The sequence below is a fragment of the Sarcophilus harrisii genome, chromosome 3 (assembly GCF_902635505.1).
Source record: "Sarcophilus harrisii chromosome 3, mSarHar1.11, whole genome shotgun sequence".
In the NCBI taxonomy this organism is placed as follows: domain Eukaryota; kingdom Metazoa; phylum Chordata; class Mammalia; order Dasyuromorphia; family Dasyuridae; genus Sarcophilus; species Sarcophilus harrisii.
Genome location: NC_045428.1, coordinates 116,820,738 through 116,892,826, shown reverse-complemented (window position 1 = coordinate 116,892,826; position 72,089 = coordinate 116,820,738).

The following is a 72,089-nucleotide window of genomic DNA, read 5'->3' as shown; positions in this document are numbered from 1 at the left end:
AGAATATCACTCCACTCTGCATCTGCTACTCTGCCCCTTACAGGTCATTGATATGCTGCTAACTGCTAACTCAGGCTTTGGTTAATTCCCTCAACCTCCCCTTCCCTCTGATTAGAGGTGTGAGGATGGAGTATCAGATTTCTCCCAATGCCTTCCTTTATGGAAGGCAGAAACTGGACTTTTTAGGCTCACTCCACTCTGCATTTGCTGCTCTTTCTGATTTCAACTCCTCAGCAAAAGATACGCCCATGCTGATGACTCCTGGACTCCTTCCTTATCTTTCCCCTCTGCTTTTTCGTGTTATCTCCCACCATAGATTATAAACTCTTTGAGGTCAGGGACTATCCTTTTTATTGATTGTATTCCTAACATGTAGCAGTGTCTGGCATATAGTAGGTCCTTAAAAGATTTTTTGGATTGGATTGAACATAATGAACTTGAATTGGAGATTGTATGTCCTGGATGGTGATAACAGAACTATAAAAATAACTTTCATATCAAAAGAGAATGAAACTTGAGAGGTTAGGATAAATTGTTCCATACTAGAAAGTCTTTGCATAGGGATGTGGAGGTTACTTAGTTCATTAGAAAAAAACAAACATTAAAATCAGATACAAATGTTGAAGATTGGGGAGATATTCAGAAATGTCTTTAAGCAGATTATCACACTAGAACACTAAAGAAATTAAATTTCTTTTGAATTTTGAAAACTGTATTTACATTTATTTGGAAAAATAAAATGCTATTGAAATTTTTTGAATTGTATATGACTTTTAAAAAAAATTATAGCTTTTTATTGACAGAACATATGCATGGGTAATTTTTCACAACATTGTCCCTTGCACTCACTTCTGTTCCAACTTTTCCCTTCCCTCCTTCCACCCCCTCCCCTAGATGGCAGGCAGTCTTATACATATTAAACATTTTAATGTATATCCTAGATACAATATATGTGCTTAGATCTGTATAGTTCTCTTGTTGTACAAGAAGAATTATATTTAGAAGGTAAAAATAACCTGAGAAGAAAAACAAAAATTCAAGTAGTCCACATTCATTTCCCAGTGTTCCTTCCCTGGGTGTAGCTGATTCTGTCCATCATTGATCAATTGGAACTGAATTAGATCTCTTTGTCGAAGAAATCCACTTCCATCAGAACACATCCTCATACAGTATTATTGTTGAAGTGTATAATGATCTCCTGATTCTGCTCATTTCACTCAGCATCAGTTTATGTAAATTTCTCCAAGCCTCTCTGTATTCATCCTGCTGGTCAAGAAATAAATTTTTCATTGAGTTTTTTTTTTTTAGCATGGACTATTCCAAAGAGGAAAGTTTTAACAAGAAACTGAAGAATTTCCATGGGACCCAGAGAAAAAAGCACCTTGATTTCCCAGGGACCAAGGGACATGAATTAAATAGCTTTGTCTTGATTTGAATAAATATAAAACTAGTAATGAAGGGCAGCAGACCAAATGACACTAACAATTATTAATATTTTTCATTTTCTTCATTTAATATTTTATTTTTCCCCATTTACATGTAAAAGCAATTTTCAACATTCATTTTTAGAAATTGAGTTCCAAATTCTCTCCTTTCCTTTCTACACCACTCATTGAGAGAGCAAGCAATTTGATAGAGATTATACATGTATAGTCAGGCAAAATATATTTTCATATTCCTTATGCCATGTAAGAAAACATAGATCACAATAAAAAACCCAAGAAAAATAAAGAAAGTTAAAAAATGCTTTGACCTATATTCAGATTATATCAGTTCTTTTTCTGGAGATGGATAATGTTTTTCAACATAAGTCCTTTGGAGTTGTCTTAGATCATTTTATTACTGAGAATACTAAATCTTTCACAGTTGCTCATCTTACAATATTATTATTATTGTGACAGTTTTCTCCTGGTTCTACTCATTTCATTTTTGCATCAGTTCATATCTTTCCAGATTTTATTGATAGTATTAAATCATCATTATGGCACAATAATATTCTATCACAATCATATATCACAACTTGTTCAGCCTATTCCTCAGTTGAATCCCTCAATTTCCAATTCTTTGTCAAGAGCTGCTATAATTTTTTTTTTTTTTTTGTATATATGACTGTGGCAATTATAAGCAAAATCAAACAAGGCATAGGAAAGACTAATTCAAGATTTATAATTTAATTGAACTATCTTAGAGTTCCTAAGTATACTTAGAGACTATACTTTTAGTAACTGCAAGTACAGTATATTCATCTTTAAATATAGCATGAGATTATGTAAGTTCAATTTCCCTATTGTGAATATTATCTGATCTCTTTACCTAAGATCTATTATTTTCCAGCTTTAATATTTTATCACATCACAGCAAATTGTTTGTGCTTATCTAAATGGTGAACTGCATGTGCTATACTGTATAGAAATAATTGGAGGGGAGCGTCTTAATAGAAATGAAAAACTGAATCCCATGGATCTGTTGTTTACAGTGGAACCCTCTCCTGATACCCTGGCTTCCAACAGTGGAAAGTTACCAAACCAAATGTTGGTGGGACATGGCTGATGAATCTCCTAATTAGAGATGGCCTCGGGCACCTAATTTTATCACAAACCTGCTTGTGATATAACCATATGAAAGCCAATAAACTATGATAATACTGCTTATCGTGTTCTATGGTCCCATGATAATTCTTAGGGGCCTGTTAACTCAATAAACATCATTCAACAGCCCACATATTGGGGAATATTCCATGATTCATCAGAGAATTGATTATCTAGTCTCCTTACTTTTTGGAGATATTTGTTCAGTCATATCCAACACTTCATTACCCCTTTGAGGTTTCTTAGGTTGGGGTTTAAACTGAGATTTTCCTAATTCCAGGCCCAGCACTAAGGCACATAGCTGACCCCTTTTGAGGAGGACATCTTTTTAATTATAGTAGCCAACATTTAAGTAATACTTCAAGATTTGCAAAGTTATATTTATTATCTTATTTGATTTTCACAGCAATCCTAAGAGGTATTCTTATTTTACAAGTGAGGGAAATGAGGCAGACAGAAAGTCACTCACCTCAGTCATACAGAAGCAAGTATCAGAGATGAGATTTAAATTTAGGTCTTCCTGACTCCAAATCCAGCACTCTAATTACTGCACCACCTAAACTAGGTTAGTTCTTGGACAGCAGGTAGTCTATTGCATGCTATTAGTTGAAGCCTTCACAACTTGGTAAAATTGGTCAGAGTTTTCATTTTGCTGATAAAATATTGAAGAATCTGGACTACTGCCATCCCACTGAAATGAGCATTACTCATGGGAGTTCCTAAAGCAACTGGATAAGATTTTCCTGGATAAGATTTCAGAGTTTATTATTTTTTCTTTTCTTTTTGGAAGCCTGTGAGCATGTGCATTTATACCTTGCTGAGAGAATAAAGGAAACTCCAAGATTTGGATGGCTGAGAATTTGGGAAGATGAGCTCTTGGCAGGATAGCTGCCCCTCTCTATAGTCCATAAAAGTGAATTAACTGGCTAGCTGAAGTTCTTTCTTGAAGTCCAGCCCCCTGCCTGTTCTCTTTTCCCTTGGAATAATTCCTTGAGTTGCAGGAGCATGTGGGAGTTGCATGTATTTGCAAGTGACTGAGAGAGTAGCTGATTGACCCTGTTTGATTTGTGGTAGGGAAAGAAATTTTGAGTTTCCTTGACAATATGGTCCTGAAGTCTAGCTTTTAGGTCACAGAATGGAGAGTCCAGCAGTTTGCACACTGTTTTCTGCAGAGTAAGTACTTAATAAATACTTATTGGTTAATTTGTTGATTGTCTGAGCAGCTCCAATTGTGAGGGTTACTTCATGGAGAAATTAAAGTTGAAGAGTTCTTTAGAAAGTTTGATTTTCTAGAGAGAGAAGAACATTGACTCAGCATAGTCCCTGGAGAAAGAAGAATATTATCATCAAAGATTCCAAGTAGCATCTGTTTGGGGAGCAAAACTAGTGCATTCTCTAGATAGTGAGATTCTTTGGGAAAGGGATAGCTTGTTAAGCAGCCTGTGAAGTGCTTGCTTTGTGTGGGGAGTCTAGAACAGAAATAGGATGGCACCATGAGTTTTTGTTGGAAGGGAGGACTGTGGAGGATTTTTTGGTCAAGAGGGATTCCATAGAATGTTGGAGCTTGGGTCAGTTAAGATTTCTCATTGCAGAGACAATGATGATGCCACATTACATGTCTCTTTGAAAGTCAGAATTGGTTCAAGGAATTGGAAGAGAAGAAATAGTCATATTTCTTCTTTGTTCAAGAGAAAACATTGGCAATTTCACACTTTTGGGCAGAAAATCATGGAGAAAGAGAAAAGACTTTGGAAAGAGACAGAATGCAGACAAACTGGTGCCTCAACAAATCTCTAATTTCTAGTTTATCTCCCTGGAGACTGAAAAATTTTCTATTAGACTAGGGAATTTCTCTAGATTGAACAGAGACATCTCTTTCAAAAGGGAATTTTCATTTATTCTGTATATTGCTATATCTATATCTGTATTGATGTAATGCCAAAAGAAACTGAGCAAGACAGAGATTAGAGACCAATTCAATAGTTTATTAAATGGAGAGAAATACTGGGACCAATGGATCCCAGGGCTAGATGAGACTATCATCTCAAAGAGTAGCTCCGAGTATATCGGGACAGCAAGCCTTTTATGGAATAACAAGAACAATGACATAATGCAGAGACCTAGGTGGGGATAGCCTCATAGATGGAGGTTACTGATATTCTAATAACATTAAGGAATGTCTATAACACCTTTATCTCAACCATTAAGAGGGGACTGTCATAACCTACGAAATGGAGGAATTGGTCACCCCATTAAAAGTGACCTTTGTCATTACATTGATATATATATATATATTTATACACACTTATATGATATAATATATTAATATATTCTTATCTGTGTAACTTCTCTGATTTCTGTTTGCTCTTTGGAAAAATAGGTTTCCTCCTGATTCACTATTTGTGATGGCCTTTGTTTTATTACCATTTGGGAAGGGGCCAAATTTTTTTCTATAAGCACAGGAAACAAAGTGATTCTATGAGCACTGAGACAAATTCATGTTAATGTATATATAACTTACATGGAGAAAACACTCCTATATTTTAAGTAGAAAAGAGAGAGAAGAAGGGATTGCTGACATTTTTTAGATGTCCTATGACAAATTTGGGCAAAGATAAGATAATTAAGAAACTCTCCTTTTGTATAATTTGAAACTCCCCTGAATTCCCAGAAACTGTGCCTTTAGGTCTTGTGCTGTTGACTTTTTGAGTGCACAACACTCATTTAGGTGAAGAAAACCATTAAGGGAGGAAAGGCTATTTGATGATGCTAGGAAGACCATAACATGGCTAAGGGGAACAAAGAGGAGTAAGGCCTTTTTTATTTAGGGCACAAATAATCCATTAAACTGTTTTCTTATGCTCTTTCTTTTTCTTATAAAATAAACTGAAAAAAAGCTTTTTTTTTTTTAAGGGATGAATACAAAATTCCAATGCAAAAAGAATATTTTACTGGACTGATTGCTTTATTTTTTTGCTTGAAGACGTTAAAAACTGCAATATACAAGCAATTAGCTGATGACCTGCATTAAGTAATTTTTGGAGGAGATTGGGTAGAGTAGGTGGATGTCTAAAAAGTGCTACTTCATGAAAGATTGGGTCAGTCAGTGGAACCTTAGTATATCTTCTCCTGAGATCAAAGGGATATTTTTTCTACTTGGGAGTGGAAGAAGATAGGATGTAATTATTCCAAGTAGGGTATATCTCAGACAAACAAGTGAGAAAACAAATCCCTTGCAATTCTTCCTGCACCACCCACTTTTTAGAATAAATCTTGTCCCTTCAACTGCTTTCACTTTCAAACTGCCTTGTGTCTAACTGATTCATATGTATTTGTTTATATCTATTCTCTTTGCATTTTCTATCTATCTGTCTGTCTACCTATCTATCTCTATTTCATCTCTATACACACAGCATAGCAGATAGAATCAGGAGGAGCTGGGCTCAAGACCTGCCTCTCCTGCATATTGATTATATGATCTTGGGCAAGTTATATAATCCCTCAGTTCTCTAGCTAAGTCTCTAAGACCACAAATTTCAAACATGGTGTTAAATTGCATTGATAGAGTATGTTTTCTCACCCTGAAATTCTGCATATCAGGGAAATCACAGGACTAATCCATATTCCCATGTATTTTGTATTTTTATTATCTCTCTCCATCTCTCCTTTTCATCATGCTCCCCTCTCTCCCACATAGAATATATGCTCCTGGGGGTTATGAATTGTTTCATTTTGTTTATATTTGTATATTCTTAATTCAAGGCTTATCTTATACTATTCCTTTGTCTACTTTCTATCTCCTGCCTCCTTTCTTCTTCCTTTCAATGCATATTGTATATTCTGGATGTTGTTGCCAGTCTTGGCAATGACCTATGTCTTATCACTGGACTGTGATGACTCTGGAGGAGAAAGTGAGACTGATGACTTCTCATTGCTCTGCCTCGCTTAAATCCAAGTCACTTGTAAATTAAGATATAACCCTCTTGCTATCATTGGTCCTCTTCAAGAATGAAGGACGAATAATAATTATATTCTCTATCCTCTTTGCTTTTGCTCAAAGCAAAACCTCTTTCCCTTTTTAATTCTTATTAGATTTTTGAAGATAAATTTAAATGCCCCTCCTCCTTTATAAAGCCTTCCCTGAAGTCCCCTATCATCAATGATTTTTCTCTTCTAGCACCTCACATGGTATGTTGTTTCTTAACTTCCTAATACTCTTGTCACACATTATATAGCACCATGGTAAGAGTGCTGGATTTGGGGATGGAGGGATACTTGTGGGATTTGGGACAAGTTACTTTCCTGGGCGTCTTCATTTTTAAAATGAGGATGTTGGATTGGATGGCTTCTAAGATCCTTTGGAATTCTAAATGTGTGATCCTTTATAACTTTAAAACTAAATTCATTTGCATGTACACTATTCTTCTTCTATACTCTGGGCTCTTTGAGGGAAGAGACTACATCTTCCCTATATTTTGTAAATACACTCACAACCTATTACAAACTTTGCACACAGTGAACACTTAAAAATGTTTGTTGAATTGAACTGGATTGTAGCACAACCTTACTAGTTATTATATACTAGATAGTATATAAAAATAAATATCTTATATATATACACACACATATATATACATACATATATTATGCATATATATATACAATCTATACATATCACACAAACATAATATATAAATAAGACATAAACATTTATACACATGTATGTATGTATATATATATATGTATATATTACTGTAAGAAAATATATATATCTTTTCTTATTATAAATATGAATTGATATTCTCATCCTAAGCTTCATTATAAACCTTTAAATCCTAGCAATTTCTGACCTGGTGTAGAATTTCTGATAGTCTATGGAAGAAATAACCCCATCACTATAAGAATAGCAATTGAAAATTATATAGAATAATCTAAGATTTCATCAGTACTTTTTCTGTTATCATGATAGTTTTCCATGTGAGAACTGCCTCCATCAATAGTTACAGCTGTATCTTTGTCTTACAAAAGCAGTCTTGGAGATTTTCTTGAGACATTTAAAGGTTGAGTGATATTCTTAGAGACATATAGTTATCAAGCATCAGAAGAATGATTAGAACCCAGAATATCTGGAATAGAAGTTCATCACTCTATTCCATTCCATACTGTTAGTAAGTGACATAAAAAGCTTTGAGGATTGCAAAGCCTTTTTTAGATACATTATCTCATTTGAGTCTTATAATATCCTTGAAAGAGAGGTACTCTAGGCATTTTTGTTACAGTTTTATAGATGAGGAAGTTAACCAACATGGCCATAGTTACCCAACTTGAAAGAGTTGGAAAAAGGGGTTTGAATCTTGATCTTCCTGATTCTAATTCCAACTTATTTTCTACTATATCATCCTTCCTCTCAAGAAAAAATCCCACTACAACCTAGGACAAAGCAGATAGGAATGCTCATATGACCCTTGAGTGTATCATTCTTGATTTTTAGAAGTGAATTCCCAACATGAAGACATAAGGTCTAGATATTAGAGTCGAAAATGATTTTAGGGATCTTCTAGTCCAGCTCTTTCATTTTGTAAATAAAGTGATTACACAAGTCATAAAGGTGGTCAGTGACAGAACTGGAGTTGGGACTCAGGTCTCCTTTTCTGTTCCTCCCAGGTCATTAATCTTTCCACTAGGCTTTACCACTTTTCCATAAATCCTGCAACTACCCAATTTAAAAGAGAAGCCCCCTCATTCACCCATTCTTTAATCCCTCCTCTCTGACCATAGAATGAAGAAAGCAATTCCCAATTCTGGGAATCCAGTCTTTTCAAGACCACATTTAGCTCAGATCTAGAAGCTCCATCTTTCCATGAGGTTAAAATTGAAAAGCACCTGGATTTCTCAAGAAGAAATCACACACCTGCTAAGCAACTTGACATTTTTCCCAAGGAAAAGGTCCGACCATTGATCTCAGCCAGAAGCTGTGCACATAGGGAGTGTAACAAGCAAATGAATGAGCACCCAATAAATCATCAAGGCCTGATTAATCAATTGGGATATTGATTCTGTTAGTGATATTTCACATTTCTCTCTCTATTCTAGGGATTTACACAAGTCACTGAAAGTTAAATTTATCTGCTGTGCTTTAGGACTTTTATTTGACCCAGTATAATAGGAATCGATCATCCTCCAAATGTTGTTTTGACTGAAATGTTGTGACTGGTTGAATTAACATTGCCAAAAATTGAAGAAGTGATCATTAGCAAGCATAGTATTCTGGATATCAGAAGGACTGAGTTCCAGTCCTAATTGCTACTTAATGGTTATGCAAGCCTCTCTGAGCTTCAGTTTCCTAACTTATAAGAAAGATGCTCTCTGTATGCAGAGAAAGAACTGATAAAAAGAAATACATATAGAAGAATTTTATAAACACACACTCATATACACATGAACACAAATCTATTTGTGTCTAATAGTAGCCGTCTTGGGAATGGGAGCAGATGGAAGAAAGAAAAGAAACATGTTATCACATCATTTTATTATATATTTGAAAAGAATGACAAATTATGCACAGAAGATTTGCAGTTTCATGTGAAATCTTTTTTATTGTACTATGTTTTGGAAATGCTTATTTTATTCCATAAGTTAAATATGGAATAAATAAAAAATAAAATGAAGGGGCTACATTTCCTTAAGATTTCTTCTAGCTTTAAAATGCTGTACTCCCTTCTCTTGTAACTCAAAACTAGAAAATAAGGTGGAGGAGAGGGCATAGTGAGGACACCAAATGGGAAATATAAAACAAACTATGGCATATAAATGTTTTTTTTGAAATAATAAAGCATTTTTATTTTTTTATCAGACATTTCAAAGGCCAACCAGAATTATTTTAGTCAATTTAGGAATTAATAATTGACAAGATCAAAAAGTACAAATGAACCCTACACAGATAGACATAGTCTTTAAAGACATTTCTTAGGATGAGAATGTATGGCATATAAATGTAATGGAATATTATTGTGCCATAACAAATGATTAAATGGACATAATTCAAAGGAAATTGGGAAGAACTGTATGAACTGATACGGAAGGAAATGAACAAACAGGGAAACAATTTATACAATAATAACAACATTATAAGAAAAAATAACTTTGAAAGACTTTAGAAATCTGATCAATGCAATGATAAATTATGGGTCCAGAGAACTAAAAATGAGACATATGATCCATCTCTTGTGAGGGAGATAATGGACTTAAAATGTAGAAAGTCCATTTTTGGACATGGTCAATATGGAAATTTGTTTTGTTTAACTATGCATGTTTTACTGAGGATTTTCTTTTAAAAGAAATATTCATTGAAGGGCCAGTGGGAGGGAGAGTTAACAAATACTTGTGAAAATAAATATATAAATACAATATTAAAAATGCTATAGATATCTCCAGGTACAACGTTTGTGTAATATGATTTCATGTAATAGAACTTGTAATATGGTTATCTCCTTTCCCCAGATACATATCAATGAGAAAAAGAAAATGGCAAAATAGCATTCTCATATAGTTGTTTTTTCAGGACAGAATGGGCCAAGATAGGGAATAAATTTAATTCCTAGTTTCTCACATTCTCAGTTTTCCTGTGAGGGTGCTTGATACAGTGAATACAGTGCTAGACTAGGAGTCATGATAACCCAGCTTAAAATCTCACTTCTGCTATTTACTAGCTATATGAACATTGAAAAGTCACATAACCTTTTTTTTTTTTAATCTTAGTTTCTTCATCTAGAAAATGAAGAAGGGATTAGATTAAATAATCTCTAAAGTCCCTTCCAGTTCCAAATTATGTTCCTATGATCTTTCCCCCCCAAAAATCTCAATATTCTGTGACAATTAGTCCTAAATGTCAAAGCTTTAGGAATGCCAGGAAAGATAAGGAGTAAGCAAGATGTAGGTACAGCCTGGGATTGGGGGTCTGCATTGCTCAGTGAGTATATCTCAGTCAGAAAGGAGATCCAGTGATAAAGAAAGGAAGTAGGAAACCCATACATCATTAATTAAAACATGACCTCAGACAAATTAGATGTATGTTCCTTGTAAATTATTTAAATACTTGGCTGGACTCAATGACCTACAAAATTCCTTTTACCTTTAAATTTTATGATTCATGATCTAGTCAGTCAAGTTACATTTACTAAGCACCTACTATGTGTTACACTACACTAAGAGAACAGGCAAGGTTGGAAGGCAATAAACATGAGACTGATTGAATAGGAAAAGATGTTGAGAGAGACAGCTCAAATTGGTTAGAACAGGGTAGCTAAAGGCTGTAGACTAGGAATTTTGCAATCTCAGGATGAATTTATTTGATGCACAGGAATTGGAGTAGAAAGATTGAGTATACAATTTAGATCTCTTTCATGCATTTTGCACTATAGTAGAGTTCTAAGCCATGAACACCAGTTTACTAATTTAAACTAAAATATGAGAAGATTAAGCATCAGTTGAATGGGAATAAGAGATTAGAGTGAATACAGAAAATTTAGTGGAGACATTTCTATGAGGAATATATAACTATGGCATTCCTTTGACATGGAGGTTTGTTCCACTGGTATTTAAGAGAGAGAGAGAGAGGGAGAGGGAGAGGGAAAGGGAGAGGGAGAGGGAGAGGGAGAGGGAAAGGGAGAGAGAGAGAAGGGGAGAGCCCTGTTCTCTTAGTGTAGTGTAACACATAGTAGGTGCTTAGTAAATGTAACTTGACTGACTGGGTCATGAATCATAAGATTTAAAAGTAAAAGGAATTTTGTATTTCTTTGCTCCATCTTGGGATTTTACCTTTACTGCTCAAGCTGGAGAGTACACTCTGAACTCTAATCACAGAGGTAGATAAGGGCACTGGAGTATTTAACAGAGAGAGACAGAGACAGAGTCAGAGAGAGAGAGAGAGAGACAGAGAGAGACAGACACAGAGACAGACAGACAGACACTGAGAGACAGACACAGAGAGAGAGAGACAGAGAGACATAAGGTGCTAGAGAGGGTACTCTACAGGCTTAGGGACAGCTATCTGTGTGAAGAGAGAAGTCAGAGAAAGGAGCTCCCTATTTCTTTGCTCCATCTTGGGATTTTACTTTTACTGCTCAAACTGGAGAGTAAACTCTGACCTCTAATCACAGAGGTAGATAAGGGCACTGGAATTTTGGAAGGTACTGAAAATCTAGGATAATTTAAAGATATGGATGTGTCAGGACTATGGATGTGTCTCAGTCTGCTCCAAGAAGTTAGAATAGAACCATAGTTTTTAGTTCTGCCTTTGATGTAAAGATCCAGGTTTGATCTATAAATGTTAGAGAAGATTCTCTCTCTCTCTCTCTCTCTCTCTCTCTCTCTCTCTCTCTCTCTCTCTCTCTCTCTCTCCTCTCCTTTCTCTTTCCTCCTCTTCCTTCTCTTTTGTTCCTCCTCCTCCTTTTCTTCTTCCTCCTCCTCCTTCTCTTCTTCTTCTTTCTCCTCTTTCTCCTCCTCCTTCTCCTTCTCCTCCTCTTCCTTTTCTTCTTCCTCCTTCTCCTCCTCTTCTTTCTCATTCTTCTCTTCCTCTTTCTCTTTTTTTCCTCTTTTCCCTCTTCCTCCTCCTCTTCCTTTTCTTCCTCCTCTTCCTCCTCCTTCTTCTATTCTTCCCCCTCTTCTTCCTCCTCCTTTTCCTCCTTCTCCTCACTCTTTTCCTCCCCTTCTTCCTCTTCTCCTTTTCCTCTTCCTTCTCTTCCTCCTGCTCTTCATTCTCCTCCTTCTTTTCCTCTTCCTCCTCTTCTTCTTCCTTCTCCTCTTCCTCTTTTTCTTCCTCCTTCTCTTCCTCCTCCTCTTTATTACCTATCAATTGTAAATTACATATAAAACTACAAATTTTACATAAATTATTTATCACCTAGATGATACATAATATATGTTCTACTTTAATTTGCATTTTCATATATAATTTGTATTTATATATTAATTACAAATTACATATACAATAAGTTTTATATAAATTCTATATCACATAAGTGATACAAAGCATTTTGTATCTCTGTATAGCATTGTCTTACCTGCATGCCCAGAATCTAAGTGCTTCATTGTTTCTAGGTTGGTTCTTGACTTTGAAGATCCACTTTATTCTTCTTAGGTTTGTTTCAGTCATAATGTTCTTTCTATTCTATTATAGCCTAGAAGTAGCATGATAGACTATTTTGATTTTTCCATTCAAAGAAAACTGATAGAAACAAGAAGATTGTTTCAGATCTGTATAAGATGCTTAAAAAGTAAAAGAAAGAATCATTTAAACTGTCTAATAAAGATTCCAAGTTTATTGCTCTTTTTGCTTATTGACTGATTGATTTTCCTCTTGGTTACTAGCTCTCTACACAAAAAAAAAGTTTCCTATTCTTGTGGTAGCATTTAATATACACACAGGTGATTTGCAGCTTGGTGCAGAGACAACTTAGTTTAGGGGGAAAAGTACTAGAACTGAAGTCAAAATACCTAAATTTTAAGTGTGAGGCCTGATGTTGACTAATTGAGTGACTTTAGACAAGTTACTTAAACTCTCAGAGACTAAGTTTCCTCATCTGTAAAACAGAAACAATGCTACTCAAATTTTTTACATCAGAATCAAATAAAAATATAAAGTTCTCTGTAACTGAAAGTGCTAGACAAACGTAAATTATATTATCATATAAAAACTTGAATTGTCCATTTGGATGTCAAATTAGTTGTGATAATTCTATCTCAGTATAACAGTGAAATAGGAAATCATCTATAGGATAATAGGGTTAAAGCTGCAAATGGTAATAAAATTATATCCCCCATTTTACAGATGAGAAAACTAAGGTCCAGGAAGAGAAGTGATTTTTCTAGTTCTGGTTCCACACAAGTAGTACTTACTAATGGTAAGATTTGAATCCAAAATCTATAACTCAGCATCTAAGGTTTATGAAACTTGTTAAATAGGCTTAAATATACAAGCCCTTTCTGAAATTAGTTTTTTTTGACACAATTACTAATCTCTTTAGAGTCAGAGAATCTGATTTGCCACTTGCCACCTGTGAGATCTTGATTACTTCAGTCTGTTAAGTTATCTGACATCAGTATCTTCATTTGCAAAATGAGAAGGTTAGATTAATAATGATTTGTAGATTTCCCTCCCTCAAACTCTTGGATTCTGTGGAACCATGAACAAATTGATTATCATTATTGGATGCATCTGTATCCAAAGCCTGCCTAGTTTTTTACAACTGTTAAGACTTATGGCTATGACTTGCATAGGATAGTCTAATTACCCAGAAGTTTAGTCAGCTCTAAGTGCTTTGTTATCACAAATTCTTTATTTTTAAACAACATGAAAACATGGTATAACTCTCATGCCTGGAACTCCTTGACTCTGATCAAGGATTTAAAATGCCCAGGAGCTTCCAATCTCAGTGGAAAATTGACTGTCACATGGAGCAAGATATATACTCGCTGATCTTGCCGTGCAATTGGGTTCCTAATGAAAGTAGCATAAAAGAAAACTGCCCCCTCCTGTATTTCATTTGTGTGCCTTTGTACCTGGGATAAAATGGTGCTGCTATAAATCTTCAACTTAGGTTCAATAAAGCAGTAATACTGTACTGTGCAAACTGACCATTTAACTTAACGACTGATTTGTTACACCATTAACTTGTCCTCTGCTTTGTCTTAGGGCCAGTTTACCAACTGAGTGGTTGTTAACTACTGTAATGAACAGATCCTTCTATGGGAAAAAAAATTCTGTCTCTATTGGGATAGCATTGACATCTGACTTTTGTTAGATTTTCAAGATGGTGATAGAATGATGAATAGATTATGAAGTTACTAAGACTTCACCCTGGGGACATTGTGGATCTGCACTAACTCCAATATGTCAATGAATCTGTGAGATCATCAGTGGAGGCAGTCTTTCTGATGACATCAATAGAAATCTATTCAGGAATACCTCAGCAATTCTTCCTCAAGGTGCCTTGACATCTCTTCATGTCAGGACACTTTGCATCTTATTAGTGACTTATTTACACACTAGAATTCTTAATTGTTACTTTTAAAATCTCTACATTCAAATTAAAACATACTGTGTCATAGTTGCTAGAGAACCAAACTTGGAACCTGGAAAGTCTGAGTTGTAGATTCCATTGACCTATTTTGATAGTGTGACTGTGGGCAAATTATTTAAACTTCTCAGTGCCCCAGGCAGTTCTCTAAAATTCTAAATTGCAGAGAAGGTGCTTATGGGCATTGATGTCATCACTATTCCAAAGAAATCACAGGTCTAATTCCTACCCTCTACTGTAATTGTATGTTTGAGAAATATATCACAATTATGAGGAGTAGCAGCAAATATATTTATGTTTTCTTTTAGGCCAGTGTACTCTCTGATATAAAAAATAGTCTTCACATTTTTTAGAGGAAATGCTCTGAGTTATAAGAATCAGAACTCAAAGTTAGAGATCAGCTGGCTCATGGGAAGGTGCCAAATTCTTAGAGAAGGTGGAGTTGGGGAAGGAATGGAAAGAGATAAGATGACTCTAAGAAGATCTATTTGCACTGATAGTGCAAATAATAGTACTGGTAGAGAAAGTAACAGCAGCAACAGCTCACATTTACATAAAAGCTACATAAAAGCTTAAAACATTTTACATATACAAGATATTCCAAAAATTTTAGTACAGTTTTAAACTTTTATAGTTTTAAGATATTTAAATATCTTAAAACCATGCTGTCTTTTGGGATAACCTATATTAATTCATTTGATCTTCACATCAAATCTTCATCATTTGATCTTCACACCATGGTTGAGAGATGCTATTAATTATTTATTTATTCACTAGAATTCATTTATTCATTTATTTATTATTTATTTCTGTTCTACTAGGGGTCACACAACTAGTATGTCATTAAGGTTGGACTTGAATCTAGGTCTTTCTGATTACAACTTCAATGTTCTATCCATTGGACCCTATTGATTTTCAGTATCGAAATTAAAATTTTGTTGGAAATGGTCAGAGGTAGATCAGGAAAGAGGTTTAAACTAGAAACAAAACAAAACAAAACAAAACAAAACACTATTATCCTGAAATAGAAAGGATAAAAATATAGCACAGGTGTGTTGTTTAAAATAAAATCAACCAATACATATGCAAGAGTCTTAATATATACCCTGATAATTTAGAGATCATTTGAAAAGGATTCTCTTCTTTCAAATGCATTTTTTTATAACTACATATACTTACTGATATTGCAAGCTTGAGACTAATTTTCCTTTCTTCTTTCCTTTTGTTGATAATCTACTATTTAAAATTTCATAAAGTTAGATGCCTTTGGAATCTATTTTCCAAATTATGGAAAACTATTTGATAATCAAAATTCCAGCATACATGTTGTATGGCTATAAATCAAAGGTGTAATGATGGGTTCTCTAAGGGAAAAAGTTATGCAGAACAGACTTGTAAGTTAAATCTGCTTTCTTAACATTTTATCCACTACTTTCTTAAGTCCAGACAATTCCCCCTACAATAAAGTGAGGTCAGATTTGTAGTTACCAATTTTCAAGTTGTAAATGCTCACACTGAAAATTTCACAATTAGGTCCCTTGGTTAAGCTGGTTTGAGCGGGCTTCCTCATACAATGGGGCATTAGCCACAGAACTTATGGATCAAGGAGTAAATGGTCCCATTGCTACTCACAGCTGATCTGCTGGGCAAATGGAAATTAGGAAGAAAAGTTAGTTACTTGACATCAAGTCCGGGGAATCTAACAGTATCCAGAAAACCAAGGGCAACATTTTGCCATCTCTTCCATGATTTTGATTGTTTTCCCTTTGAGAATTGAGATATTGGGGGGAAGAGAAGCTGCTGCTTAATGCACCATAGTATCCATAGTATATGTTTGTGGGAAGAACAATTTTCCTTTCTATGGAGAACTAGATCTTGACTATGTCAGCATGTTATACCTTTTGTTCATCTCATCGAGACAGATTTGTTCTGTGCCTTTATCTGTTCTGTCTGTAGGGTATGGCACTATACTGTCAACTCACCAACATACCTAGAACTTCTGGGGATATTACATGTTGTTTGAATGAGAGATGAGTTTGTGCTGAATTGCTGAACTAAATTTCAGCAAGCTAGTAGCACCGAAGAGAACATTATTCAATTTGCAAACTGGATTAATTTTCCAACTGTTTACATGTTTAAATAATGTTTCAAATTTAACAAATATTTTAATCATCATCATCATCATCATCGTCATCCACAATTGTTATCTCTTTCTATAGAAATATTTATAAATTTATATGTATACATATAAATTTATAATATATATAAAAAGAATACTTACTTTTAAGGTTTATAAAACAATGAATGTCATCTCCATACACATATAAATAACAACTCTATGAAGTAGGAATTATTATAATTTCTATTTTATAGATGAAAGAACTGAGACAGGGATGGGGGAAGTGATGGGGTGGGGTTAAGTGGCTTGTCCAGGACCAGCTAGTAAGTGACTGATTCCTACCTAGGTCTTCCTGATTTCATTCCCTGTATTCTGCTACAATAAGTTCCTAATAAGTATAAGACTTTGTGTACAAAACCTTTTTTTTTTTTTTTTTTAATATTAGGAGTGAAGAAATCCAGCTCCTCACACAAAGGACAATAGGCCAAATTGAAAATGCAATTCCCCAACTACTGTAGAGAAGAAGCAATATTTGAAATCCTACTGCCTATCTCTTATAAACCCCCAAACATGCAAAAATAAAATCTGATTTGCATATAAAATAGGTACATAAAATTGGTCTACAGCTTATCTCATGCTGTAAACATAAGGAAAAAAGAAAATACACATTTGTATGTGCAGCTCATGCAGAAAAGTCTTATTAAACCTAAAAGTTCCACCCAGGAAGGTTAACTCCATTAATAGAAAGCTGTAGCCATTTTGCTTGATAAAACATCCTCAAAGTTCACATAGTGAGAAACACTTCTCTTTGTTTACATGAGCTGCTGCTAGCATTCAAGGGAAACTATTAGATTAAAAATAAGAACTTTTCAGCTTCTTGCTGGACATAACTTCACAGCAGAGGAAGTGACATCATTTGTGACGATGGATAATATGGAAATGTTGGATCAAAATGTTTTTGATAGATCGGGAGTGAGAGGATCTGCTTTGGAATTCCAGCTCTGCTACTCACTGCTTGTGTGGCCTTCTATAAATCACCTAATCTTTGATAGGGTCAATTTTTTTCATCTGTATAAAGCAAGGAATTGGATTGTAGAGGAGGGTTTAATTGTTTTGCTTGCTTTTTGCTTCATGGGCTTCTTTGATAGACTGATGAAACCACTGAATACATTCCTAGAATAACGTTTTAAAATACACAAAATCAAATACAAAGAACTGCAAAGGAAGTCTGTTATATTGAAATAACATTATAAAAATATTTTTTTAAAAAAAATGTTCATGACTTCCAGTTAAAATCCCCTTGGGTTGGATGATCTCTAAAATCCCTCTATCTTCAAATGCTTTCATTTTAAAACAGATCTTTGTTCAGTAAAGGTTCCAATATTATATGGCTGATAACTGTTCAAAACAAATAATTTCTGACCTTTTTTTTTTTTTTTTTTTTTTTTTGTGCGTGAACAATTGGGCTGTTCACTAATATTTATTTCAAAAGATTATAGTCTATAGCTATATCTCTACCTGATTTCTACACACTGTATATTAGTAGTCTAGTATAGATTAGTGGTTCCCATTCTTTTTAAGGAAGAAAGGCAGGAAAGAAGAGAGGAAGAAAGGAAAGAAGGAAGGAAGGAAGGAAGGAAGGCCTTTTTACACTACCAAAAAATTTCTCAGATTGTCCCCTTAATTATAAGAGGAAGTTTGGTGGCACAGTGGATAGAGTACTGATAGAGTCAGAAAGACTCTTATTATAAATGTGGCCTCGTATTTATATTGACATAATATAATAATAAAATAATATAATATAAATGTGGTCTCAGTTACTTAACTGTGTGATCCTAGGGAAGTCACTTAACCTTTGCCTATCTCAGCTTCCTCAAATGTAAAATGGAAATAATGATGCAACCATCATGGATTATATGTAAAGGTATATTTATAAAGGACTTATAGTGGCCAACATGTAGTAGATGCTTAATAAATTTTTGTTTTCCCCTTCTTTTTGTTTGTTGCACAGTTAGAATCCAATGGAGAAAATATCATGTTGGAAAAAGAAGCTACTATTAATGCAGCACTTTAAAAAATGAACTTTTATTTTATTAAGTATAACCCCTAAATCCATTTGAAAAGTAGTAGAATATATTGCAAAATTTATTTAATCTATAGGAGGCATGTTTACTTATCATTTTTCATGCAGATTCTTGGATTTCTTGTAAAAAGTCTACAAAGCTCTGGAGTCCTTGATCTACAGGATGGAGACATTTTACTTTAGGCTAAATTAATTAGAAATGAGAGGAAACTAACTTTGGAAACAGAATTCTGGAGCTGAAATAAACCTTTGGCTTTAACTAGTCAAATTCTCTCATTTTACAACTAAAGCAAGCCAGAGAAGCTGACTTACCTAAGTGCTTACTAGTAGAACTAGGGCTAGAAAGAACATTATTTCTTTCTAGTGTTCTTTCTATTACATTATCTTGACTCTTGACGAATCAAAACCAAAAACATCAATAGGTTCTCCTCCCTCAACAAGCCCTGAGGCTTCTACAATATAAGCTCAACTATGTGTATATAGAAGATGCTTTATGAAGTAGTTTTAGAGGGTGGTAAGGTCCTGAATACTCCTATAACATGGGGCCAAACTCATTTGTATAAGACTTTTTACCAAACCTAATTTACTCAATACTCCATGAATATGGGAAGGACAGAGTTGGCCAGAGCTTTGGGGAGGAGATACCTGGTCTTGTGGCTTCTAGCTTCAAGAGAAAAGATATGAGTTTCCAAATTCTCTTTAAGAAGAAGTCTCTGAAGGAAGGGAAAGATTCTGGGAAGAAGTTTACATGTCGAAGAGCTAGCACTCAATCATATCCCTATTTCACATTTACCACATTAGAAACTACAGGGAGTTTCCCCTTGGTTGAGATTTAGGATTCTCTGTCTTAGTTGATGTAAGATATCTCACTCATTTATTCTGCGTATTATCTGGTATATTCTCATCTGCATAATGTCTCTGATTTTTATTTGTTTCAATAAATGTTTTTTTGTTTTTTGTTTTTTGCTTTTTGCTGTATATGGTCTTTGTGTAACTGGAATTTGATAGGAAGAGAGTTAAATCATGGATAAATATTAAGAGATAGTGAGGGGTGTACAAATGTTCTGGGAAGACTAGTATGACTAATGTGAGGGACACTTTCCATTTTGGTGTCCACTTGTCACCAAATTTTCACCTGTGGCTCAAAAAGCTATAGTATGCTCAGTGGCCACACACACATTTCAGCAGATGGGTTAAACCAGGTTGTGGGTAACTGAGGGATGTCAAACCCATCAGTGAGTTAAGGGAGTGTCTACCTCAAACATGTGAAGACTTCTCTGATGAAATAAGCTGATGAGAACAATTTGTTCCAGGAGCCATGAAGATGGCTGAAGCAGGCACTGTGGAATACTTAGAGCTTATTTAGATATTGAAGACACCAAGGACAACTACTGCATCCTGGGTCAAAAATAGTCATCTTGACTTTTGTTCTGTCACTGGTCTTCAAGGATTCTGGAAGAGAGAATGGATAGTGACTCAACTTTGCCTTAAATAAATGCAATCTATTCATGAGTCAATATATATCACCCATACCACTGTATCATTTTTATTTACATCAAACTTCTGAGCAATCATCAAATAGATTTTCCTCCCTTAATGGTTCTCTTCACCTAAATGAGTGTTGTGCATGAAAGGTCAACAGCACAACACCTAAAGGCACAGTTTCTGGGAATTCAGGGTAATTTCAAATTATACAAAAGGAGAGTTTCTTAATTTTCTTTTCTTTGCCCAAATTCTACGTATGACATCTAAAAAATGTCAGCAATCCCTCTTTCTTTCTCTTCTCTACTTAAAGTTTTGTCCATGTAAGTTATATATACATTAATATGAAGTAGCACATGTGTGGGCCAGGCCACAGGGTCTTTTTCTCACTGAACTGAAGCAGCAGTGAGATTCAGCTGCTCTCAGGTGTCTGAGCAGGCTTTTTAAAGGACTTGCATTGCTCACCTCCTAATGTGAGGAAAGGGCAAAAAAAGGTGCTCCCAAAATTGTTTAACCTAACCCTTTACCTAACCCTGGTCTACTTACTCTTCTTGCAGGTGAAAATCCTACCTTGTAGTCAAAAAACAAAAAATGTACAATTTTTTTTTGTGAAGATAATCCCACTCACCCCTGGTACATGGAATGTAGGCACATTTGTGGTCAACAAAAATGCCAATAGACTCAAAAGACTAATGGTTTTTGTTGCAAAAGAATTCAACAGATATCATATCCGAATAGCAATCTTGAGTGAAATAAGGCTGACAAATGATGAACAGTTTACCGAAGTTAAAATTGCATATTTTTTTTCCCCAGAGTGGCCACAGTGATGGGGTGTGCTGTGAAACTGCTGTAGATTTTGCAATCAAAAATAATGTATGCCTCTCAAAAGGAGCAAATAACAGGTTGATAACAATGAAACTGTCATTTGCAGGAAAGCTCCATACCATCACCAGCACTGCATATGATCTCACTATGACAAACCCTGATAAGTAAGATTTTATAAAGACCTGGAGACCCTTATCATCAATGCTCTGCACAAAAACAAGCTTGTAATTCTGGATGACTATAATGTTAGAATAGGTAGAGACTTCAAAACATGGCAGGGAGAACTTGGGAGAAGTGGAGTTTGAAACAGCAACAGCAGTGGTCACTTGCTACTAGAGACTTGTGTATTTCTTGACCTTTTCATCATTAATACTCTCTATTGTTTACTTAAATGCAATAAAACTTCATGGATGGACCTCATAGCAAATACTGGTATTTTTTGTTATTGTAAGGAAAAAAGATAGGATGTGAGAGTAACAGAGGCAATGTGTGGTGCAGAATGCTATGATCATAGATTTACCTTCTCCAAGATAAATATTCATATTTAACAAAAGTTGTGTCCCCAAGGCAAGATAAGTACCAGAGACTTAATGTCAACAGATTAGAGCATTTCTCCCCTTGCATAAAGAGTTTGTTGCTAAGGTGGAGGGAAAGTTGAACCAACACATAGCTGACAATGTGGTGCAGAAAAGGAGTGGATAACTTTCAAGCATTTGGTGTACAGCACTTCATTTACTCATCTGCATCAGAATATGTGCAAACATCAAGACTGGTTGATAGGGAAATTGAAAAGCTAATAAGCAAAAAACAAGAACTTTATAGGATTTACCAGTAGGATAGTTCATACATCTCGAAGAAAGTAATGTTTAATTCCAACAAAAGTAAAGTACAAAGATGAGAGAGATGCAGGATTCTTGGCTCAGAAAGAAGACACATGAAATTCACTTTTATGCTGATAGCAGCAATCTAAAGCACTCTTATGATACCCTGAAGGCTATTTATGGACCTTCCTCAACCTGAACTGCCAAGTCCTTAAACTCTGCTTCAGAGAATGCCTTTTTGATGGTCTGGCCATGTTGTTTGAATGCCAAACATATATTTGCCTAAAAGACTATTTTTTGTGGAGAACTCATATAAGACAAGCTCTCATGTGGAGGTCAGAAGAAGCATTACAAAAACAGACTCATGTTATCTCTCTGAAGAATTCTGGAATTTTTTGATACATGGGAGATATTGCACAGGACCACCCAGCACATGGTATGCCTGCATCAAAGAAAGCATTGTGCTCCATGAGAAAAGCAGAATTTTAGGAACTCAAAAAAAATATGAAATGTACAAATTTAGGGTTATTTCTAATCCAAATGTTCACACAGACTATTTGTACCCAATTTGTGGGAAAGATTTCTGAGCTCATATTGTTCACTATCTGAACAATACATTGTACCTTGATCTTGACAAAATGATATTATTTTAGTTCTACTTGAGCACAAAGGACACTAATCAACCAAGAGATAGTGATTAAGAGGGCAGCTAGCACTTAAAAATTACTTTCCCTAGACTTACAATACTTAAGAAAAGAATAGCTATAAGGTTATCCTAGTACTCTGCATCCAAGGAGAATAGAACGTCCATCCTCATGACCCCAAGTGCCTGTATTACTCCTAGATGAAGAAGGTCTCCCTTGAAGAAATGTAGTTAGAGGATGCTCTAGAGATATTAGTTTCTGTATCCCTGGGACCTAGATCCATATACACATACCCTACATGGCAAACACTTCCTACCCTCAATAATGCCCTCCTACCTCTATCTGCATACCACATGTGCTTTACCTTGTTTGACATCCACCTTATAGTTGTTACTGGGTTAAGCAATAAAGTGGGAAAAAGAAGCATGCAATATCCCTGATTCTTTGAGACTTAGTTAAAAGGCACCAAAGTGGGTCCTGATGGTCCATCTTAGCAGAGGTTAGTTGATAAAATCAGAAAGTTTCCAAGAAAGTTATTACTTTAAAAGCAGAAAATTTGACCCTAAGGAAATGTATTACAATACTGCTAAGTTTCCAAATAAGGAAGCATAGAAGAGACAAGACTACATGAGGACCCACCCATTGAGTTAAAGGAGGGTATAGGGACCAATGAAGACAAATCTTTTCTTTTTTTTCCTTTCCCAGAGCCATCTCTGGGTAAAAAAATTTTGTCTCAAGAACCCTTCAGGTAGCAAGACTTGGGCAAGACTAGCACTCACTCATCCATTACTTTCCTCTTCCTGCCTCTATTTCTTTCTTTAAAAAAATTCTCCCCATTCCTTTTCCTTTCCTTCCCTATCCTTTGTGACACATTTATTTTTCCTTTGTCTATGATTCTCCTCCACTTTTTTTCTGCTCTATCTACTTTTCTTTAAATTTCTTTGCCCTCCGCCTTTCCTTCCCAATCAAAAAAACATCTCAAAGCTGACCTTATGGTATCAAAAGATAATCACAACTCAATTCACCTCTCTCACAAGTTTGGATTTTCTAAGTTCATATGCTTTAATATAAGGGCACCCCTGTTCTCCTCTATGACCTACTTCATAGCTGATCATTTTGCATTTAGACCACATGCATAAATAACCAACTTAGCATGTGTTAAGTTACACCGGCTTATATGAGTGTCCCTTATTGCCCATGACTTACATCAGGGACCTTGTCATTAGTTCAGCATAGTCTATTGCTTTCACATCATATATCTTCACTCCCTTCATTGAGTAGATGTCTCTCTGTCCCTCTGGGTTATTACAAATCTTATCATTAATATTGTGGAACAATTTTCTGCTCTCCTCAGTTTTGCTTGTATTGATTTTTTAAAACTGTATTTTATGAACATTGCTTTTAAAGTAAAGCACGTGGGTTTTTTCTCATATAAGATGACCCGATGACAGAACACTTGGCCCATTGTCCCAGCAATTTGTACTTTCTAATTTGAAATCAGTATTTATAATTTAGGTGGCTCTGGTGCCTGAAGGTTCTTGTAAGATGTCACTTTAACACGCTCCAGTCACTGTGATGACCATTAAATGTGATCAAACCACAAAATAAACAATCTGTAGACCATCAGTCCATGCAGTACAATTAAACATAATCTAGTCATGCAAATTAGCATTATCTTAAAATTCTAAAACTGCTCTATTTGCGACATGATTCAGCCTAAGGAAGGATAGAGCTACACAGCAGAACCAGATTTGGTAACCAGAGCATACTCTTGTGAATAATGAATTTTATGACTTTATTAAGTGAGCTAGAGCTTTAAAGAGACAGATTGTGATCATGGACTGGGTGTCAAAGCAGTGAGGTGGATAAGGCTGACAGAAGTAGGTTCCACAGAGATCAAGGCTGGACATCCATGAGATCACTTCTACTCAGTATTGTGTCTGTGGGTTGTAGTTGAATGTAATAATATATCTGAAAGGATGGATCAGAATTTCTTTTGGCAGCTCTATCTTTAGTTATCTCTTACATATGGTAAGAGACTTCAGGTCACTAAAACCTTTGCCCCCAGTATTGGCCCTTCACATATATGTTAAACAGTTATAATATTTATTCTGGTTGAATTGGGGACATATCTAGGGGAAAGGTAGAGATTAGTTCTTCCAACTCATTAAGAGTTTCTTTCCTAGACTGTTCCCCTAGGTCTGGAGCTGAGTTTCTGATAGGATTTTCATCAGTTCTCTGATAATATGTTCCCTTCAGTCACTTTATCTGTAACAAATAGGGACACCTACTACTGCCAAAGCCAGGAGCCTAAACTATGAATGCTCCACCATCTCCAAAACCCAACAAGAATAAAACCTCCAACAACAACAACAGCAATCACAAAAATTATTCATGTAATTAGGAAGTAGGTGTATGTGCTGGAGATAAATTGAACAGAGTTAAAAAAGTATGAGCTATTTGGTAACTGAAGTTTTCCAGTTGGGAAGATAATAATTTGTTGATGAGAAAGAATCTAAAAAAAGAGATTTTCACCTTTTTTATTTTTGAAAGGGAATCAGGTTTTGTGTATTGTGTTAGAGCCAGGACTATGTAGCAGGAATATTACAGCTGAGAATCCAATCCAATATCATGCAGCCCAAAGTGTTTATTAAGTGGTTACTATGTGCTGGGTGTTAGAGCTACAAAGACAAAATTTTTAAAAAATGGCTCCATGCTCTCAAAAGGCTTATATTTCCCCTGGGAAGGAGAGTGATACATGTAAAGAAATAAACATATACATTTAAAAAAATAAATATATATGTGATAATTTAAGCAATCTTGGTTGATGGGATATATTGGTGATGAGTCAAATCCAGATCTAGTTGTTACCATGGAGACCTGTCAAGAAGAAGCAAGAGGAATTCTCAGAAATGATCACTGGGGAATTTTAGCCAAGGGTCCAAGACACAGAGAAATCAGCAAAAAGTAAAGAGAAGGATATGGAAGGGAGATTGCAACAACCAGTATGTGGTAATTGCAAACATATTGAGCTCTTCTCCCTAGACTATTCTTGTACATATGTGCAGCTGTGGCAACAACAGGATGTACAATAAGGTATTGGGTAGGGAGCTATACAAGATCCCTTGGGAACTGCCATTTGTTTGCCTGAGCCTCATAGGATCCTTTGGATTGTCGGAAAAGAGGTTGTTTTTTGGTGTTTTTTTTTTTTTTTTATTTTTTTGATTGGCTTGAGAAATTTCTCTCTCCCTATGATATTCCTTCATAATCAACACAAGTAAAAGGGGGTAAGGTAGGGTAGGGTTTGAGGAAGCTTCACATAGGAAAGCCATAGTTTGTGTAGAAAGGAGTACCTGTATAAGGGAACAGAAGCCTTAATTATAAACAGTTAAGCTTAATTGAACTGGTTATACATGATGGAGTTTAAGAGAAATGTTCTCTTGGTTATTGTTTGTTAATAAAAGTAATAAATAGACAACATTATTACTTTAAAATGCTATCAAACATTTTATGAATGTTATCTCATTAATCCTCATAGCAACCCAGTGAGATATTATTATCTCTACTTTATAGATGAGGAAATAAAAACTGATGGAGTTTAAGAGTAATCCAGGTTCATGCAATTAATAGGTGTCTAAGGCAGGATCTGAACTTAATCTTGTTGACTCCAAGCTCTATCCACTGTTCTATCTAGCTACTTAGGTGTTCTCTCTAGCTATCCATCGGGGTGGTATATTAAGGAGAAATAGATTTTGATTCCCACATTCTTACCAGTATACTTGCCACCCACTCATACCAATGAGTATGCCTCAAGGAACTTTTGTTTGGAAACCTGATTGGTGACAGCCTCTCATTGTTGTTCAACCATTTTAGTCATATTTGACTCTTTGTGACCCCCTTGGGATTTTCTTAACAAAAATACCGGGGTGGTTTGCCATTTCCTTCTCCAGCTCATTTTATGGGTCACATAGTAAATACCTGAGGCCAGATTTAAACTCAGTCTTCTTGAATCCAGACCTGGTGTTCTGCCCATTGTGTCACCTGTCACTCTCCCAGACCACTATTTCAGGAAAGCACTAGCCATGTTTGTTTCATTCCCTTTTCTCTGGTCATTTTTTCCAGAATCTTATCGATTATCTTACTTATTTGAATACGCTTTTCTCCTTCTCTAGTCCTTTCCAATTCTTGAACCACAAATAATAATAAATTTGATTATTCCATTGTTTTTGCTCCTACTTTCCTATGTGTATCATCTACCATATTAGAATGTGACACAGATGGTGCTTGCTTATGTATTTATAAGCATTGTCCTGGCTAGATTTCTCTCTCAAGGACTAAGCCTTAAACCAAAGCCAGGCTGACTCTCATTGATTGGCCAATAATAGGTCCCAGGACAAACCCCAAGTGGTTGTTATTTAGGTCCTGATAGACTCAGAGTGAATGTAAATAGCAGTCATTTCCTCTCCCAGATTTATTTATTTACATATTTTTTTTACTAGGTGAAAGAGGCCATTCTTTACTTCCTAGTCTTAATCACTGAATGGATCTGGCTTCAGACAAACTAAGACTGGTTGAAGACTTTAGTTTAAAAAGGTCAAAGTCTCCCACTGCATCCTGATCTATGTCTGGCCTTTGGACCCAGATGGCTCTAAGGGGGGAAGAGGGGAAATGAGGCAGGTGACCTTACACAGCCCTCCCTCACTTAAATCCTATTCACTTGCAGGTCACAGCATCACCTGCCTAATATCATGCTTCTCTGAGAGAATGAAGAAAAAACAACAATAGCTCAGCATATACTGAGTACTTAATAACTATGGTTTTACTCAATCATCCAAGAAAGATGTGTACCAGGAATTGAGGTTGAATTTATCTGGCTAGGGAGCCTATAAAGGCTGAAAATAACCTGGAAAATTGCAGTGATTACTTTGGTGGTCCCTTGGCATGGGAAAATATGGTCCATCTTCATTTGTACATCCACATCCACAAAGATTTTGCTGTTCTGTTGATGGATGGAAATATTAGTAGTGAAATATCTGATTGTGCTCCATAAATGAATGAATGAAAAGAAAAAAATGAAGTATCTTACTGAATACTTGCCACTGTGTTGAGAATACAAACAAAAAGTAAAGTGGTCCCTACCTGTAATGCACTTAAATTTTAATAGCAGAAACAACATAGTTTAGGAGAATAATGGGCAAGAAGAGAGTTTAGGTTGGGAAGTCACAAGAATATTGACTTGATCTATAGGGTAGCCAAATGTTATATCATTTCTAGAAGCAATGGTAGTATTGATTTAGAGGAGAGAGAGAGGTAAGGAAAGGGAGAGAGAGAAGGAGAGATAGAGAGACAGACAGAGAGAGAGAGAGGCAGAGTGACAAAGATAGAAAGACAGACAGAGAGAAAAAGAGAGACAGTGACACTGAAAGAGAGAAAGAGGTGGTATAGGGCAAATAATAAAGTTCAGGTACATGACTGGATGGCATATCTGAGGCCATTAGTTGTGGTTGTTTAGGTGAATTTGTGCTCACCAATCAAGATAGTTCAACTCCAAAGCAGGAGTCCTAAAGTGAATTGTGTTAACCTACTACAGATTAATCTTAGTCTTGTCAGATAGAGTGATGGAAGGTTTTAGATTTGACTGTCCAATTCTTGGTCAGAGTGCATATCACCCAGTTATCTGTTCAGAGCCAGATATCCTTTCATATCAGTAGCCATTCAAGGTTTTGAAGTATCTGGAAGGGATAATGGCACTGGAACATATTCTAGATATAGGCATTTTTGTCAGTAATGTAAAGTAGCAGTAAAGAACCAGTATTCTGTAGTGGAAAGAATACTGAACTTGAAATTAAAAATACTTGGATTTTATTTCTGACTCTTAACACTGAAAAATGTCTGCTGACTTCCCAATGGTTTTTCCCAGGTCATCCCATCTTATGAGAGGATACTAATGCCTTTCTTCTAAGATTATTTTCATCCAATTTTTATCATCTACATTTATATCTATGTTGTTGTACATAATTGTTTGCATATTGTCTCCTTGGAGTAAGGGACTGATTATTATTATTATTATTTTGCCTTTATTTCTATCCTGTAGACCTTAGCACAGTACCTGGCATATAGTATACTTGTTGACTTGACTTAACATGTGACAAAGTTTTGAAGTCATTCCTTTTGTCTGCAGGATGATCTTCCTATATTCTTGGAATCTTTTGTAGGAATCTTTGAATTTTCTCCTTTATAAAAAGTACAAATAGGAAAGGGAGAGAAAAGGAGGAAAGAAGAGAGTAGTGAGAAATTGCATAATATATTGCAGATCTATCAGGAGTACACTCTTAAGAATATTGTAAAATCTGCGTGTGTGTGTGTGTGTGTGTGTGTGTGTGTGTGTGTGTGTGTGTGTGTATACTGCTTAAGATGAGACAAAGATTGAGTCTTCAGGGAAGGGGATTCAGAATAGGTCTTTGGTACTGACTACAAATCCAGTATTGGATTTCTGGGATGGTCTTTTGTCAATTCCTCAAAAATACCTCTAGAGTATCTGAGATCAGACTTTCAGATGGATTGAGGTATGTAAACTTGACTTTAGGAACCATGTGTTAACTCAAGTCATGTGTAGGACCAGGATTAGTATAATTGTAGATATTTTCCGATTTGTTGGTTTAACTTTTCTTTCCCTTAATTCTTTTTTTCTTTTCTCTTTGCCCATATAAGCTTGGAGAAACCCAGTCTGGAAGCAATGTTATTTGGATTACCATTACATATATGAACCATTTATAGTTTGTCAGCAGTAGAGATTGGAAATTAGGAAACCTGGATTCTTTCATTTTCTATGTGTGTGACCTTGAGCAAGTCAATTAACACAAAATCAAATAATCTCACCCCTAGCTTATACCTGAACCCAATATCTTCTATATTTGAAAAGTGGTAATCTGGTCATTCCTCTTGAAGACTTCCAGCAATGAAGAAAACTCATCTTCAGAAGGCAATTCATTCCATTTTGAATAGCTTTAAATTTTAGGCAATTTCCCCATCTTATCAAACCAAAATTTACCTCTTTATTTTATAGATTGTTTTTAGTTCTACCTTCTTGAACCAAGTAGAATAAATCTAATCCTCATTCTAAGCATTTCTTTTTCTTTCTTATATTTTACTGAAGCTCTTTTATCTATCAAATAAAGGAGTTAGACTAGATTATCTCCAGAATCTCTAAAATTCTGTATTTTTAGTGTAATCTTTCTATAGTAAGGGGACATGGTTTTATTCTGAGTGATAATGACATCTTTTGCATCACTCCTTTCTGAAGGGTAATGGATGTTCAGGGTAAAGTGTCAGGTTTGGACTGAAGAGACAAGTAGGTTGGAATCTTTATTCTGACATTTACCAGGTATGTAACTTTGAATAAATCATTTCCTTTTTTTGAGCCTGGATTCCCTCATCTGAAAAATGGGCTGCCCATTTCAGAGAGTTGTTGTAAGCAGTAGCACAGTAGGTAGAGTGTTGGGCTTATAATGAGAAAAGCCAGAGTTACAATCTCACCTTCTCTGTTGAGTAGCTATGTCACCTGGGACAAGCCTTTTATCTCTTTCTCAGTGAAGAAATGGGAATAATAATAGCATCCATCTCACAGGGTTGTCTGGGAAAAAATTAGAAAATATTTGTCATATGCTTTGCAAACCTTACAGTGTCAGATACTATTTTGTTCAGTCATTTCAGTCATGTCCAACTTTTCATGACCCCTTTTGGGGTTTTCTTGGCAGAGATATTGGTGTGGTTTGTTATTTTCTTCTTCAAAAGTGATATAAAATACTAGCTATTATTATTGTTGTGAAGAAAATACTATAAAATGTGTAATTTTTATTTGATCAAAGCATTCTTGGTTGTTTACTAATTTACAATGTAAACCAATAGAAAAAAAGGCAAAGTTGAAAATTGTTTTGCTCAAATGGTTAGAAAAAAGTTGCATCTTAGAAATGTTGCTTATAGGAAAGTGTAGTGTAGAGGCAAGCATATTTCTCATTAAGTCAGCATCTGCTCCATTAACTGGAGCAAAGGGATGCTTCTAAAGTCCCTTTAAATGGAACTGAATGAAGCAGAAGTTCTATCTGGGTCTCATTCTGCTCCTGTATCAAGCAACCCATTTTTTGATGTAATACAGTAAGACTACATCAATAGCAATAATCATTTTGACAAGAAATGTAATGTTAATTTTTTCTTCCTTCAGTGTAAGCAGTGAGTTTATAGTCTGCTTCACACTAAAAGGTAATTATCTCCTAATGAACAGAAGAGTTGTAAAAACAAAAAAAAGAAAGAAAAAAGAATCATGATATAGGAAGAGAAGTGACTAACTTTTTAAATAGGATTATGCATGCCTGATTCTTATTACCATAATTAGTTTTTTCTGTGTTTGAGGCTTCTTGGGTTTGTATTCTAGTAGACTTACTAAATCAATAACAGCCTCATCAGTGTCTAAAAGGAAGTTCAAGGCAAATGAACATTCCCATATGGATGTAAAATGTACTGCCATAAATAAATCGAAAGATTTTTTCATGTGCTTTGAGAGACTGAAATCAGCTGGAGTGCATCCTTTTTGGAGACACCATTAGATTACATTTTGGGAAGAAAAACAGGCTGAACAAAAGAAAATGAACAAAGATTAGTCTGTGATTTTTCCTTTCCCTCTCCTATTCCTTCTTAATCTTCATCCAGCACTTAGTACAGTGGTTGGCATATAGTAGGTGCTTAATAAATGTTTATTGTTAACTGACTGACTTTGTTTATAATAAAGATACTTGGAATTCTCGTTGTTCAAAGTCTAGGAATTCAGACTATTGAGGAAACAAAAAGGAAATCAACATTTGGAAACCTTCACCATGACTGGATCCAGATTTTGTTAAGGTCCAAGATTCTTGTTCTTTTTCTTTTTCTTTCTTATTTCCATCATTCTCACCTTAATCCTTACTTTCACCTTCACCACTCAAGGTAAGAAATTACCATCATCACCAGTAAGGATATTACCATCACTATCACCATCAAAAAGTACTTCCCAGGATACCTTTGTGTAGACAGGTGCTTGGGTACTGTATCAAATAAATTAATAAATCTTTGCCCCTGTCCTTTTTAGAACTTATACATGAAGAAAGAAAATTCTTGCAAAAAGACAGGTACCTGAAGATTTATTATATAGGGATCTGGATTAATAGTTGGGCATTTATTTTTTATTTTTTAATAGATGAGTATCAGTTGCCCTCTCCCAATAAGTATAATAGGAAGATTTCAATCTACAAAACTTAGTAATTGTCCAGATTTTATCACTCACATGTTGTGTGACCTTAAGTCAGTAACTTAATCTCAGTCTTATTTCCCTCATGCATAAAATGTGGGAATTACATTAGGTGATCTTGAAGGTCCTTTGCTACTTTAAAATTCTTTAGGTCCTTAATTTCAGTTTCTGAGATACTAGAAAAATGTCTGGCACTGGAAATTCAAAACTATAAGAGACTTAGAAAAAATCCTGGATTTAGTAGATGGCAAAATGATGTCAGAAGGAAATCAACCAAATATTAAAATTTAAAGGTAACTAAGGTATGATACTGAACATCAATCAATTATAAACTTCAGTCTTTATTGTAATGATTGAAATATCCATTTTCTGAATCTTTCACTTTTTCCCTTATCATTTTGCTTTCAATAGTGTCACAATCAGTAAATTGAGCAGGGATTAATATAGATTTTTTTTCTTTGACCTTTTGTACTTCAAATTCTTATCATGATAAGACACAATGAGAAATGAATGATTAGAAATAAGTCCTTATGAATGTCATAGAATAGAGTTTGTTGAGTTTTTTTGTTATGGGAATTGGATAGTTTTGTGCCACAGGACTTGTATGTAAGAAGCATGATGCTCCTTAATCCAGAAGGAATCTTGGAAGAAGAACTTGATTTAACATGTTAAAAAAATGATCATTTCAATTGTGATGGACTGGGCTCTTTTCAACAATGTGGTGATTGATTCAAGGTAATTCCAATAGATTTGGGATGGAAAACGTCAATTATATCCAGAGAGAGAACTATGGAGATTGAAGGTGGATAAAAGCATAGTATTTTCACTTTTTTGCTTATTTGTTTTTTTCCCTTTTGGTCTTATTTTTCTTACATAACATGACACATATGGAAATATGTTCAAAAAGACTGAACATATTTAATATCAGATTGCTGCCATCTTGGGGAAGAGGGAAGCAAGGAAGGGAGGGAGGAAAAATTTGGAACACAAAGTCTTAGAAAAATGAATGTTGAAAATTATCTTTGGATGTATTTTGAAAAATAAAATACTACTAAAATGAAAAAAATATTATTACTTTATATAGCACTTAACAATTATAAACAGAATTGTAAGTAGGATTATTTTTCCAAGTAAGAGCTGCACAGACGATGGTCAATAGTATAGTCAGGAGATGAAATAGGAATGTGAAGAGAAAGACAGGTGAACACAGTATAGGATAATCTGACTATGGATGGTTTTACACTGGCAAAGAAAAATCTTATACCCCTGGAGAATCTGTGGTCATAAACCAGAAGACAAAGTGTAGAGACTGGCCACTTTGGGCAAGAGACAGGCTTTTTAAAAAATTGGCACAAAACCTTCTTTGCCTCATTGGATTTACTGTTTTATTTACAAAACACACACACACATACGCATTATATATATATATATATAATATATATATAATATAATAATATAATATATATATATTATATATATATAATATATATATATATATAATATATAATATAATATAAATATTATATATATATATATAATGTATTTTTATATTTTACAACATGGAATCTGAAAGTAGGAAAAGATTCAGAAATCACCTAGTAAAATGTTTAAACCAATCATGCAACAGCTCTACAATTTATCTGGCAAATAATTATCCAGATGTTGCTTGAAGACTTAAGGGACACAGTACTAAAAAAAAAAAAAAAAAAAACCAAAAAACAAATCATTATTATTATTGTTATTGTTTTTCTTGTAGTTATTTGCTACTTCCTCAGATTACTGATTCCTTTTGAGCTTTATAGGACACTAAAATTCCCTGTTTCATATAAGCTATTGTCTAATAATCTGTTTTCTTGTACTGTTTACTTTTACTTAAAAATAATCCAATTGTAGCATTTTACATTCCCTCTCAGACGAACTTCTCCCCAACCCCAAATTTTTCTTGAGCACTTTATCTAAATATTTTTCCCACTAAATTATATCTAATGTTATAGTTGTGTACATGCCATACTCAACCCTTTGATCTCAGATCGTGCTAGTAAGTTATAAGCTGCTTGGATGCAGGTGATGTGCTTTGTCTCCCTAGTGCCAAATCCAAGATTTTGTACATAGAAGTCACTTCATTAATGCTTATTCAATTGAATTGGAGCCCATTAAATCCAATCACATTATTCTTAGATATGGCCTAGCTCTTCATCTCTAAGAGATCTTTTGGGATCTTGAATCTGTCATCTGACATTTGAGCTCTACCTCTCAAATTTATATCATTTGCAAATCTGACAAAAATGCTGTCTTTGTCTTCTTTGAATGCTTACAGCAATTTAAAGCCAAATAGAGTCAAGAAAAGAGAAAAAAAAGACTATAAATCCAGACTTCCATCAAGATATGAGTCAAAATCTTTTACAATATTTTTGTGGACATGAGGGACCTATCCAGGCTATTTGATAGTGTGGTTACATACCATTTGGACCTGGTGAACAATCTAAATCTTAAAATAAATAATCAATCATCATGTCAGCCTGGATGGAAGTCTGGATTTATATTCTTTTTTGGATTGATTTAGCTGAGGCTGAGTAAATTCCCAACTTAATTCATCAACTAAGGGTTTTAGTTCCTCTCCTGATTCTAGTGGCTGTTTTTTACTCAGCAATGAGACAATGACATTAATAGTTTGAACCCTTAATTCTTTGAACCAACCAAATCTTGAAGGATCTCTCCATATTTTTAAAGAAAAATGACCCTAACTTGCATGAGGAGAAAGGTTAGAATGTTGCTCTAATCTCTAGGGAATCAAATAAATAAAATAAATAAAATTTTAATTTACTTAAATAAATTTATTTTATTTAAATAAAAAGTTTCTGTAGATACAAATACAGATAATAATAATAATTTAGATTTATATGTTGAGTTGGGGTTTAGTTTGCAAAACACTTTCTTCACAACAACCCTCTAAGGTAGAGAATGTATTATTATCCTCATTTTACAAGTAAAGAAAGTGAAAGTCTTACAGAGTGGATAGAGAACTAGTTCTAGAGTCAGGAGGATATGAATTCAATTCCAGCCTCAGACACTTATCCCTTTCTAGCTGTGTTATCCTGAGCAAGTCACTTAACTCCAATTGCCTCAAAAAGAAAAAAAGGGGAAAAAAAGACCAATGTGAAACTGAATGTCAGAGAGATTAATTAATTTGCCTATGTAACCTTTTTGGTTCTGAGTTTCCTCATCTGTAAAATGATGAGGTTAATATTATTAATAGCTAGCTCTTATATGCTAAAACATGGTGCTAAGAGCTTTACAAACATTATCTTATTTGATCCTCATGACCACTCTGGGAAGTAGGTGCTATGGTTATCCCAAGTTAACAGATGAGGAAATTGAGAGAGGCAGAAACTAAATGACTTTTTCAGTGAGTATTTGAGTTTGGATTTGAATTCAGGTCTTTCTGATCAAGTGCTCCATCCACTACGCTACATAATATGCTATTATGATTTATCATAATAATCTAGTCAAATATCCTAAAGACAAAATAATTAAGGCATTGAGAGATTAAGTGATTTTAGTATGGTGTGGTGTAGAGAGTTCTTGAACTGGACTTGGGGACCTGGTTTCAAATCTGGACCCTGACATTGATTAGCAGTTTGACCCTATATTAGCAGTGCCTACCCTATGGTGGGCAAGCAAAATAATGAAAATACCTAGTCTTTTGGACTTTATGAATGACTGCTATAATTTCCCCATTTTCACCTGTATATGTTATCATTTTGACAGAACCCAATATTAAAGATGAAGTTCCCAGTTGATTTTTATGGTGAGATAGGTATTTTCATATTCACTCTTTTCAAACTCTGATAACCTGGTGTTTGTTGCAACTTTATGAATATTTTTAGGACGACTTCACACATACTACACCACAGAATTTGATAGCACTTAACACTATGGTAGACATGTCACAATTCTCAGTACCTTTATGAACTTCATCTAACTTGGGAAATATGAATTACTTCCAGAAAGAAAACAAACTTTGAGTGAATTAGGGGCCAATATAACTCAGTGTCATATATTGGTAGCAGTCAAAGATTATTATTTATTTTTTCTTTTTTTTTTCTACAAATTTATTTATTTTTAATACACATTGCTTTATGACTCATGTTGGGAGAGAAAAATCAGAAAATAAAAAAACCATGACAGAGATTAAAAAAAAAAACAGAAAAAAGAAGTGAACATAGGAATGTGTTGATTTACTTTCAGTTTACTTAGTTTTTTGTCTGGATGCAGTTGGCATTTTTGGTCCAAAGGCTATTGGGATTGCTTTGGATCATTGGACTACTGAGAAGAACCAAAGTCTTTCATTATTGATCATCTTACATTATTGCTATTACTGTGTACAATGTATTCTTGGTTCTGCTTGTGTTGCTCAGTATCCGTTCTTGTAAATCCCTCCAGGCCTTTCTAAAATAAGTTTTTTCATCATTTTTATAGAACAATAATATTCCATTACCTTTATATATTGTTATTCAGCCATTCCCCAACTGATGGTATACACTCCTTTTCTAATTCTTCACTACCACAAAAAGAGTTGCTACAAAATTTTTGTCATGTGGGTCCTTTTCATTCCTTTATGATTTCCTTGGCATACAGAGCCAGTAATAGCACTTCTAGATCAAAAGGCATGCACAGATTTATGCTCCTTTGGGCATAGTTCCAGATTGTTCTCCAGAATGATTGGATCATTTCACAATTCCACCAACAATGCATTAATGTCCCACTTTTCCTACATTTCCTCCAACATTTATCATCTTTTCATGTCATTTTAGTCAATCTGAGAGGTGTGAGGTGGTACCTCAGAGTTGTTTTAATTTTCATATCTCTAATCAATAGTAATTTAGAGTTTTTTCATATAATTATAAATGACTGTAATTTCATCATCTGAAAATTGTCTGTTTATATCCTTTGACCATTTATCAATTGGGGATGATTTGTATTCTTATAAATTCTCTACCTCTTTTTTGGTCATAAATTTCTTTCTTTTCCAAAGATCTGATAAATAATTTATCCATGGTTCTCCTAATTTGTTTTTGTCTAGAGTAATTTTAAATGGAATTTCTCTTTCTATCTCTTGCTGATGGGCTTTGTCAGTAATATATAGAAATGTTGATGATTTATTTGTGTGGTGTTATTTTATATCTTGCAACTTTGTTAAAGCTGTTAATTGTTTCTAGTAGTTTTTTGGATGATTTTCTAGAGTTTTCTAAGTATATCATCATATCATCTCCAAAGAGTGATTGTTTCATTTTTCATTGCCTATTCCAATTTCTTTAATTTCTTTTTCTTTTCTTATTGCTATAGCCAACATTTCTAGTACAATGTTGAATAATAGTGGTGATAATGGGCATCCTTGTTTCAACCCTGATCTTATTAGGAATGCATCTAGATTCTCTCCATTATAAATAAAGCTTGCTCTTGGTTTTAGATAGATAGTGTTTATTCTTATAAAGAAAGATCTCTTTATTCATTTTTTAATAGGAATAGGTGCTGCATTTTTTCAAAATCATATGATTTCCATTGATTTTGTTGTTGATATGATCAATTATGGTAATAGTTTTCCTGATATTGAACCAGCCCTGCATTCCTGATATAAATCTCACTTGGTCATGGTATATCATCTTGCTGATAAGTTGCTGTAATCTCTTTGCTAACATTTTATTTACCATTTTTGCATCAATATTCATTAGGGAGATTAGTCTATAATTTTCTTTCTCTGTTTTTGCTTTTCCTTATTTAGGTATCAGTACTTGTATTATAGGAAGTATTTGTCAGTACTCCTTCTTTACCTATTTTTCCAAATAGTTTACATAGTTTGGAATTAATTGTTTAAATGTTTGGTAGGATCCATTTATGGATCCATCTGATATGGAGATTTTTTTCTAATAAATGGAGGTGCAGAGGAAGAATAAATATAGAGGGAATGGGTTAAATAGGCAATCATTATATATATATTATGGAAGGTATAACTTTCTCTAAAATTCCTGAGATGGGAAGGAATAGGAAAGATTAATGGGAATGGGATAAAAAGGGAAGGAAAGGGTGGGGGAGAAGATAAGGATGAGATCTCCAGGTGAGGGGAGGTTAACCAATAGTAAGGCAAGTTAAGTAGCAGAGTTAAAGTAGAAGAGTTAACAGAGATAGGAAATATACTACAACAAGGATCAGGAGTAGAATTTATTAGAAAAAAAAGTAGGGCTAATAATCATTGATTTTAGACAAAGTCAGACTTAAAGACTCAATCAAGAGAGAAATCTACACTATATGTCAGCCATATTAATATTTTTAGAAGCATATTTACAAATGGATAAATATGTATGTCAGATTATGTGTGGGTTTGTATGTAGGTAGGAGTATGTATGTGTGTACATTGCTATATATGCATAAATATGGCTTATGTGAGTGAGTGTAAATATATATGAGTGTCTATCTATGTTTCTCTGTCTATCTATCTATCTATTTATCTATCTTGTATCTCTCTCTCTATCTATGCTTAACTATAACCTGCTTGAGGGAGGGAAGGATGAAAGGGGAAAAAAGAGTGAGGTTAAAGAGTTAAGAGTTAAAGAGATAAAAGAGAACAAAAAAATAACTTACAAGGAAGTAAAGGAAAGATGGACATTCATGATTATAATCTCTTCTATTATTACCTAAACTTTCTTGAAATGGAAATTTATTGTTGCATATTTTGAATCCTCCCTGATGTCCTTTTGGGCACATGAAAAATTTCCCACTCCCTTTTCTGTTTTAATTTTTTTGTTTTATTTTTTCTTATTTTGTATTTACTTCAATAAAAATGGTTTTTAAAAAGGGAAAAATTCATACTAAAAAATGCTACTTCAAAAAAAAACAATTATTTGGAAGACAGCAAGATTTGACTACCAATTTTCTGATATTAAAATTGAGTATATATTTTAAAAAGAAAGAATAATAGCAAGGACCCAGCTGGAGTTTTGTTTAACATATTGGTAATAGATAAAATTAAGCCCACTTTATGACTTTCTTTGCAATATTCTGTAGGAATAAGAGCAGAATAATTATCTGGTTGTGATTGCCATGGACAAGTATTAGCATACTGAGAAAGGCAAATGCTATATGATCAAAAGTTTAGAAAACTAGGTCTTAAAGATCCATGAATCTGATGCTATCTTTGTACAGATAAAGAAATCAAAACCTAGAAACTGGAAACTGAGTGGATGCCTATCAGTTGGAAAATGGCTGAATAAGTTATAATATATGAATGTAATGGAATATTATTTTTCCATAAGAAATAATCAGCAGGATGATTTCAGAGATGCCTGGAGAGTCTTACATGAACTGATGCTAAGTGAAGTGAGCAGAACCAGGAGATCATTGTGCATGGCAACAGCAAGATTATATGATGATCAATTCTGATGGATGCGGCTCTTTTCAACAATGAAATGATTCAGGCCAGTTCCAATGATCTTGTGATAAAGAGAGCCATCTACACCCAGAGAGAAATGCAGGAATTGAATGTAGATCACAACAGAGCATTTTCATTCTTTTTGGTGTTGTTTGCTTGCATTTTATTTTCTTTCTCATTTTTTCCCTTTAATCTGATTTTTTTGTGTGCAGCAAGATAATTGTATAAATATGTATGTGTAGATTGGATTTAACACATATTTTTTACTGTGTTTAACATATAATGGATTATTTGCCATGTAGGGAAGGGATTGGGGGGGAAAGGGAAGAAAAATTGGAATACAAAGTTTTACAAGGCTTGATTTTGAAAAATTATTCATGTATATGTTTTGAAAATAAAAAGCTTTAATAAAAAATACATAAAAGTTAAAAAAAAGAAATCAAAACCCAGAAAAATACAATGATTTAGGATCATGTGGCTTTGCAGTTCTGAAGTCTAATGAGGTCTGATGTATGACCATATTGGCATGTGGTTGAATTGAGGAGACAGTCATGTCACTGAGGAGGTTGAAAAAATTGGTGATCACATTGAAGCAAATAGGTAATGAAGTTGACTACCTGGAGTCAAGAAGATCTGAGTTCAAATCTTACTAGCTATATGACCCTGAGCAGGTCAACTCCATTTTTTCATCAGGAAAATGGGGAAAAATAATAACCATATGTAACTCCCAGGGTTGTTGTAAAGATTGAATAAGAATTCAGAATCTACTTGTAAAGCACTTTGAAAACTTTAAAATGCTATAAATTGTTATTATTTTGTTAACATAGAAATTATAAATATGAATGTTGACATACCTTAAGATAATGACACAGGGTATAGTGGAGAGAGTGGTTATAAACCAGACATTAGAGTTATTGTAAAATACAAAACATTCTGGAAATTCCAGATGACATCCAAGGATGATGAGATGTTCTTGAACCCTTGGCCAGTATGGTATTTGAATAAATGTTATTTAATGGTTAGTTCTCTTAAAGTTTAAGTTATGCATGAGGGATTTATTCCAAATCCCTCATTCCCTGACCATTATTTCCATTAAGTTTTTATAGCTATAGATAGTGAATACTCATTTATTAAGCACCTACTATGTGTGAGGCATTGTGCTAAACTCTGGGGTTACAAATACAAATAAAAAACCAAAAATAGTACCTGCCCTCAAGGAGATAATAGTCTCATCATGAAGGTCCTGGAAACTTTGGTACTTTGGGTTTGATTTTTCATTATCATTCAACCTGATGGATCATTCAACCAGGCAATTTTTGGTCCATTCCTCTTAGGACTAATTGTGTTTCAGATTCTATCTAGTGACCAGTGTGGATTACATGTATATCTAAAAGCTTCTAGTTTTACTCATGACCAAGATTTTGGCTCTCCCTGTAACATAGAAGATACCCACATTTCCTTTTTTAAATTTCTGGCACAAAGTTTATGGTACTGTCTGATGGTTTGGCTATGATAAGCTCTGGATGGCCAAGGACAAGCTTTCCCTTAATCTAGTTAAAAGCTTCCCTGGCTTGCAATTTGAAATTTGTCTCCTGATTCTAGGAGGAGATTGGAAGTTACTTTGAATTTTGTGCTGCCTTTCCATTCATACATTTGTTGTTATTGAATACAACTGTCCTGTAACTATTTGAAAAGCAAACTAAAGCTTTGCCTGATATTTGTCAAGTAATCATTAGCCCTTTATCAGAAACAAAGCAGGGATATTTCCATGACTAATTTGATGCTGCTGTCTTTTCAGTGGTCCCAGAATCCCAAGGCAGTACACCCAGAGTCAGAGTGGTTGATTATATCATTTCTATACTAAAATTATTTCTGTATAGAGGTATCAGTGTTGCATAATGGGTATGGAGCTGGCCTTGGAGCTCAGAAAAGTTGGATTCAAGTCCTGCCTCTGACATATTCTGGCTATGTGATGCAAGTGAAGTCATTTACTCTTTTAGTGCTCCAAGTAATCCTCTCTCAATTGCAAGAAAGATGTTAACCTAAATTGGTAGAGAGAGTTTCCTATACTGAGAAATTTTAAAGAAGTTTCTATACTAAGAAAATGACAGGTCAAATCCCTTCACTTGAAATCGTGGTCTTGGCTTGGTCACCATTTATCTCCATAGAAATGGGCTGAAATTCTGATTTAGTGTCTGTAAAATATAATATTACCTGGTGATGCAGCCAGCACTTTACTAAAATCTCTGTATAAGATAAGGATAAAATTAGGATTTGAGTATTTACATGTAAAACATAGCAAAAAAGCTGCATTAAGTCTGCATGCTCATTACACTGATGCTATTTCCTGTCCCTTGAATCCCTTAATTATATGCGTAGTCCTTTAAATCCCTTCTGCCATTAACTTGAACCAAAGGCAGTATCTTCCCTTCATTCTATCATATGGTTCAATTCCCATCTCTGTGACTCAGTGGTATCATTTGTAAAATGGAGGAACTAGATTAAATGACCTCTGAAGTCTTTTCACACTTTCACATTGCAGCATCTGACATTCTAATCATTTAGTGCTTAACACAGTGGTTAAATATACTTCCAGAGCTCACGGAGTGTTACTATAAAAATAGTTTGTTAAATGATTACACGACCTCAAATCAGCTTACCTAAAACTTTGCCTTTGAGAATGTCCACATTAACATCTGTTCCCTATTATCTCAAGACCTTGCTAAAGGCATCCATTATCTATGAATAGCAATAACTCTATTAATGAAGAGGATGCATTCCAGTGGCACTCTCCTTTGTCAGAACTGTCATTCCCGAGGTAAATATGATATAGGAGCTGTAGGGAGGGGGTGAGATAAAGGGGATTGTAGAACAAGAATATTATTAAATCCTAACTAAAATAAGGTCAAGTGCCAGAGAGCATACACTATGTTTTTGGGAACCTCAGGCAAGTGGGGGTAGACAGGGAGGAATGAATGGGTAGGGTTGTATTAATGTTAGATGAAATTAAGGTTCTTATTAGTCAGAATTTAATCTCAGAGAGAGCAGGGAACAGAAAACTGACATGAAGGTAGAACAGCTTAGTTTGGCTTCTGTCACAACAGAAAACCTATGATCATGATTAAGTCACTGAAAATCTCTTGGTCTCAGTTTCCTCATCTGTAAAATGAGCTGGAAAAAGAAATGGCACCAGTATTTTCACCAAAAAAAACCCCAAATGGCGTCATAAAGAATTGTACATAATTGAACAACAACACAATCCATTTGAACTCCTAATATTTTGTGATTCTATGTGTTGGTTCATAAAGATGGCTAGCATTTCCCCTCTGAGCTTCCTCTTCTCCAGATTAAATATTGCTATTTCCTTCAAATGATACTCCTATGGCATGGATTTAGGCTTATTATTCTAAATGCCCTTTGTTATATAATGTCCAACTTGTGAGGGAAAAGAAACAAGCATCTACACAGTGCCTATTATGAGCCAGGTATTTTACAAATATGATTTCATTAGATAGATCCTCACTATAAATTTGTGAGGTAGATGCATTATTATCTCTACTTTTGTTTAGTCATTTCTAGTTTGGATTTTCTTGTCAAAGATACTAGACTTGTTTGCTATTTTCTTCTGAGGATCTGAGGCAAACAGGGTCACACAGCTAGTAAGAGTCTGATGCAAGATTTGAACCCCAGAAAATGAGTATTCATGACTCCAGGCCTGGCACTCTATCCACTGTGCTCAATTCCTATTTTTCCATTGTGAAAACTGAGGCAAATAGAGGAAAAATAAATGTGTGAGGCTAGATTTGAATTCAGGGCTTATTGGCTACACTGTATCTATCTACACTAGATACACTAGCTGCCTCTAGTTTATCAATAACAACAATAATAATAGTTAACATTATTTATTTATTATTTTGTTATATTATTATATATAATATATAATTATTGTACATAAGTATATGTATATAATTATATTATATTATTATTTGTTATATTCCAGTCACTACGATAAACACTTCACAATTATCATTTCACAACAACCTTGGAATATGGGTACTATAATAATACCCATTTGAGGTTAACAAAGTGACTTGCACAGAATTGAAACCCAGGTTTTTCAGAGCCCAGATCTCCTTCAAAAGTTTGGTGTTCAAATGAGCAGGACCAGGAGATCATTATATACTTCAACAACAATACTATATGATGACCAGTTCTGATGGACCTGGCCATTTTCAGCCATGAGATGAACCAAATCAGTTCCAATGGAGCAGTAATGAACTGAACCAGCTATGCCCAGAGAAAGAATTCTGGGTGATGACTAAAAACCATTACATTGAATTCCCAATCCCTATATTTATGCCCACCTGCATTTTTTATTTCCTTCACAAGCTAATTGTACAATATTTCAGAGTCTGATTCTTTTTGTACAGCAAAATAACGGTTTGGTAATGTATACTTATTGTGTATCTAATTTATATTTTAATATATTTAACATCTACTGGTCATCCTGCCATCTGGGGGAGGGAGTGGGGGGTAAGAGGTGAAAAATTGGAACAAGAGGTTTGGCAATTGTTAATGCTGTAAAGTTACCCATGCATATAACCTGTAAATAAAAGGCTATTAAATAAAAAAAAAGTTTGGTGTTCAATTCAGAAGACAACACTTTAGAAGATGTCTATTTTAGCATTTCCTCTCTTCCTCCCGAGATAAAAAAAATCAGCAAAGAAAGACAATACTCTTCTTTTAGCAGAAAGACATTTTCAGTGGCTGTATCATCATATTTTACTTTAGAGTGAAATAGGGTTGGGGAATGAGCCTGTGATTTCATTGATTTAGAAAATTCTTGGGTTTGTTCTGCCTTAGGAAAGCATCATCTATATCCTCTGTCTGTCCAAGAGGCCAGTATTTCCCTTTTTCTTTTCTTTTAATTCTCATCTAAATTTTCTCTACTGCATTTTCCTAGATTTCCACTTAGGTATTAAACCTTTAAGACATTCAATGTAGGTATCTCTTTCTTGGTTCAACTCTTCCCCCATCTCTTCTGTTAGGTTATTTTTTTTTCTTTTGGATAGAAAGCACAGCTGTGCCTTATTCTATTCCAATCATGAAGCCTCCCAAGTCCCAGTGGTAACTATGAGATTATATATATGCAGTTACTTGTGTTAACATTTTGAGGAAAGATGAACGAGAGAAAAGGAGGTGGAGCAAATAAAAGACTTCATCCAAAAATTTGGATAAGCTTATATTTTGTGATACTCATATTAATTTTTCCCTGAAAAGAATAGAATCCCCCTAAGAAACAATCTATGAAGGAAGGAGATTATTAACTTGATGAGAAACAGGTGCTGGAAATCTTTTGCAAACATCCTTTCCCGGATGCATTTTTGACAGAAGGCAGAATCTTCTGTTTGTTGAGCTTCACTAAATACATAGAAAGCTTTATCTGTAGGAAGAACACTCTAGAAAGCAGATATTAAGTTTAAGCATACGGAAGAGATTAAGTTACATCCCCTTAGTGCCTAGAACAGTGCTATACACATTGCAGGTACTTGAAAAGTGCATGTCGGATTTGTGAATGATATTCAGAACATGATATATGAATTCTAGATCCATGTTGCCCATTTGGAGGAATTTTGAAAGAATGATCAGATCAATGTTTTAGATATCATAGAGAATCAGGGTTAATTCACTACATTTGAGCTTTAATCGATAATACTTGCTAAATTGTGAAGAGATTGGAGAATCTGTCTTAAATCCTGACTCTACTATTTACAAATTGTGTAACATTGAGCAATTTAACTTGTCTGATTTTCAATTTATTATTTTTTTAAAATGAGGGTTTTGGACAAAAACAATCACATAATAATAAAAATAATCCAACTTAAATCATAGTAATTTACATTTAATCCTACATAATAGCCTTGAAGGTTAGTTATTATTATGGCCCCCAATTTTACAATGAAGAAACTGATTTTCTCTGAATGAAGTAATTTGACCAAGGCTACACAATTAAATAGAACATTTTTAAAAAACATTTTATTATAGTAACTTTTTATTGACAGAATCCATGCCAGGGTAATTTTTCTTTTATAACATTATCCCTTGCACTCACTTCTGTTCCAATTTTTCCCTCCCACCCTCCACCCCCTCCCCTAGATGGCAAGCAGTCCTATATATGTTGAATATGTTCTAGTATATCCTAGATACATTGTATGTGTGCTGATCCAAACAGTTTTCTTGTTGCACAGGGAGAATTGGATTCAGAAGGTAGAAATAACCCGGGAAGAAAAACAAAAATGCAAACAGTTTACATTCATTTCCCAGTGTTCTTTCTTTGGGTGTAGCTGCTTCTGTCCATCATTGATCAATTGAAACTGAATTAGGTCTCTTTGTCAAAGAAATCCACTTCCATCAGAGCACATCTTCATACAGTATCGTTGTTGACATATATAATGATCTCTTGGTTCTGCTCATTTCACTTAGCATCAGTTCATGTAATTCTCTCCAAGCTTCTCTGTATTCATCTTGCTGGTCATTTCTTACAAAACAATAATATTCCATAACATTCATATACCACAATTTACCCAACCATTCTCCAATTGATGGGCATCCATTCATTTTCCAGTTTCTAGCCACTACAAACAGGGCTGCCACAAACTAAATAGAACATTTAAGTCAGAATTTAAACCCAGATTTTCCTTACTCTATGCTTGGTACTCTATATACAACACCAATCTGCCATACTAATGGATCAACTGATAAGTATTTATTGAATGCCTATTATGTTCCAGGAACTCTATTTGGTGCTGGAAGTACAAAGACCCAAAAAAAAAAAAAAAAAAAAAAAAAAAAAAAAAAAAGTGGTCTCTGTCTGCAAGAAACTCATTTATTCTATCAAGAAAGAAACCACATGAACCACATAAACACAAAATATGTTTTGGTTAAAGATACTAATCAGAGAAAACTTGAGCATTTAGAGGATGATGCTCTAGCAAAACTTTGAAGTTTACTAGGAACTTTCTGCTGTAGAGATGACTACCTTGAGATCTTGCTATTAATTTCTTGCTGTGGATAATCAAACAGCAAGCACTTGTTAAGCCCCTACCATGTGCTATGGGCTAAATGGTGTGGATACACAACCCATCTTCTCAAGGAGCTAATATCCTAATTAGAAAGGATTTTAATCCTTCTTTCTTTAACTGTTTTTTAAATACCTCCTTCTGGCCAGGTATTAAGTATTGGGGACAGAAAAAAAACACAGAAGCAAAACTCCCTCCCCTCAAGGAGCTTATATTCCAAAGAATTGACAATGTATACAACAATCTTCATTGTGTGTGTGTGTGTGTGTGTGTGTGTGTGCGCGCGCACACGCGTGCATCATAAACCCATCTAGCAGTGCAGTCAATGGCCCTATAAAGACTTTCTCAGTATAAAAATTTTAAATGCATAAAAATACATCGGATTACAAAGAAACCCAGTTATACTGAAATCAACATATTTTCCAAAAAAAGTCTAGGGATACCATGTTAGAAATCTTTGATATGTGACATAAATACAGGATAGTTTTGGAAAAGAAGACACTAAAAACTGAAAGGGGTTAGGGAAGGCTTTCTGGATTATTGATGGTTGTGAGCTAACAGTTGACTATCTAAATTCAGTAAAGTCTGTCTCCCCACAGGTACAATGATGTAAACACAATTTTGTCACTGTTTTGTGAGTCATATCTAAAAAGTCCTTGGAAGTCCTCAGATAGAGAGTTTTTTTTTATTAAATTCTAAGTCAAACCATAGCAAATAGCTATTGTTTTCATTTTCAGCTGCCTTTTATTTTTAAGGTACCTTTTCAAAGATTTACTAACCAGTGCTTAATGAATGCACTTTAAACACAAATGCATGATTCTACTACTTATCCACAGTAGTAGTGAGATAATCACTTTCTGAAGAGATACTATAAGGAGGACAAAGAGAGACTATATTACTTTTTAGACTTGACAGCTCTATACTTTCCACAGAGATAAGTGTACCTCTGTGGCTCATAATTACACACATCCTCTTTTACATATTTTATGATAACTGGCAAGCCAAATGGAGATCTGCTTATTTGAGTTTCTCTAAATGGAACTGTGAAAATATATTCCCAGATACATAACAGATGCACAAGACATGAATGGAGTATGGGAACAAAACTGTCAGCCGGGACCTCACCATCACATTTCCTCACCTGCTTGGGGATTTACATGTTTTTGGAACCCCTCCTTGCTTGTTGTGTTGGAGTTTTCTGGATCTGAGATGCTTTCAAAAGCATGTTGGTTTTTCAGTTTGTATCTTAGATTTATAAGAAAGTTTTTTCACTATATTTTAAAAATCTAGGATATAATGCTAAATAAAAAGATATTGTTCTTAAAAGGCAGGAATTACAGAATATCATTGCAGATTATAACTTGTAAGCATCTTCTTAGCATAGGGATTCACTGAACTTGGAAGAACTAAAAACACACTATTATGTTTTTGTTAGTGGAGTGCTAACCTATATAGTCCTAAAGCAGCTGCTCTTTTTAAGCTATTTATTTTAACTTCTAAGTTTAGTTAACAAGAACATAGAATAAAAGGATTTAGAGCTAGAAAAGACATGAGAAATTATCTAGTTCAACCCCCTCATTTTACAGATGAGGAAACCAGGGTCCAGATAATTTAAGTGATTTTTTTCAAGGTTATTTCAGTTCTTCCAAAGTAGACTTTCCCTACATGACAGATCTTTTGGTTAAAGATCATCCTTAAGATAGCCTCTTCTTTTAAAATACAATCAAATGAAAAAAAGACAAATAAAGAACATGATTTGTTGTTGTTGTTGTTATAAGGGGAATGATGCTGTTTGGAACCAACTTCCAACTTGGGTCAAGGAAAGCAGTTTTCCCATTTTTAGAGATTAACAAAGAATTTTAAAAATAGGTTTGGTATGTGGGAGTATGCAAAGTAGTATATTTTAAGCAAAGAATGAGAGACCAAATATTGTGAAGGAACCATTCATTCATGCATGAGTTTCAATATTTATTAAGCATCTACCATGTTCAAGATCACTGTACTAGGTCCAATGGAAGAGTTAAAGAATATGAGTTCAAAACTTATCTCATATGCTTTGGACAACCCTTGAACAACTTTCTCACCTGTAAAAATGAGGGATATGTATTTTCTGTCATCCCTTCCAGGATCTTAAAGTATAGAACTAATTCTTGCACTCTCTGAGTTAAAATATATGCTTTTTTGTATCTGAATGCAAGTATTGGAATAAAAGTCCATTTTCTGTAAACTATTGAAAAGCATTTTTGAGACAACTCCAATAGCAGGTAGGACAACAAGGATCATATGTATTATCATTCTATTCCTATGTAGTTTTGATTTTTTTTTTTGCTATTTGAATTTTTTTCATTCCCCATAACTTGAGAATCATGAGTATTTGGTGTCGTGACAATTTTTAAAATGCTTTTCTTATTTTTTTTATGGATCAATGTTATGTCCAAGCAGTTATAGATAACTATTCTTTCTCTCATGATTCTCTTGTTTTTGGAAAATTGACTTGTTGAATGTATAAGAAGATTTTGAGGTCTGTATTTGAAGCATGGGGGTTTGTCATCAGTTTATGGTTTATGAAAAACAGCTTTTGAAGTATTAATCTAGCCATCAGGCTATATCTTGTTAGGTATTTGGTTATGGTTGTTGCTATTATTCTTGGTTTATATTCATGTAATACTTTACAACATACAAAACATTTTTTTACAAGCAATACCTTTTTACAGGTTAGGAAACATAGGCAGAGAGAGATGAATGACTTGCATATAATGGAAAGTCTTGGTTTGGGGACATGAAGGATTGTAGGATGGTGACTTATAAATCATTGAAGAGAAGGTCAAGGTTAGGTATGGAGGCAAGTAAAATCAAAGTGGGAAAAGGGGATTGAGAGATTAATCAACACATATTTACTTAGTGCTTCAAAATATGAGAACTATCTTCTTTTTTCTAAATTAAGTTTTTAAATTTATGGAATAAAATAAGCATTTCCATAACATAGTCCAATAAGAAAGAAGATTGTATATGAAACTGCAAACCTGCTATGTATAATTTGCTATTCCTTTCAAATATACAACAAAATTAACCATGTATATTTTTTTATTCTTTCCTTCTCCTTTTTTCCTTCTCCCTGCTTTAGAGAAGGCTACCATTAGATACAAATAGCTGTTAGTCAACTATACGAACTACAATTGAGTAAGTATATATGTATGCATATTTGTATATATATTAGTATATATGTATATATTTACACATACATATCAATAAATATACTTTTTTATCTTGTGGTACATATATGTGTATATATACATATATACAAATTATTTTATTCATACTTCTATTTATCAGTTCTTTCTATGGATGTAAATAGCATATTTCTTAATATGTCATTTATTGGTATTTTGGGTATTTATAAGTCAAAATAACTTATTTGTTCAAAATTGTTCTTAAAACAATATTGCTATGACTGGTATAGAATGTTTTCTTAGTTCTGCTCCTTTCACTCTTCGTTATTTCATGCAAATCTTTCCATGTTTGTCTAATATCTTTGAAAAGTGTCTTTGCAATAATTCTGAAATGTAGGTCACATAAATATTATTGCTATTTTACAGTTGAGGAAACTGCGGTTATATTAGGGGGAAAGACAATGGCAATAAGTGACATTTTAATTGTACTAAGATCTTTATATACAACATTTAGGTTCTATAGCTTTGTGATTCTTATTTTACATTTTGCATTTCATAACACAAGGAAATAGAGATATGATGAATCTTCCTATTGCTTGTGGTGAGATAGCTGGTCAGTGCAAAGGATAAAGTTCAAACCAGAGTCTCTTCTAACTCGAAGTTCCCTTGAGTTTTTGATTACACTAAGTTGTCCATGAGATTATATTTTCTTGTTTGAGTTTTCCTGGATTTTTGCATAATTAGCTGCCCAACCAGTTGGTCATTCAATAAACATTTATTAAACACTTAATTTATGCCAGGCATTGTGCTAAGTGCTATGGATACAAAAAAAGGAAAGATAATGGCTGCTCTAAGTCAAATGATAGAGAATATATTCAAATAATTATGAACAAAAAATCTATGTGCAAACAGGATAAATTATTAGAAACAATCAATAGAGGGAAACCACTGGCATTAAGGGGAATTAGGAAAAGTTTCCTATAGGTATTATTATTATTTCTTTTTTACAGATGAGGACACTGAAGTTGATAAAGGTTAAATAGAGTTGCCCAGGTCACACAGATAATAAATATCTGAGGAAGTATTTGAACTCAGGGTTCCTTAACTTTAGATCCAGGAATCTCTTCTTTATTGCAGTAGCCTAGGTGTGGAGTGATTCTTATTCTCAACTGTCCAATTGATGAGACCTCAAAAATATGAAATTCTGCATTTATATTTCTTACATGCTCCCCCTCTCATTGTGTCTGATGAATTATTAAATATTCTGATTCTGTTGCTCGCCATCTCCAACTCATGATTATATTTGTGACCTTGGACACATCATTCACCTTCTTTTCAGAAGCATCTCCAGTTATTAAGAGAGAAGGACAACTACTTTTAAGATCTTCAGAGGAGGATGCTTATAGCTACTTGTGAAATATTGACAAGATGCCTAAAGGACTATAACATACAAAGAAGGTAGTTTAATTCTGAGTGTGTAAGATTGAGATTCTCTGTTGTATTTTATGCATCTCGAAAGCTTAGCAATTATTTGAAACATCTCCAGAAAGAATAATTTTTGTCAACCTGAATGTGGTACTGAGCTCTGTCTTGACTGGTTTGAATTAGAATTGGCCCCTGTCCACTAAGAGTTTAAAAGCAGAGACAGATAATGATAATGATGATATGGCAGAAATATATTAAGGACTTAGTTGATTCAATTAAATTCAACAAACATTTTAAATGTCCCTACTTACTCAAAATAAAGCACTATGTTAGGTGGGAGCCATTTATTCATGTTTCATACATGTTGAAGGTGCTGTAGTTCCTGATATTATCTCCTTTTAAAGGGATAGGAGCTCAAGTTATAGTTCTTGCAGGGAAAAAGAAACATCATTAAATTAAATTAATACATCATTAAATAAAATTCAGTTCATATATCTATTCAATAACACAAAGTGCAAACTTTTATATAACAAAAGCTTTACCAGTTTTCTGCCCATAAGCCAATAATATTTAAATCAAATTAGTGAACATTTTCTGTATGCCTAATATATTTAAAGTACTAAGGAATGTGCAAAAATTTAAGACACTATGGCTCTAAAGCTCAACACATCCAGGGATATTGTTTGACCAAATTTCTCATGAATTTCACAAGGTTCAGATGAACAGATATGGACTGATAGTACAATTTAGGTGAATTTAATAGAAATGGTTGCATTGCCAAACTCAAAGCATAGTCACTAATATGACAGTATTTCAGTAAGATATTTCTAATGGAATGACTCAGATCTATGTTCTTGGCTCAGAGCTTTTTAATATTTTTATCAATGATTATTTAGATAAAGACATAGATGACCCTTTTGTAAAATGTGCAGATGTGCATCGCCGAGGAGTTTAGGTAACACACTGCATGATAAAATCAGGATCCACAAACATCTTGACAAGCTAGAACATTGAACTGAAATCTTATAAAATTAAATTTAGGGAAAGGGATTAGGCCTATGATTTCATAAGTATAGAGAACTCCTACAATCATATATATTGAAAGTCCTTTCCAATGTATAATAATAATAGTTAACATTTAAGTAATGCAATTTAAGTATGTATTAAGACCTTTGACAATTTTATATATTTTAAAATATATTTAAAATATATTTTTATATATTATTTTAATAATATAATATAATATATAATATATGTGACATATATATTATAAATTACTTTTAATATATTTTAAAATATATATATATATTTATATAATTTATAATTATCCCATTTGATCCTCAAAACAACTATGGAAGGTAGCTGCCATTATTATCTTGATTTGACATTTGAGGAAACTGAGGAAAACAGAGTAGGGTCATACAGTTAGGAATTATCTGAGGTCATATTTGTACTCAAAATTACTGATACCAGACCTGATGTTTTATCCATTGTGGCAGTTGGGTACCCATCTTATGGTCTTAGGAAGTTGCCTAGCTCCTGAGAGTTACTAAGTAACTTGGCCAGATTCATGCAGCCAGTATGTGTCAGAGGAAAGACTTGAATCTCTGTTTCTTGCTCTGCAGTAGGAGCTCTCAATCTCTCTCTCTCTCTCTCTCTCTCTCTCTCTCTCTCTCTCTCTCTCTCTCTCTCTCTCTCTCTCTCTCTCTCTCTGTCTCTCTCTCTCTCTCTCTCTCTCTCTCTCTCTCTCTCTCTCTCTCTCTCTCTCTCTCTCTCTTTCTCTCTGTCTCTGTCTCTCTCTCCTCTCTCTCTTTCTCTCTCTGACAGTCTCTGTCTCTGTCTGACTACCTTAAACCCGTAGCTTAAACTGGGTACCTTAAACCCGTAGCTACCACTATGATTGCTAGTTAGGGAGGCCTTCCAAGAAGAAATGGCAACCTTGGAAGAGTCAAGCTTGGTGAAATGGGATGCAGAGGGCATTCCAAGTCCTGAGATAATTTTCAGAGGCAAGAGTAGCATGAAAAACAGCTGAGCTTCCATATTATCCCACATTTTCTAAGTCCAAAAGAAACAATCCTCTTGGGCCATAGTAATTTCACTATTGTTTTCTTATATGACCCATCACTCCTCTCCTAGGCTTGTGTTTTTTTGAGCTAAAATTAACAATCTCTCTTGCATGGTGAATTCATCCAGTTAATCTTTTGCCTTTCTCTCTTCCCCTTCCTACTTTGCTTTTCTATCCCCAGCTGTGAGTGTTTGCTGCCTCAATTAGTACAGTAGGAGATTGGGGACTAGGAAATCAGAAATGGGAAGAAAGTACACAACAGTGAAGGCCAAAGTGGACGAAACCAAGCTCCTTAGGGAAGAGTCTGAAAGAAAAGGCAAGTCAGAAAGGTTGAAGAGAAGGAGAATGGGAAAGAAAATGGGAAAGGGAAAGCAATAAAGACTTACCATGAAAAGGGGACAAGGTGTGGAAAAACTGTGTGCCAGAGAAGTCTCTGAGGGACATTCTCAAGCCTCTAAAGGTCATTCTATTTACTATGTGTTACAAAGGGAATGGACGCTCTGCATTTGTCCTGTGCTAGGATACTTATTCATGGAATAGAATTGTAACAAAAAATAGAACTGTAAAAAATAATATTAGGGAGGAGATAGTCCATACGGTATTTGTGTATTTTTTCTCTATGTATTCCCTATCTTAGAACAGTGCAGTGACCAGGACATTTTCCCAGAGTCCTTGTTCTTGCTTCTTCCACATGTTCAATCGGTTGCCAGACCTTTCAATTTCTACATGCACAACATTTCTCCAATCCCTTTTCTCTACTCACATAGCTCAGTTCCTTATTGCCTCTCACCTTATTTCAACAGTCTCCCAATTGGTCACCTTACCTCAAGACCTTATTATTCTAATCCATCTTCCACATAACTGCTGAAGTAATTTTCTTTAAGCTCAGATCTGACTGTGTCAGTCTCCTATTCAATCAACTCTAGTGGTTTCCTACTGCCCCTGGGAGCAAGTATAAAGTCCTCTTTTTAGTTTTGGAAGCCCTTTAAAATCTGACCTCAATCTTCCTAGCTTCACTGGGTATCATTCTTCTCCCACATTCTGTGAAAATTCCAAACCATCCTTCTCTTGTTCTTCACACGTGGCATATCATCTCCATCCCTATACCTTCTGTTAGTCATCCCTCATATCTAAAAAGGACTACCTTGACTTATAAGATTTTAAAAGGGGCAGCTACGTTTTGCAATGGTACAGTGCTTGGAGTCAGGAAAACTCATCTTCCTAAGTTGAACACACTTAAAAGCAGTATGACCCCGGTAAGTCACCTAACTGCTTGCTTCAGTAAAATGTATAATGAGCTCCAGTTTCTTTGCCAAGGAAACCACAAATAATGGAGAGTGGGACATGACTGAAAAAAGACTGAACTTCCTCTAAGAAGCAGCCCAAGCATTTCCCACATTAAGTCTTTAGGGATTCCCCAACAGCTAATGACCTCCCTCTCAAACTATCTTGTATTTAACTATTTTGTATATATTTGGGTTTGCTCACTTTACATTTAAGCCCTGTATATCTACATGTGTATCTATTAGAATATAAATTTCTTCTTTGTGTTGTTTAGTACATTGAGATACACATGTTGTTGTTCAGTTTTGTCTGACTCTTCTCATGACCTTATTTGGAGTTTTCTTGGCAAAGATAATGGAGTAATTTACCTATTTTCTTGTTCAGTGAATTAAGGAAAGTGATCTCCTAGGTACAGGGTCATAAAGCAGGTAAGTATAAGTGTCTGAGGTCGCATTTGAACTCAGGGCTTCAGACTCTACCCACTCTACCCACTGAGCCACCTAGCTGCCTTTATTGGCATATAGTAGGTATTTAATAAATAATTGTTATGTGATTGATTAAAAAGGGAAAAAAAAAACCTTAAATAATGCTTATTGAATTCAATTGAAGCCCAGGTAAATAACCCTGATTTGCTGAAAGGAAAATTTTTTTAAAAAGACAGACTCTCACTTCCTTCCCCATCCCCAAATCTTTTGAATCCAGAGTTTCCTTTTACAGATTTAGGCCATATCACTCCTCTGAATAACATCTTTTGTGACAGGGATAAGTCTGCCTGGTCTGACTTCTGACAGTTTGGGTAACTTCAGGGTGATCTATGTATCAGAGGACTTTTGACAATTTCTAAAGACATCAGAGTCAGTTCAGTGGAGAAGTTTGGAAAGGGAGGGAACAGGAGACAAAGGATGATTGTGATAACATGTTAAGCACAAATATTTCTTATCTCCATTATCTTGGTATTGGTTTGTCTGAAAAATAATCACTCTAGTCTAAGCAAAAGCAAGATCTGGTGAAAAGAAATTCTAGGTAGCATCAGCTTTTTTCCTAGTCTGAGTAGGAGGTGTTGTTTGTTGTTATTTGAGAGATACCCAGAATACTCGCCCCTTCCTGCCCCAAAACTGCACCTGCTTTATGGTATCTGAAATGGCATCATTAGACAAAGATTCTGTTGTTTTGAATTTTGAATTTCTAGTTTTCAGGAAGATTTTGTTAGCATGGATGGATAACATCTTAAACCCTTTTCAACTAGTAGAGTAAGCTACAGAAATATTTATACTTTGTAGTTGAATAGTTCTCTTTATAATTTTAAAAGCTTTATTAACATTATATAAATTAATTTTCACATCAACTTTGTGAGATTTTTCTTTTTTCTTTTTTTTCTGCCTTTATATCTTCAGTGTTTTAACATAATGCCTCACATGTGATAGATGCTTAATAAATGCTTGTAAATGACTTCAAATAGGACAAATATTATTATTTCTAACTTACATATTGAGAAACTGAGACTCAGAAGTATTAATTGATTTTCCCACAGTCACCAGTACCTAGGTAAGCCAGGACCAGAACTCAAGGTTTCTGATTATGAGGTTAGTGATTTTTTTCACTAAGTTGTCCCCAAGGATTTTTTTTTCACTAAATTGTCCCCAAGGATTTCACTAAGTTGTCCCTAAGCAGAGTCATAAACAAAATAGGATGAAAAAGACTTTGTCCTAGGGTGCTGACATTTGGAAAGCATACGTTTCCTTCCTGGCACATTTGTCTTTTCATTCCTCTGATGATCCTTTTCACCTTATGAATGTGGGACTTACCTCTACCAATCATCCCCTGAGGGGGTGAGATCTTGATTGTCTTGGAGATAAATTAACTCTTCTATTCCAGAATGACTATCCCATAGACTCTCTTCTGTACCCGTTCCCCTGCCTCCTTCCCCTGTATCACATTGCATACCTTCCCTCAAATATTTTTGTCCCAGATGAAAAAAGTTCTTAATTATGGGTCTGTGGAAAGGTACACAGGAAAAAAAAATCTTACCAAGGATCCTGCAGAAAAAAGCATATAAGGGAAAGTATAAAGCACAACTGATCCAGCTCATGATTTTTCTTAGGGTAGATCTTGACTAGTACCAGTAATCATGCAGCTCATGCTCAATAAGACCCAGCAGTGAGATGTGACAGTCAAAAAGCTTATGTAACTTTAAGTTATACAATCATAGAAATAGAGTGCTCAGGACTAGAAAGATTATAGTCCCACTGTTTTCTGCACTAGTCAAACCACTTTGGTAGTATTGTGTCTCTTTCCAGATTCTATTTTAATACACTGAAATCACCCTGGGGACCTGTTTCTAAAGCAAGAGAGGTGCATCAGACCAGTGGGGGAGGGAAAAGGTGAGAAGTGGTGGACATTTATGATTCTAGTCCCTGTTTGATCCTGGAGGGTGTGTGTGTGTGTGTGTGTGTGTGTGTGTGTGTAGAAACGAGTCTGGGAGAAGATTGATTCTGGCACATGGACAAGAGAGCAAGCGAGTGAGCAGCAGTAGTCACCTCCAGGGGAGATATTGATGTACACACATGGGAAGCATGGGCTGCTTTCGCTTTCCTCTGCAGCTTGTTTGATGTGAGGTAAACAAGGAGAAAAGATCCATTTTAAATAGATTTCAAATTAAAGAGTTAAAGAAGCTTCAAATTGCAGTTATTGAAATCACCTATCAAATGACCATATCTAACTGAGGAAAGAAAGAACAAATATGATTATAGGAGAAATGAAGACCAAGCTAAGTAAAGTGATAATAAGAGACAACACAAATGCTTGCTTTTAAAAATAAATATTGATAATTTTTATTTTTACATTTTACATTTACATTTATTTTTACAATTTTTATATTTACATTTTACATTTATTTTTACATTTTCCATTTTCACACTTTTCCTAAGAACCATTGTTTATAATAATTTTTTAGAAGAGGAAGATAAAAATTTCACAAACTAGACCATGCATCTAAAATGTTGATATGGTATATGTTGTTCTACACCCATGGTCCACAACTTTGTTTAGAGGGGGAAAGTGAAAAGGAAGGGGAGGAAATGAGCTAGAGGAGCCTGGGAAAATGACAGAACAAATCAGAAAATTCCAAACTCTCCAGATTTCCTCCACAAACAAGACAAATACAGATCCTCAGGGTGAGTGTAGAGTGAATTGAAAAAAAAAAAGATATACAGCTCTGAATGTAATGTATTATATAAGATTTCTTGAAATTGGAAATTTATTATTTCATATTTTGAATCCTTTTATTTTGCTTTGCACATAGAAATCATTATTTTTTTCTTTTCTTCTTTTGGTATTTAAGTTCAAATAAATAAATAAAAACAGGAGAAAGCACCTTTTCTTATTTTTTCTCTTAGGCCAAATTTGTAATCATAATTTTACAGTATTCAGTTTCAATTGAGTTGTTATTATTCTTTCCACTTATATTGTTGCATTTAGTGTGTTTATTGTTTGCCTGATCCTGCTTGCTTCACTTTGTACTGATTTGTATATGTCTTTTGTTCATCATATTAAACTAGGAATTCTTAATCTTTTCTATGTCAAAAAAAAGATGAGAATGATATTTTTAAACAAAAGAAAGGTCTGCTAAATTTCAGTTAGAAAGTAGTGAAAATGAAAATGTAATTTTTCCCTATCTAACTTCACAAACTACTTGAATCTGCATTAATCATTTCTTATATATCATAATAATATTCCATTACCTTGATGAACCATAATTTATTTAGACATTCCCCCAATCAATAATCTTCTTAGGTTCCAGTTTCTTGCTAACACAAAAGTGCTGCATGTAATTTGGCATATGTAGGGCCTTTTGGTTGTTGTTGTTAACTGACTTTGGGAGTCTCTGCTTAGCAGCAAAATCTCTGAGTCAAAGGTTATGGCATATTAGTTTGCAAAATTACTCTGCAAAATTCCAAATTGCTTTTCACAATAGTTGAACATTGCAGCTGTACCAACAATAGAACATTCTTCTATTATTGATCATTCCTAATTTTTTTGATCATTGCCAATTCACTGGCTATGAGATGAAATTTCAGAATTGTTTTGATTTACATTTTTCTTGTTTAGTGATTTGAAGCATTTATTCCTTCTGATTTTAAACAGCTTTCAAATTTTCTTTTGAAAAACATTTGTTTGTATCCTTTGAATCACTTATCTATTAAGATATGTTTTTAGTCTTATATCTTTCTGTGGGTCCCATATATATCTTGAATAATCATGTACTCATCAAAGATATTTGCTCAGTAGACTGCTTTTACTTTTTATCCTAGTTAAATTAATTTTTTTATGTAAAACCTTTTTGTCATTAAAGTAATCTATTTTAGCTTTGAGAATTACCTCTATTTTTATTTAGTTAAGAATTCAATTCCTAGCCAAAGCTATAAAAGGTATGTCATTTGCTTCTTTTTGGATTTTTTATGATATACATTTTATATTCTGTTTATATGATTTAAATATTTTATTAGATATTTATATAATTTATATATTATATATAAAATATATTTATATATTCTATTTTATATTTGTTGTGGTTATGTAGTCTGAGATGCTGATCTAACACTAATTTCTGATACATTTGTCTTCAGTTTTTCCACCCAGTAACTACCACCCTGAATCCCTTCCCCATTTTAGTAGTAAAGTTAGTAAAACTCCAGCTGGGTCAAACTTAGAGATGGCCTGATTTTGTAATAAGCTTTTATAAAATCATAATAATAGTGCATGTGCTATATCATTAGGTACACATACACACACACACACACACACACACACACACACACTCATCTCTTAGGAACGTTGCCTTACAAGGAGTATTAAACAAAATACCCCAAATATCTCATATGTTGCAAGTTTTATGAAATGTTTTCCTTACAATGTCTATGAAATGAGTAATGTGGATTTTTTTTGACTGGACATTTGATTTAATTATTATAGGAAATCCCCTGATGAGGAAACTCCCTTTATTGATACAAATTGTCATTGACTCAGATGTTTTAATCTTGGGAAATTGAAAGATTAAGAATTTTACCTGGATCAAACGTGAAGACTTGAGAACAGATATTTCTGATTTAGAGATTGGCTTTCTATTCACTATACCACGCTACTTCTCTAATGCAAATTTTATCATTCCTATTGTTTTTTATATGAAGAAACTGAGGCACAAAGTGATCAAATGGTTACAAGTCATATAGCTAGTCAGAACCAGAATCCAAATATAGTTCTGGTTGCCAAGTACAGTTTTGTTTTTTCCCTGATTCATAATTATAGCTTATATACAAATATTTGTTACAAATTATTAATCAATTGAGAAATTCTAAGAATTTGACAAGATATATACAAAAAGACAGTCTGTACTTTAAAAATGGATGAGATAATTGTGAAAGTAGATATTGAGAAAGTGAACGTTGTTTTAAAATATAGTTTAACCTGAAAAAACTTGTACAAACTGATGCAAAGTTGAAAGAGCAGAACCAGGAAAACAATGTATGCAATGTCAGCAATATTGTATGCTGATCAGCTGAATGGCTCAGGAATGATCCAAGACAACTACAAAAAACTCAGAGAGGAAAATATTGTCCATGTTCAGATAGAGAAATGGTGGACTCTGAATGGAGATCAAAGCTTTTATTTTTCATTTACTTTATTCTTTTTTTGTGATTTTTTTCCTTGTGATCTGTTTCTTCTTTCACAATTGTGATTAATATGAAAACTTTATATGATAGTACATAAATAATCTATATCAAAGGAAAAGGGGAGGGAGGAGAGAGGAGAAAAACTTGCAATTCAAAATCTTGAAAAAATAGAATACTAAAAATTGTCTTGACCTGTAATTAGTGCAAAAAATAAAATACTATTAAAATATATGATTTAAGACTAGATAATAGAAGACAAAAGTTTATGTTCCATTTAGAAACCTCATGTCAGCATAATATAAATATTTTTTTCAAGGAAAGAACTAAAAGTTATTGGATTTGACCAACAATGAACTACTAGTAAAAAATCAAATCCTAACCAATCCATGATTGGTTATGTAGACAGGGAAGCCATTACTGAATCAGCTGCTGCTGAAAAGTTGGTCATCAGTTAATTAGAGTAAAGGTTAAAGCAATACTAAAAAGGTTAGAGATAAAAAGAAGATACTAAGATTAGAACAACTCCAAATTGGCCTGATTAAATGATTTACTAATGCCTAAAATAGGCAGTGGACAAAAGCAAGAACATTAACCTAGTTATAACTGTCATCATTTTTTTTAATTTTTCTGTTTTTTAATCTATTCTGCTATTCACTTCTGTTTTATGGGAGAATCCATCCCATTCACATTCACAGTTATGATTACCAGCTTTGTATTTCCCTCCATTCTATTTTATCCCAAAAGCATATTTTTGTTCTCTCTTTTTTCACCTTGCCCTTTGTAGTGCTTTTTTACCCACCCCACCCACTATCTAATCTCCCATCACCCCTTTTTCTCTTCTCTTACCTTTTTCCTCAGTGTTTCTGCCCTCCTTTCTATCCTGCCCTTCCCTTTTCTTTCCTTTCTCTTCCTACTTCTTTATAGGATTAGATAAATTTCTATACTCAACTGAATGATTAAGTTATTCCCTCTTATGGCCAAAACTGATGAGACCAATGTGCAGCCTCCTCCCTTCTTTCCTTCCATTTAATAGATCTTTTGTGCTTCTTCATATAATATAATTTCCCCATTCCTCTTTTTCTGGTATAGACCTTTTTCCATCCCTTAGTGTCTTTTTCTTTGATGTCATCACATCAGAGTCCATTCATAGCCACACCCTCTGTCTATGTGATGTCCCCCTCTATTTTGTTCCAGTGACAGATACAGTTTCCAAGGGTTATAGATATTCTTTTCCCATCTAGGATGTAAAGGGTTTAACCTTTAAATAATATATTTTCCCTTTTTTACTTTTCTATGCTTTTCTTGAGTCCTGTGTTTGTTGATTAAATTTTATTTTTTTCAATAGAAATGATTGAACATCTCTTACTTCATTGAAGCTCCATTGCCTCCCTTGAAAGATGTTGCTGAGTCTTTCTGGGTAGTTAATTCTTAGTTATAACCCTATGTCCTTTGCCTTCTGGAAGATGGTATTCCAGGACCTTCAATCATTTATTGTACAAACTGCCAGATTCTGCATAATCCTGACTGTTGCTCCTTGATATTTGAATTGCTTATCTGGCAGCTTGCAGTATTTTTCCCTTGAGATTGTAGTTCTGGAGTTTCACAACAATATTCCTTGGGGTTTTCTTTGTGGAATCTGTTTCTGAAGAAGATTGATGGATTCTTTCAATAAGCACTTACCCCTCTGTTTCTAAAATATTGGGGCTGTTTTCCTTAATGATCTCTTGAAGAAAGCTATCGAGGGCCTTTTTTTTTCAGTCATGACCTTCAAGTAGGCCAATAATTTTTAAATTGTCTTTTCTGTATGTATTTTCTAGGACAGCTGTTTTTCCAATGAGGTATTTCACATTTTCTTCCATTTTTTCATTCTATTTAGTTTGTTTAACTGATTCTTCCTGTCTCACAAAGTCTTTAGCTTCATTTGCCCTATTCTAGTTTTTAATGTGTGATTTTCTTCAAGTAGCTTTTGCATCTCTTTTTCCATTTAGTTAATCCTACTTTTGAAGGTGGTGCTTTCTTCAGTGGATTTTTTCTTTTGTATTTTGCCAATTGTATTTTTTAAGAAGTTTTTTTTTTCAGTCAATTTTCCTTTTCCAAGCTGTTGATTCTCTCTTGTGTACCTCTCATTTTTTTCTGATTTTTTTCATTTACCTCTCTTAATTGCTTTTTAAAGTCTTTTATGAGCACTTTTAAGAAGCCTCTTTGAGCTTGAGACAAATTCGTATCACTCTTTGAGATTTCCTATGTGAACATTTTGTCCTCATCTGAGTTGGTGTCTTCCCTGTCACCATAGTAGTTTTCTATGGTCAAGGTTCTTTTCTATCTCTTGCTCATTTTCTTTCCTTTTCTTTTGGTATTTCCAATTTATTTTTTTATTTTTATGGTTGCGCTCTGCTCCTGGAGTAAAGGGAGCACTATCCCAAACTTCCTGTTCAGCTCTGAGCCTTAACTTTGAGAATAAAGGCACCTTGTGTTTTCAGGGGTAGCTTTGCTTGCTCTTTTCAAGAAACAGCCTGGTTTCCCATAATTTGCTTTCTGAGTTGCAATTGGAGGCTTTCCCACTTGTCTGCTGCTCTACTGAGCAGACTAAGGGTCTCAGTTGCTGATTTGTTGTGATTAAAACCCTCTCTTAGGCTTTCCCAGAGTCTGTCTGAGCTGGGCTGAGCACTCTTTTCACATGAGTGAGAATGATCTTTCCTGAAGTTTCTCTGTGGCAAGGAGATTTTGAATTGGCTAAGATATTTTCTGGACTCCTTTTTTGTGCTCATTGTGGAGCCATCTTGTCTCAATTAAACTTTTCTAAGGGAAACTATTTTCAAGGGAAACCAAGATTATTTCTAGAAAAGTTTAACTGAGACAAGATGGCTCCACAATGAGCACAAAAAAGGAGTCCAGAAAATATCTTAGCCAATTCAAAAATCTCCTTGCCATGGACAAAGATATGAAAGCTAGGGGCAATCATTAATAAGCTCATTTGGAAAATGTTATTGGGAAGTACAATGAAAAAATACAAGCATCAGAATTGTCTAAAACAGTGAAAAAGTGTTGAAGAGAAGACAAACCTCTGGAGAGAGTTTGATACAGAACCCAATTACAATAGCTTTTCCTGAAAGCATTTTGAAATCATTTAAAACTTTTAGGGTGATTTGTTATTACTTAGGACGTTCTCACTAATGGAACTTGGGAATTTGTGTTTTAATATCTTAATGCGTTATTAATTTTGTGAAGTGTAATGGATTAATAAAGGGAAATCACCTTATTAACTTGATAAGCTTCCTGAGTGGTAAGCTTTTGTCTGGAACTTTTGAAAGTACCTCCCCAAAAAGGTGTGGGCTTGCTCACTGGGACCTTGTTAGGAAGATAAATGACAACTCCAAATAAATTCTCAGTGATTGGGACCATTCCAATATGAGTTGGTTGGATTGGTGCTGCTCCAAGATGAATTAGTTGTGCTGCTGCTGCTCTCCTTGTGCATTTCTTAGAGGATGGTTATAATGACTGTAGCTGCCCCCACAGTGAATTGGTTTTCTTGAACTCTTGGGAAGACAAAGTCTTATTAAAGAAAGAGATACCATTTTTTTATTCTTATGAAAGAAGTCTGTCAAAACCTTACATTTCACTTCATTTCTCTTCTTACTTCCAGAGAGATCAGGAGCACCTCAAATATATGTGTGTGTGTGTGTGTGTGTGTGTGTGTGTGTGTGTAAACAAGTGTACCTATGTATATAGTGGGGGGGGAGTGGATTTATCTCCCATTCACCATCGTCCCAAAAGCTGTTAATGATTGTCTTGGAGAAAAATAAAGAGAAACTATCTTTATCCATGTATCCTTGGAGAAAGTTCATGAATGATGCCATTCCTGAACCCTAGTTTCCTATTTGAAGAAGGAAGTTTTGGAGCATGTGATGATTAAAAAAGATTCAAGAACCATAATTTCTGGGCAATTTAACAATTTTATTAATAAGTCCAGCACCTTTATTAATAAAAGGATGGTCATTTGACCATCTCTCTTGAAAAAGACAATCATGGAACTGGGCTCCAAGTTTATATACCCTCAAAGAGTAAATGAGAATGGGAATCAACCCTGATTGGTTAACAATTAATGAGAGAATGAGTATTACAATGAGGGACTGGACCTTTGATTATATCATTGATTTCTAAATTCCCCCCAGCCTTAGCACAACACACTGATTACTCTACCTGAGTGGAGTCTGAACAAGGAAGTTAGTCCGAACTCATTAACAACAATGTTCTTCAAGAGACCAAAATTTTTAAAATCAGGAGTTTAGAAAAAGGAGGGGAACTCTGGATCTTTCCAAATTATTGGTTACTAGTAATCATTTCTTTTAGGCAACATGACTTTACTTTACCTAAGGGAAGGAAGTAAAGCTTTTTTAGAAGAATAATAGCTTTGGGGTGGCCTCTTAATTAAAATCAAGTATAAAAATTTGGTGATTTAGTCTTCTATTTAGAGAATGAGATTTTGCTGAGCAATATGTTTCTTGGGAAAAAGAAGAGATTTGCTTTTGTAGCTAGAAGATTTGGGGAAATGGGAGCTATAACACAGAGGAATACAACAGTGTTGTACATGAGTCTGGAGGAATGGTGTAGGATTTTGTGAGCAAGAAGGATTCACCAGGATATCATGATGTTGTCCTTCTACGTACTATCCTAAGGTCAATTCTCTCTAAAACGAAAATACGCAGTGTTTTTGAGTCTTAAGGAAGATTGTGTAAAAGTACAATTCATTTTAAAAAGAAAATTATGTTGATTATTTATGGGATATGGAGAATTCCTTTAGGGGCTTTCTTCTCTTGTTTATAAGTATCTTTGTATTTTGCATATTTTCTCTAATGATGAAATAAAGGCTGTCCTACATACAATGCTGTTTGCTATCTAGAGCTCTCATGCCAGAATCTGTTATCAACAACTGTGACACCTAAATAGGAACTATACATATGTATTATTTGGAAATGTCTAGTGTAAATTATGGGCCAGGAAAAAGAAAATAAAAACTCAATGAGAGAGTAGTCTTTTGTAAGTAACAGTCAGGATGGAACCCAGATCATGTGAGCCCAGAACCAGGAGTTCCTGTGTTATGGATTGTAAAGAAAATGGTGATAACTCTTAAGAATCGAAGTTAAATGAAATAGATAGACTTGAGTGGATGGTTACAGAAGAAAGAGGTAATGCAATTTTAAAATCAGGTACCCAGGAAATGATTCCTAAGACATTTCAAAAAGGGGAATATCCTAAAAAAAATTACAGATGGTGTACCAGCTATCTTTTCATAGTTCTCACTGAAATTACAATTGAACCACTGATAGTTTTTTTTAAAGGTATTTGAACAGAATCTGATGTATTGATTATAGTTACATTTTAAATTGAGAAAGAGAGGGAGAAAGACAGAGAGAGAGAGAGAGAGAGAGAGAGAGAGAGAGAGAGAGAGAGAGAGAGAGAGAGAGAGAGAGAGAGGAAGGAATATAGAAATTCCATATTCTCTGGCTGTCACATTAATTTTTTCTTTTTATGTACTGTACATCCCAATAGAATAAAAGCTCTTTGAGGTTAGGGTCTTTTTGTAACTTTTGGAGGGATTGGGGAGAACCACAATGCTGTGGATATTGTAGATGATTAAGAATTGTCTAATTGAATTTAAAGCTCCTGAGATTCACTCCATTGTAGCTAAGATATACCTTTCTTTCAACAAAATAAACAAAAAGATTCAAGCCTTTTCCCCATTTTTACTACGCTTTCTTCCATAAAAACAATCAATACTGAACCACTTCATTATCAACTGAAAAAGAGTATCCTCTGGCATTACTTGTTAGCATGAGAAGAGTTTCTGGAATATTAAGTAGTTATTGACTTCTGTGCTGCCTCTATATCACTAATGCTTCACTTGAACATGTCAGAACTGTGCTTATTCATAAAGAACCTGAAGGTACTGAGATAACAATTGCTTACTATTCCAGAACATTAACATCCACAGAAAGGAACTATAAATTAAAAATTAATCTTAAAAGATGGTATGTGCAAATAGGGTTAGTATTTCTAGATTATGATTTAAAATATAAGAATGATGAGTTCTTAACAGGGATGGACTGTACATACTGAGGGCCAGCAAATATACATTTATTTAGATGCTTAAGAATTTGAGAAGGCTTTAAACCTAAAAACAAAAAAAATAAAATAAAAGATTAAGAACAAATTTTACCAGCAAATATGATTTCACCCAGGCCTACTCTGATATCACATTCTGTCATTCAGATGATCCTAGGTTCTCAAAAGTCAGGCCAGTGGAATGTAAGGACTGTCACCTTATATCAGTCAGGGATGACTTCAAGTGTGGTGCTGGCAAAAAGCTGTTTCTGCTTTCTGAGGACCAGTCTCATTATGTGTGCAGAGGCTAATTACCTATAGGCTGTTTTATTTCATGATAAATTCTTTGAGCATGACATCCCATGAAAAGGCAAATATGCCAAATGTTCCTAAGTCTAGTGTGATTTCCTTTTTCTACCATGTTGGTGATAGATCAGAAAGCCCTAAGAAGTCAGGTAGAATTTAATCCATCTATAAATATCAAATTAGCTGCTTGTATTCTAAATGTGAGATCTTTATACAGTGACCAAAGAACATATGTATATTTGAACTGAATCATATCAGTTGACATTTTTTTTATAAATGAAATCAGAAAGTAAAAGGAAATTATAGTTAAATATAAGGATGGCTCATAGGTTTCTCTGGGAGAGACAAGGGAGGAGTTGGTGAAACTGGTTTGGTTTTGTATCCAAAAGACATAAAAAAATATTCTTTAATGGGATATTTGATCATCTCATCTTTCAGTGTTCATGGTAAATATTAGCAAAAAGTTGAAAATAATTTTGGATAATATTGGATAAAATGAAGAGCAATAGATGATCAAGTTGAAGAAGCATAGTCTCAGGGAGTTCAGAATTCCAATATTTTGGTTTGATATTTTCATATTTAGGAAGTGTATATACACACATATAAACACATATATCCATATGATTATATGTACAAATATACTTATACAGTGAAGCACAATTAAAACTGCAAGATACAAAAAATGATAAACAAAAGCTAAATGTCCAATAATAAGAGAATAGATGAAGAAAGTTGTAATAATGTATTAGAATATTATAATTCAATTAAGATTTGTGTATATATATATAATTGTTAGCACTTCAAAGTTTGCAAAGAATTAGTTACATACAATACAACTCTAGGAAAGAACTTTATAAAACAATGAAAAGTGTAAGAAATAGAAGAACTTAGGATCATTAAACTAACAAGGAGTCTTAAAAAAGGAGAGCTATGTAGATATGAATGAACAAAGGAAACTGATGAAGGCTCAAGGAGACTGACAGGTTGTTATGAAGATCTGATAAATTGAAATTCATATATTCAAATGTTAATAGTCATAAAGAAAGCATAATTTATTTTCTTGATATTTAAAAAAATTTTTCCAAGAAAAAGAAATCTCTAAACTGAAAATGAAGCAAGAATAAGAAAGTTGTCAATATATTTGTTAAATCTGATGCTATAATAAGAAAAAGAACATAAAAATATGTGAAACAATTTCAAAGAAGAGACCCAGATATAAAATCCATGGCCCCACATATCTATATAAAAATACGCAAAACGTGGGCAAAAAAATAAGGTGAAATAAAAAAGCTTAACACAGAGATGTAAATTTGACCTTATGTATTTTTGTGGGATAGACTCCTGATTGAAATATGACTGTGCGTCAAATTTCTTCTGTAAAACAGAAAGGCTAGAATAGATAAAAGGCTAGTGGAATTGTTTTGTAGATCAAGTAAATAAATTCTTATAAAGAAATCCAGGATATTGAAGGTAGAGACCATTTGGCTGTGGATATAAGGAGACAGAAGAAATATTGTGGTAGAAATATACCACAGACCACCAGGCCAGGAGGGATTTGATGATGAATTCAAGAAATAGATCACAAACCCAGCCACAAGATAGTATATGACCATGGTGAAGAATTTCAGCTGTCTGGACATCTGCTTGAGCTTCCTCTTTGCCAAAAGAAGAGTGACTAATAAATCTTTACTTGCCTTAATGATAATTTCATTTTTCTAAAAATGTAAGAAACTGAAAGGAAATGCTATTCTAGATCTGCTTCATTGAAAAGGAAGGACTGGTTGCTGAAGCACTGAGAATATTGGGTTTATGTGACGCTATCTTGTACATGATGGAGAAGAGGAAAGTTGAGAGTTGTATGCACACTCTGTTTTGGATTTCAAGAAATTCAGAGAAAGAAAAGGTAAGATCTAAGGGTCTAATTTCTAGTGGAGTTCAGCTACAGAGAGATGAGAAGTCCTCAAGAATAAAATTCTGATGACACGAATAGAAATGGTTTTAATGAGGACTTAAAGGAGAGTGTTTAACTGCAGATGATTATGAAAAAGCAATATAGTCTTAGAAGAATAGCATTTGAAGGGCTAAAATTTATAATGAACTGATATTGGCACTAATTGCTAAGGATAAATTTTTTTGTTGCTATTTTAATGAACTGGGGGTTAAGATCATTGTAAGGGTTAGAATCACTGTTTGACATGGATTATAGTTGGTGAAGAGAAGATAGAACTAGTTTAATTTTGCTTCTGTTTTCCATGAAAAGAAATTAATTTTTGTATAAGAAAATTGTTAAAAGGGAATTGAGATGGGAAATCAAGAGAGCAAAATAACAGGAAAAAGTATAACTCAGTTACTCCCACATACCATCACCACATAATTCTAGAAAATAAACCAGACCAAATTCTGATTGGGAAATCCAAGAAAAAAATTACAGTGAGACATTTTTTCCAGTTCAGGTTGACTTAGGAAACAGAAAAGTGTGTGAAGATTGGCATGAAGTCTGACAGGAAAGTTCAGCATATAATGTGCTGACACCTGGGAACTGAAAAAAAAACAACAGGAAACTGTATACTTAGACAAAATAAGATCCCATAATCCAAAGCAGGGAGTCATGATTTCTTTCAGGGTAAGGGAGCCAACTGGCAGCTGTCACTCCTTATGGGGATATGCTGGTAAATGTTTAACAATTGGATCTCTCCCCTAAAACACCAGAGCATACTTCTAAGCTTAATTTGCATTATTAACATTTTTTTCACATCATTTTCTTCAACCACAAGTAAGAGACAACTACAAAATAATAAATCGAGCCCTGATTTGTACTTTACTGATTTCTGAGATATAAATGCTCACACTAAAAATTTAACCTTCAACATTTAAGGAATTAGTTTCAGTACATTCTAGGAGTCTTTTGAGCAGTTCAGAAGAATGCAGCAACTGTGTGACTTTAACCCCAGGAGCAGAGAGGATTGTCTCTGGCTTCCAGCCTAATCTGAAGTATACAATAGAATGACCAGGACAAGAATCCCAGACCAAAGAGGAGCCTTTTCTATAGAAGACCTATAGAGCTTCCCACCTAGCAGATAGTAACTGGATGTAATGGTAGTCTACCGAAATGTCTAATCAGGGACAGGCCCCATAATCACCTTGCTCAGATTCAAATTTGCATCAGGGATTTGCTGAGCTTGTATCAGTCAGGCAGTGTTCAGATTTTGCTTCTAAATACTACTATGCCTCAGAGAAATATTACCACCAAAATCCAGAGTTTCCAGATCAAAGTAAAAAATTACTGAAATCTGCCAGACAGAAAATAATTCAAGTACTGAGGAGCCATAATTAGAATTATACAAGTTTAGGAGACAGAATAAAGGAATGGAGAGCTTGTAATGTGACATTTACAGGGGCCTTTAGGAGGATTTAGACTCACAAGAAATAATTTATCCAGAAAGACTGAGTATAATATTATAAGGAATAAAATGGATTTTTAATGAAAAAGAGGACATTCAAGCATTCCTGATGAAAACACCAGAGATAAGCAGAAAATATGAAATAGAAATACTATGATCAAGAGAAACATAAAAATGGTGAATATGACAGCAATCATAAGAGATTAAACAAAGATAATTGTTTATACTCTTCTATAAGTAGATGCTACATGTATCCCCTCAGATCTCTACCATCATCAGGAGTCATAGAGGCAGTCTAATTAGACAAAAAGTCTTGGGAATAGTTCTGGTATATGTTGATGATCTTTGAAAAACGGAAAGGAATGGGCATAGGAATATACTAAAGAGGAGGGAGGGAAAGGAAGGATGAGGAAAATTATTTCATATAAATGGAATATGCAAACAAAAATCTATACAAACCAGAAGGAAAAGGTGTGATTTATGAAGAACCAGCCCAGTTGAACAGATTAATGAGGATCTTCTGGAGAAAAAAAAAGGATATTAAGACTTTATAGTTCCAAAGCTGTAAGTTTCCTTGGCCAAGTATATTCCCTACACATGTTCCTCACTACTATAGTACTTTAAAATTTGTGTTCACTCTTTCCCCTCTCCAGGATGCTGAGTGCATTTGTAGAAAATTATGTCCCTAAACATAGAAATATGTTTAGAATGATTGTTGGCATATAAACTATATCAGATTTCTTATTGTGTTGGAGAGGGAGAAAGTAAGAGTGGGAGGAAGAAAAAAATTGAAAACCAAAATCTTACAAAGATGAATGTTGAAAACCATCTTTACATGTAATCCAAAAAATAAAATACTATTGAGAAAAAAATATATATCCCTGGTACTAGGAAAATTCTTTCCTCCAGCTAGGAAAATTCTGTCTGGGAAGAGAATAACTTCTGTTTTTTTCTATACCTGATCTGGATTGAAATTATGTTTTTCATATTTTGAGGGATCCCTAGAAAGATTATCTACCTGGGACTTAGAATTTTTAACACCCTAATTTTGGAGATACTAGTGAAATTGACTGTTTTTTTTTAACTGTCTTTATTTTAGGCTGTAATTATATAATGGTCTTTCCAGAATTTCTTTTATTTATAGGTCAGCTCCACATGAAATAATTTTTAACTTTCACATTTGTCAATTTGGTCAAAACTTAAGTATTCATACTGTATTACTGAATCCTGCCAACTATTGATATTGAAGCTAATATGAGTCAATTATTCAATTAATAAACATTTATTTAGCACCTTCTAAGCCCAAAACATTTGTGCTAAGTGCTGGGGATAAAAAGAAAGGCAAAGGACAGTCCCTGATTCAAAGAATTCAAAATTGTATAGGTAAAGAAAGTCACAAAGTCACAAAGAAGTTGAAAAACCAGGGAGAAGGGACATGGAAAGGAGTATGAAGAGGAGGTCCAAAGAAGTCCAAAAGAAATACTGGACTCTTTTAAAAATAGAAGTTTTTGAGCTCATGACTTTGTCCTTTAGTCAAAAAAGTTGAATCAGAGGCTTAGAGGATACAGGTGAGATGGGAGTACCAAGGTCAATTCAGTTTTTTAAAATAAATTTTTATAGCTTACATCACTGTAGGTTTTTTTTCCCATATATCCCTTTTTATTCCTCCTCCTCAATTGTGACCCTATAAGACAGGTAGTATTGTTTTAGAGAGGGAAAAAAAGTCAGCACAACTGATCAATACTATAAATGAAAGAGTCTAAAAGCATACCTATGTATATAGGTATATAATATCTATGAACCTATAAAGTTCATAAAGTGGTAGATTGAAGATATTTTCTTTATTCATTCAAGTCCCATTTGATCTTTATAATTTTATTACATTTACTTTTTTTTTTTTTGGCATGTTGTACTTTTCATTTACTTTATTGTAGCTACTCTATGTAGTTTTCTTGGCTTTGCTCACTTCACTTTGCATCAATTCATATAGATCTTTCCTTTCTTCACTACAATAATATTCTATTACATTTGATTACATTCACAATTTGTTTAGCCATTTCATAATTGATAGGTATCTACTTTATATTCAGTTTTTAGTTCTCACAAAAAGTGCTGCTATAAATATATTCAGTGGCAAAGTATGATCACTGTTCTCCTGATCTGAGCTCAACAAGTCCCTGATTTGAGATCTGAGCAATCACTCTTTTCATTTTTGTTACTGGATATTTGCTTTTCTTTTTTGA